This window comes from Cavia porcellus, unplaced genomic scaffold (assembly GCF_034190915.1).
Source record: "Cavia porcellus strain 051 isolate PalLab524CR breed Dunkin Hartley unplaced genomic scaffold, mCavPor4.1 scaffold_18, whole genome shotgun sequence".
Classification (NCBI taxonomy): Eukaryota; Metazoa; Chordata; class Mammalia; order Rodentia; family Caviidae; genus Cavia; species Cavia porcellus.
This window is the reverse complement of record NW_026947501.1, coordinates 8,452,311-8,518,619: the sequence shown is the minus strand read 5'-3', so window position 1 is coordinate 8,518,619 and position 66,309 is coordinate 8,452,311. Positions and strand designations below refer to the sequence as shown.

Genomic DNA, 66,309 nt, shown 5'->3' with positions numbered 1-66,309 from the left:
CAGGCAGCTGTGTTACTTAGTAATACTATAGGCAATGAGACATGGGTTGGTCCTCTGAGGGAGCCAATGCAGAAGCCCAGATTCCTTGTAACTATGGAGGAGACAGACACCTCCTGTTGTGGGCCAGGCCTCAAGACAAAAGCTCAAACAAATATATCTGTGTCCTAAGGACTGATATTCTAAATAGTTCTCTATCACCCCTAAGAGGTCAGGAGTCAGGAGTCATCATTCCAATCCCCTAAAAGAAGCATCACTGCCCCCTAGAATGCCCACTTTCTAGTCTAGCAATTCACTTCCCCATTTGTCCCCAATTTAATCAACTTTACCTGAACTATTAATCTTATTGGCAAGTCATAGTCTGGTTCCACCTTTTGCCTGTTTTGTGAGTTCCCAGTTTTCCCTACTTTGAACCTGTCTCACCCCGTGATTTTACTCTATAAAAATCTCTAGAAAAGACAGTGTTTGGCAACCTGCTCAGGACCCCTTCTGTGTCTTTCTCAGGCAGGTTTCTTTCTCTCAATAAATATATTCTGTTCTTAACCTCCATTGTTCCTAAAATTCATTCTTCAATTTTAGAGAACACAAACTTATACCAGATGTATTAGTTTGGGAGTTTCATTCCCCTATATCAATTGGAGGTCTTCCATGGAGATCATTGAGTTACAGGCAGCTGAGTTAATTAGAAACATTATAGGCAGTCATACAGGGCTGGGCCTTCAAAGGAGCCAGAGCAGAAGCTCAGATACCTGGCAGCCTAGGAAGAGACAATCATTTCCTACTGTGGGCCAAATCTCAAGACAAAAGATAAAGCAAATATAACCATATCCTAAGGATCCACAGTCCAAATACTTTTCTTTCTTTTTTTTAATTTTTAAATTTTATTTTAAAGAGATTCAGACAAAAGAGGAAAGAACAAAGCATATAAGAACAGAGCAATGTAAGCAACACAGCACTTCACCACAAGACAACCTGTAATTAACAGTAGATAACATAATGGCTCTTTCTTTGAAACAGCTGTTACAATAGTATCAAACGTAACAAAATAGTATAAAACCATTCAAGAAATGAAAGTATTTTTTAAAAATTTTATTTAAAAAGCAAAAGAAAAAACATAGAAAAGGGGTACAAGTAATAGAGAATTTCAAAAACATAAACAGTAAGAAATCACTAGTTAATAGATTACATATTGTCATCTTAGAAAAAGTTGTTCATGTTGCAAAATTAAAGCATATGAAGTGAACATTCAAAGAGTGAGACTGCAAACAGTTCTGTTCAATGATCCAACAAAAACTCAGTAATATTATTATCTATCTTATACACTTAAATATACATGTAGTTATATTCTTTAGATCATTTTCTTTTCCTCTCTTTTTTACAATAACAATTATACATTTTGGGTTTTATTACTCCCACGTTCTTATTACTTTTTAAAAATAGGATAAAACCAAATGTGACAAAACAAAACAGAGTCAGTCAGATCAAAAGGATGGACATAGTACATGATGTAGAAACAAACTATAAGGTGCTCAACAAAGGTTACCATAATGCCTCTTGCTATCTTAAAAAGAAATCCCTATGCCATCAGTAAAATAAAATTGAACAAAACAGTACAGAACAAAACCAATAAAACCTAAGCATTGAAGACTTTACTGGACTTCAAAAGAAGATAATATTCAAACCAGAATGGGCATTTGTGAATCTTATTGTCTTCAAAGTAGTTGTCTATACCCTCACACTTGATACTATGAAGCAAAACAGAAGAGTAAAATCAGTCAAAACATAGTGAGAGCAATACAGGGCTTCAAATCAAGTTAACAGGAAATCATCGTGAACAGAAAATTCACAATGGTTTCTATATTATCTCTTTGCCTATAAAATTTTTTTGTTTATATTACCGCATATAGTAAAATACAGCAAGATACAATATGTTAAAACCAGTGGAAACAGATGTTACTGTAATATAACCTGCTACTTTTAAATTTATTTTTTCCCTTAATTAAAAAAGTAAATGAATAAAGGAGATTGAGATAGAAGAGGATATAACAACACAACAGCACAGACCAGAACAGAACAATTTAAGCAACATAGTGTTTCACCACAAGATAACCCAACATAACAGTAGTTACCGTAGTGTCTCTTTCCTTGAAATATTTGAGTATAACTTTATACACTATAGCATCAAACATATCAAGACAATGAAAAACCATTCAAGAGAATAAAAGTATTACAGTATTATTAGAACCAACTAACAGAAAATGAACAATGGTTTCTATATTATCTCCTTGTCTATAAAAGTTTTTGTTTGTACTATCACATATAATAAAACCCATTAAGATACAACATGATAAGACTGGTGGAGACAGAAGAACAAAAGCTTGATGGGACTTCAAAACAAGATGATATCAAATCAGCATTAGCTATTATGATGTCTTATTTTCTTAAAAGTAGCTGTTCATGCCATCACAGACAATAAAATCAGACAACCCAGAATAAAACCATTCCAATTAATGAAGGAAAACATTATAAGTCTTCAAAGCAATATAATGGGGAATCATGATTACCACATACTTTTATGTATTGTTATCATTTCTTACATTAGGGAAACTATACATGTGAGTTTGATTTATTTCACTTAGGAGTATGGTCTCAAGCTGTACCCATTTATTTATAAACATTTCAATGTGATCCTTCTTTTTTATTTAAAGAGAAAAAAGAAAGGAAATAAAAAACAAAGGAGTAAAATGGTACAAATAATACAGAATTTCAAAAAAATACAGTAAGAAATCACTAGTTAATAGGTTACATATTGTCATCTTAGAAACAGTTGTCCAAATTATAAAATTAAAGCATATAAAGTGGACATTGATACAGTGAGATTGCAGACAGTTCTGTTCAATGATCCAACAACAGCTCAGTAATATGGTTTTCCATCCTACACACTAAAACACACATGCAGTTACATCCCTTAGACCACCTTCCTTCCCTCTCTTTTTTACAATAACAATTACAATTTTTTGGGTTTTTTTACTCCCACAGTTCTTATTACTTTTTTTGAAGAGAATAAAACCTAACATGACTAAACAAAACAGAGTCGGTTAGAACAGAAGGATGGACATAGTACATGATGCCAAAATAGAATATCAGGTGATCAAAAATGGTTACCATTGTGCCTCTTGCTATTTTTAAAAAGAGTTGCCTATATCATCAGGTATAATAGGATTGATCCAAACAGTACAGAACAAGACAAATGAAACCTACACTGGAGACCTTATAGGACTTCAAAAGAAGATAATAGTCAAACCATAATGGGCATCATAGTAAATCTTAATGCCTTCAAAGTGGTTGCCTATACCCTCAAACTTGATATTATCGAACAATATAAAATATAGTAAAATCAGAACAAGATGGGGAGAGCAATACTGGGGTTCAAATCAGGTTAATAGGTAAACAAATAGTTACTATAATATATCCCGCTATTTTTAAATTTAGTTTTCCCTTAATTGAAAAAAATAAGAAAAAATAGATTAATTTTAAAAAATGATGGAGATTGAGATAAAAGAGGACATTGTAACAGAACAACACAGGTCAGAACTGAACAATTTAAGCATCATTGTGTTTCACCCCCAGACAATCTAATATAATAGTAGTCATCATAGTGCTTCTTTCCTTGAATTATTTGAGTATAACTTCATATACTATAGCATCAAGCACATCAAGACAGTGTAAAGCCATTCAAGAGAATGAAAGAATTACAGGGAGTTTAGAACCAGTTAACAGAAAATTCACGATGGTTTCTATATTATCTCTTTGCCTATAAAAATTTTTGTTTATATTACCGCATATAGTAAAATACAGCAAGATACAATATGTTAAAACCAGTGGAAACAGATGTACAACAGCTTGATGGGACTTCAAAACAAGATGATATTAAATCAGCACTAGCTTTTATGATGTGTTGTTTTCTTCAAAATAGCTATTTGTACTATCACCGATACTAAAATCGAACAACCCAGATTAAAACCATTGCAACTGATGAGGGAAAACATTATATGGCTTCAAACCAATATGATTGGGAATCATGATTACCACATACCTTTATGTATTCTTATCATTTCTTACACTAAGGAAACTATTTGGTATTTATACATGTGAGTTTGATTTATTTAACTTATGAGTATGATCTCAAGCTGCATCCATTTATTTATAAATGTCTCAATGTGATCATTCTTTATAGCTGAGTAGTACTCCATTGTATAAAAATACCACAACTTTTTTATCCATTCTTCAGTTGATGGACATTTAGGTTGTTTCCAAGATCTGGATATTACAAATTGTGCTGCTATAAACATGGGTGCACATATATCATTGTGGTGTGATCTTTCAGTTCTTCTGAATATGATCATTCTTTATAGCTGAGTAGCACTGCATTGTAAAAAAATTGCCACAACTTTTTTATCCATTCCTCAGTTGATGGACACTTAGGTTGTTTCCAAGATCTGGCTATTAAAAATTGTGCTGCTATAAACATGGGTGCACATATACCACTGTGGTATGATGCTTTCAGTTCTTCTGGGAATATGCCTAAAAGTGGAATAGCTGGAACAAATGGGACTTCCAAGCCCAGCCTTCAAGAAATCTCCAGACTGACTTCCACAATGGTTGCACCAATCTACACTCTCACCCATAGTGCAGGAGAGTTCTTTTCACCAACAGCCTCTCCAGCATTTGTTGTTGTTGGTTTTCTTGATCCTGGCCATTTTTTCCGGAGAGAGATTGAATCTCAGTGTGGTTTTAATTTGCATTTCTCTGATGACTAATGATGATGAACATTTTTTCATGTATTTATTTTCCATTTGTATTTCTTCATCTGAGAATTGTGTATTTATCGCAGATGCCCATTTTTGAATTGGATCTTTGAATTTTGAGGGTTTGATTTTCAAAAATTCTTTATATATTTTAGAAACAAGTCCTTTGTCTGAGGGACAGTTCACCAAGACTTTTTCCCAGTTTATGGGTTTTCTTTTCGCTATGCTGGAGATTTCGTTTGATATACAGAAACTTTCTAATGAGTTGTGATCCCAGTTACTGATTCTGGAAAGTATTTCCTGAGAGTTTTGAGTCCTGTTCATGAATTCTCTACCTTACCCATTTGTCTTCAAGGTTTTGACCCAATTTGCCATCCAATAGATTTATTGTTTCTGTTTTAATATTCGGATCTTTGATCCATTTAGATTTTAATTCAGTGCATGTTGATAGGCAAGAGTCTAGTTTTAGTTTTTGGCATATGGAGAGCCAGTTTTTCCAACACCATTTATTAAAGAGACTGTCATTCTTCCAGTGAACATGTTTGGCCCCTTTATCAAAGATAAGGTGGTTGAGTGTGTTTGTAGTTGTGGTTGTATCTTCTAATCTATTCCATTGATTTTCAGCTCTGTTTTAATTCCAGTACCATGTTAATTTTACTATGGTTGCTTTGTAGTATCACTTCAAGTCAGGGATTGTGATGTCTCCTGCCTTGCGTTTGCTGTTTAGAACTGTCTTTGCTATTCTAGGTCTCTTCTCGCTCCAGATGAATTTTAGGAGTGATTTCTTGATATCTATGAGGTATGTTGATGGTATTTTTATTGGGATTGCATTGAATCTGTATAAGAGTTTTGGGAGAATGGCCATTTTCACAATATTTATTCTTCCTATCCATGATCAAGGGATGTCTTTCCACTTTCTGAGATCCTCTTCAATGTCTTTTTTCAGTGTATTATAATTTTCCCTGTATAGGTCTTTCACTTCTTTCATTAGAGTAATTCCTAAATATTTCATTTTTTTGGTTGCTTATGTGAAGGGTGTGGTTTCTCTTATTTCTCTCTCTGTGATTTTGTTGTCAGTGTATAGGAATGCTATTGATTTTTTAGTATTGATTTTGTATCCCGCTACATTGCTGAACTTATTTATTGTATCTAAGAGTCTTTCAGTGGAGTTTTTGGGGTCTTCTATGTAGAGTATCATGTCATCTGCAAATAATGATAATTTAACTTCTTTTCCTATCTTTACCTCCTTTAGTCTCTCTCTCTCTCTCTCTCTCTCTCTCTCTCTCTCTCTCTCTTTCTCTCTCTCTCTCTCTCTCCATTGCTCTCGCTAGTATTTCCAATGCTATATTAAATAGGAGCGATGATAAGAGACTTCCTTGTCTTGTTCCTGTTTTTAAAGTAAAGGCCTTCAATTTTTGGGCATTTAGTATGATACTGGCTGTTGGTTTGTCATAGATGGCCTTTATTATGTTGAGTTGAAGACCATCTATTCCAATTTTCTGTAAGGTTCTTATCATGAATGAATGTTATACCTTATCAAAAGCTTTTTCTGCATCTATAGCATTGATCATGTGATTCTTAATTTTTTTATTGATATGGTGGGTTACATTTATTGATTTACATATGTTGAACCATCCCTGCATGCCTAGGATGAATCCCACTTGTTTAAGTTGTATAATCTTCTTGATGATTTGCTGCATCCTATTTGCTAGTATTTTATTGAGGATTTTTGCATCTGTGTTCATTAGGTAGATTGACCTATAGTTGTCTTTTTCATTCGGGTCTTTCTCAGATTTTGATACTGGAGTAATATTTGCTTCCAAGAATGACTTAAGAAGGATTGCTTCCCTTTTGATTTCATCGAAGAGTTTGAGGAGTTAAGTCTTCTTTGTACTTCTTGTAGAATTCTGCAGTGAATCCATCTGGGCCTGGGCTCTTCTTTGTAGGTAAGGACGTAATTACATTTTCTATTTCATTAATAGAGATTGGGTTATTCAGCAGTTTTATATCTTCTTGACCTAGCTCTGGTACTTCGTGCTTCTAGGAATCTGTGTGTTTCTTCTCTGTTATCAAACCTATGAGAGTAGATGCTTTCGAAATAGGTGTTGATGATCTTCAGAGTCTGTAATGATTTTGCCTTTTTTCATTCCTTATTGCATGAATTTGAGCTTTTTCTTCCCTTTTTAAAATAAGGTTGGCTAGGGGCTTATCAATTTTACTTATTCTTTCAAAGAACCAACACTTTGATTCATTGGATTGTTTTCTTAGTCTGTTTTGCATTAATTTCTGCTCTGATTTTTATAATTTTCTCTCTGCTTTTGGCTTTGGGCTTGACTTGCTCTTCTTTTTCTAGATGTTTGAGGTGTAGCAACAGGTTGTTTATTTGTATTTGTTCTGTTTTCCTGATATGGGAACTCAGTGCAATAAATTTTCTTCTGAGGACAGCTTTCCTTGCATCCCACAGATTTTGGTAAGTTGTATTTGTATTTTCATTTGCTTGTAGGTATTGTTTAATTTCTTCCTTAATTTACCCTGTGAACTGATTACTCAAGATGATATTCCATTTCCATGTTTTTGTGGGATTTTTGCAGTATCTTTTATCATTAATTTCTAATTTCATGGCACTATGATCCAATAATATGCAAGGAATAATTTCAACTCTTCTCCATTTGTTTAAATATGTTCTGTGAGCTAACGTATGGCGTGTTTTAGAGAATGTCCCATGTAATGCTGAGAAGAATGTATATTCTGATGCTGTTGGATGGAACATTCTGTATATATATATATAGTCCATTTGTTGAAAGGTGTGATTCAATTCTGTTATTTCTTTGCTGATTTTCTGTCTGGTTGGTCTGTCCATTGGTGTCAATTGTGTGTTAAAGTCTCTTGTTATAATTTTGTTACTGATAATATGGTTTTTCCTTTCTGTTAATACTTGTTTTATATAACTATGTGCTCTGTAATTTGATGCATATATATTTAAGTTTGTTATCTCCTCCTCCTGAAGTTTTCCCCTAACCAGGATGTAATGACCTTCTTTATCTCTTCTGGTCATTATTGGTTTGAAGTTCACATTGTCTGCTAACAGAATAGCTATCCCCACTCTTGGGAGGGAGTGTCTGTTGCATGAAGTATTGTTTTCCATCTTTTGACTTTCAGTCTATGGGTTTCCTTTTGGGTTAGATGAGTTTCTTGTAGACATAATATGGTTTGATATTGTTTCTTCATCCGTTCTGCCAGTCTGTTTCTTTTAATTGGTGCATTGAGACCATTTACATTAATACTTATAACTGTTATATGTTGGTTTATCGTTGACATGTTATCTTTCTGCTGTTGCATCTTTATCTTTTTGTTCTGTGTAATTGTCTGCTTTGCTTAGTGGTTTTTTCTTATGTATATCTAAACTGTCTTTCAGTATTCTTTGCAAGGTTGGCTTGATGATCGTGAATTTCTTTAGCTGTTCTCTGTCATGGAAGCATCTTATTTCACCATCCATTTTTTAAAAATTTTATTTAAGGAGAAAAAAAAACAGAAAAGGGCACAAGTTATACAGAATTTCAGAAAAAGTAAACTGTAGGAAATCACTAGTTAATAGATTACATATTGTCATCTTAGAAATAGTTGTTCAAGTTACAAAATTAAAGCATATAGAGTGGACATTCAAATGGTGAGACTGCAAACAGTTCTGTTCAATGATCCAATACTCAGTAATATGGTTACCTATCTTATACACTTAAATATACATGCAGTTATGTCCTTTAGAGCACTTTCTTTTTCTCTCTTTTGTACAATGACAATTACACATTTTGGGTTTTATTACTCCCACTGTTCTTGTTACTTTTTTTTGAAGAGAGTAAAATCAAATGTGACATAACAGGACAGAGTCAGTCAAATCAAAAGGATGGACATAATACATAATGTAAAAACAAAATACAAGGTGATCAACAATGGTTACCATAATACCTCTTGCTATCTTAAAAAGAATTGCCTATATCATCAGTTATAATAAAATTGAACAAAACAGTAAAGAACAAAACCAATTAAACCAAAACACTGGAGACATTAGAGGGCTTCAAACGAAGATAATAGTCAACCAGAATGGGTGTCATAGTGAATCTTATTGTCTTCATAGTTGTCCATTTTGAAGGACAGTTTTCCAGGGTCTATCAGTCTAGGTTAGAAATCATTTTCCTTTAGGATCTGAAATTCTTCACTCCGTGCTCTTTGTGAATTTATTGCTTGTGCTGAGAAGTCTGCTGTGATTCTGAGAGGTTTTCATTTATGATCTGTCTTTTCTGTCTGACAGCTTTTAATATTCTATTCTTTTGTTGGATTTCTATGATGGTGAGTATTATATGTCTCGTTGTAGTTTTCCTTTGGTTATGGCTATTTGGAGTTCTATATGCTTCACTGATCCTGATATCAGTTTCCAATCTCATGTTTGGCAAATTTTCAACTATTACTTCTCTAAATATTTTCTTGACCTCTTTTATGTTGTCCCCTTCTTTTTCATTTATTGCTATCAATCTTGTTTTTCTTTGCATCATGTTGCAGCTATTGAATTGTTATTTCCTGATTTCTTGTTATTTTTAAAACATCTTTCCTTTCCTGTTCTCTAGCTTCAATGTTGTCTTCAAGTTCTGAAATTCTATCTTCACTCTCATTGAGGTGGTTTTTACAGCTTTCAATGGAATTTTTGATTTCCTTATATCTCTTTGCATCTGATTTATGTGTTCTGTTTGTTTCTTATATTGTTCATCCAGGGATTCTACCTTTTTTTAGTTCCTCCAATTTTTTAACTGTATCTTCTTTAGATATGTTCGATATCTCTTTCATCATTTCTTCTTTTACCTGGGAAATTATTTCTAGTTTGAATTCCTTTAAAGCTTCCTGGAGTTTCTTCTTTTTTTCACTTGTTGTTATATCCAATATTTCAGGTGTACATCATATATTTTCTTGTATGTACATATCTCCTAAGAGTTCTTGGGATGGGCTGTAGGTTTGAGATTGTAATTTAATCTTTTGTTTTGTCATTTTCCTATATTTCTGTGTCAAGTGTTGTTTCAAGGCTTCCCCAGAGCCTGTTGGAAATCCTCTTCTATGATCTCAGCTGCTGGGACCCTGGCCGCCCAGTTCTCTAGATTGAAAGAGGTTCTCTTGGGGTGGGGCAAGCTGGCCTCAGACTCCCCGAGCTGGTCCAGTGTCACAGGAAGCCGCAATGTCCCCTAGCTGGGGCCCAGCAAGGATCTCAAAATAGTTTGTCTCAGGAGATGGTGTGGGGACACTCACCCCAGGCTCTCCAGCCTGTGGAACCAATGATGCTGGCAGGCTTAGAACTTCAGAGTCCACCAAGCCCATCAGGGAGAGGCAAGACCTGTGTAGGCCAGTTCAAGTGCCTCAGAGCCCTTCTAGTACATCAGCAAACTGCAAAATTCCCTGTCTGGGGCCCATTGAGGATCCCAAACTAGCTGGGTTTGGGGAATAATGTGGGGATACTCACCTCAGGCCACTCAGCCTCTGGAACAGATTGCACTGGCAGGCCCAGTACTCCAGAGTCCACCAAGCCTGGCAGGGAGTGGTGAGACCTGTCCCATATGCTTTTATATTACCTAGAGAAAGTCAGGAATCAATATCCTACCCCTCTACAGGAAGAGTCACTGGTGTTATGCATGCCCCCTTTCTTCATCACTCACTCCCCCCATTTGCTAATTTAATCAATTTTACCTGAACAATTAATCTTATTGGTTGTAGTTCTGACTACAATCTTATTGGTTGTAGTTCTGTAGTTCTGACTCACCATGTGAATTCCCATTTCCCCCCATCTCTGATCCATCTAACTTCATGATTTTACCTTAGAAAAGTGCCTAAAAAGACAGAGTTCCTGGAAACTCACTCAGGACCCTTTCTTTCTCTCTCTCAGACAGAAGCTTTCTTTCCCCCATAAATATATTCTGCTCTTAATCTCTATTGTTCCTAAATTCATTCTTTGATTTTAGAGACCATGAACTTGTATCAGACATATAGTAGGGCAGTAGTTTTATTCCCCTATATCAATACTCTTATGTTTAGTAAATAAGGCAGAGGATCTATCAAACACCCTTAGACCAAAAAAAAAAAAAAAAAAAAAAAAAAAAAAGAGTTAAAGGGGCTGGGGGTTTAGCTCAGTGGCATAAGAACCTGCCTCGCAAGCAGGTGGTCATGAGTTCGATCCCCAGTACCGATAAAAATGAAAAAGACCAAAAAAAAAAAAAAAAAAAAAAACAAACAAAAAAAACACCCTTGCACTGCTCGAGGCCCCCAGAGCACGGTTGTGATCAGAGATCCCAACCACAGTTTATTAAGGTCAGCCCAACTCTCAGATTCTGTTCCCTGAAAAGTCAGGGTCAAAAAAACACTGCACAAGAGTAGAAGCGCAGAGCAAAGAAAGGCATGTCTTCCTCTTCTGGGTGGCTATGCATCTCAAGCATTCCAAGTGAGCAGAGCCATGGTGAGGGTTGTGGCAACGTGATCCAGCAGCTCTAAGTTGAGGATAAAGAGGTCCACTCTTCAAATTCAACCTGAGTTTCTGGGGTGGGAAAACAGCAAATTGGGGCTGCCCTGGGGGAGGAAGGTGAGCCAAGTGCTGAGCGATGTCTGAGCCCAAGGAGGCAGAAAACAGAGTCAAGGAAGGTCAGACCCCACTTGGTCACTAGGAGCTGAGAGAAGGATCTGGGCTGGTGGAGTGCAGGGGCCTGGGATGTACAAGCGATAGGCCAGTGGGGGAAGGGTGCGCTGGTGAAGGTGGGGCCTTGGCAGAACTGGTGCACTATTTAGGATCCTGAAGTCAGGAGGACAGATCATAGGCCTCTGACCTTAAATTGGGGAATGTGTGCGCAGCACTTTTGGAAGGTGTTTAGTGATCCCCTCTCTGGAGCATGTGTGCCACAGCCCTGCTGTGGAGTTCTACCCAAAATGTGGGTAGAAGATCTTGCTCATGCCCATGGATCTCTGGAAGAGGTCTGAGAAGGTGACAGGCAATGGCCTCAGCTGAGTGAATTTGTTTCTGTGGGATTTGATCTCCCCTGATGTTTAACTGTGGTTGACCTGTGCTGCTTTTGGAATGATGAGATTTATAGTTAGGATCATAGGGAAAGGAAATGATGATTGCTTTTGTTCTGTCATTTTTTTTGTCATTTTAAAGTTGGATAACTTAGTCTTTTTTTTTGACTTCCATATTGTGGAGAGAGGAAGAATCAGGAAATATGATGCTCAAAGGTGTGGGGAGCAGCAGAGACCTTTTATCTCCTGGGCTCAACCCTCTGCTGTGTGAACTTGATCAAGTCACTCTTTTGAGTCACATCTTCTTCACCTATAAAAAAGCTGATGGAAATACAAAGCATACGAGGTTATTGCTATTAAAGACTGACACTTGGATTGGACATTCAAGTCAGGACATAGCTGTACCCACACCTGTGAAGATCAGAAACCCCTAATTACACCCACTATGTCTAGATGGCTACTTGCATGTTTATCAGAATTTTAGTAAATACCCTTGGAATGCTGAATCCCCTATCCTGAGATCTAGAAGCTGAGAAGAGCGAGACTGGAGAAGATTCCTCCTTTTATGTAGCCTATGTTCCCCCATGGGAAAAATAGTAAAGTAGATTCACTTAATACTAAGAGCTACAAAGAAATTAAGTACCAGCTGATGTGATAAAGGTGCAGTCTAAGGCACATGGTGTGCATGTGCTGCAGTGTGTTTGATGCTGTCAGGTCACAAAATTGGGGATGGGGAGTGAGGCAATTCCTGAATATTGGCTCATCATTTCTAAGCAGGGGAAACAGCAATTATGAGGCACAGGATGATTGGGTCAGGCTTAGTGCCTGCCCAAAAGATATGTAGACTGACCTGTAAGCTACATTTAGAGAGAGGGAGTAGGCAGTGCTCATCAGTCTTTATCTGGGGATTGGGAACTAAGAAACAGGAAAAGAATTTTTACCTGGCAGAGGTGACTGAAGAGACCTTGTGCAGACTAAAAGATCTGGATGATGAGAAAGTAAGAGTAGGCTATGGAAGTCAGATTGGGGCTCCACCTGCTATCTGATGGGATATCAGGATAATGATCCATGGTATTTTGTCACTGATGAGGCTCCTGGAGCTGCTGGAAGACTAAGCAGGCTTATGAGTCTCATCTGCAAGAAGTGCATCCTGCAAGAACATGTGTTCTTCATTTTTCCTGAGTCTCAGTTAATTTTTATATATTAGGTCAGTAAATATCTTTTGTTCTTCAGCAAGATCTCTTGCCACCATGTGAACTTATTAATCAAAAATGGGGGGCAAGGCATCTTTAAAAGAGCACTTTATTTAAGCTGGTACCCAGTGATACAGTGCAGATGGAGTTTGCAAAGCTGTGCAACTGGGTTAGAATTTTGACAGATTTTTATAGTTCATTTACGATTAGCTCATTGACTATTAAGTACATAGCAATGGGAAACAGAAACAAGGTGGGCCTTTGTTCCCTTTGCTCGAGGTCAGAGGCATTTCATAGTGGGTGGTTAGACAATTTCCTGGTCTGCCAATTCCAGGAACATTTGTCTCTCACAAAGGGAAAAATGGTTGACACAGCATCATTTGTCTCTTACAAAAGGAACAAAAGTTGACACAGCAAACATGTTACTCTGGAGGACAACAGGGAACGATGCATATAGAACAGCATGATGATGCAGTCAGTTCATCTATAACTATGTGGTTAGTGCTAGGGTAATGAGCACAGCATAGAATGACAATACTGCTAATAACTATCTTTTAAACTATGTATTTTTGCTAATAACTATCTTTTTAACTATTTTAGTTTTTTAGCATTTTTGTACAACAATAAAATGGTCTCAGTGTACATCCATTTATCTAGAAATGGCTCAAGCTTACCTTCTTCATGGGTGGACAGTAATCCATTTTATATTTTTTATATACTTTTTTTGTTCCTGGGGAGTGAACTCACGACTGCAGGTTTGCAAGGCAGGTGCCTATGCCACTGAGCTAAATACCCAGTCCTCCGTTTTATATTTTAAAACAGTCTTCTCTGTCCATTTATCAGTTGTTGAGCATTTGTGTTCTTTTCAAGGTTTAGCTATTTGTAAACTGATGGTGTAAACATGAATGTGCATATGTCACTGTGGTATGATGCTTTTAACTTTTCTGAAGATACCAAGAAGTGTGGAAATCTACTTTTTTGAAGAATTTCCACATTGATCTCCACAGTGCTTGTACCAGTTTACACTCCCACCAACAGGAGATAAGGGCTGCTTTTCCCCCACAGTCCCCCTAGCATTTGTGATTGATTGATTTATTTCAAGAGTGAGATGGAATCAAAATGTTGTTTTAATTTTCATATTGAATGACCACTGATGTTAAACAGTTTTTTCATGTATTGATTTGCTATTTATACTTCTTCATCAGAAAAATATGTCTTCATTTCAGATGTATATTTTTAACTTAGATCTTTAAATTTGGAGGGTTTGATTTTATTGTGTTCTCCGTGAATTCTAGATATTAGTTTTTGTCTGAGGAACTCAGGCAATTGCAAAAGTATTTTCCCACTGTGTAGGTTATCTGTTCACTCTTGATGATTTCTTTTGCTGTGAAAATCTTTTTAGTTTGATGACATCCCAGTTGTTCATATTTTGTGATATTTCCTGTGTGGTTGGGTTTTCTTTTTCATGCAGTCTTTATCTATACCTATGTCTTCAAGAGTCTGACCCATTCTGTCTTACAGGAGGTTTGATGTGTCTCTTCCATTAATTAGATTTTTGATCCATTCAAGTTTAGTTTAGTGAATGGTGAGAGATACAGATCTAATTTTAGTCTTCGATATGTGGTAAACCAGCTTTTCCTTCCTTATTTGTTAAATAAGCTTACTTCCAATGATGATGTTTGAATCATTTGTGAAAAATAAGGTGGCTGAGTATGTTAAAGAGTTGTTTTTGCACCCTATAATCTGTTGTTATTTTGTCTCATTGTTTTTCAAAGTACTATGCTGTTTTTGTCACAATAGCTCTGTAGTATAATTTCAAGTCAGGGATTGGGATGCCCCCTGCCTTGGTTTTTTTTGTCTAGGATTGCTTTTGTTATTCTAGGTCTCTTCTCATTCCAAACCAACTTTAGAAAGTTTTCTCCAATTCTGTGAGATATGCTGTTGGTATTTTCATCAGGATTGCATTGAATCTGTATAATAATTTTGGGAGTATGCATATTTTCACTGTATTGGTTATTCCTACCCCAGAACAAGGGGTGGGATTCCATTTTCTGATATGTTCTTTGATCTTCTTTTTCCAAGTTCTATAGTTTTAATGCAAATTCTTTTATTTCCTTCATTGGGTTAATGCTTAAGTATTCCTCTTTTGGGACTTCTACTGTGAAATGATTGTTTCTCTAATTTACCTGAGTTTGTTATTTGTGTACAGGAATGCTATGAATTTTGTATTCAGGTATGCTACTCAATTTACTTATTAAATCTAGGTGTGTTTTCATGGACATTTTAGTGTCATCTATAGAGTATTGTGTCATGCACAAATAATGATTTCTTTCCTTTTGTCCTTATTCCTTTAAAAACTTGAGCTTGTCCAATTGCTCTGGATAATGTCTCCAGAACTATATTGAATGGGAGTGATGATAGTGGACATCCTTGTCTCACTCCTGATTCTAGAATGAAAGCTTTCACTTTTTGTCCATTTAGTATGATGCTGGTTGTTGGTTTGTCATAGATGGCTTTTATCAGATTGAGATAAAGGGCATCTATTCCAATTTTCTTTATGATTCTTATCATGAATGGGTATTTCACTTTGGATCCTGTTGTCTGGTAATATGCATGGAATAAGTTCAATTCTTTTGCATTCACTTCAGCATGTTGTATGGGTTAGTATGTGATTTATTTTGGATAACATAGCATACACAGCTAAGAAAAATATGTATTCTGATGTGGTGGGGAGGATACTATCTATTAAGTGCAGTTTTTCACAGTTTTGGGTCAGTTCTGATACTTCTTTATTGATTTTTGTTTAGCTAGCATATCTATTTTTGACAGTGGGATATTGAGGTATCCTGTTGCAATGTGATTTTTCATGTCTAGTATTTTTTGCTATAGTTGTGTGCACTGGTATTTGGTTCATTCACCTTTAGGATCTTTTCATCTTTCAGTGTTCCTTTAGCAAGTATATAGTGACCTTCTTTGTATCTTTTGATCAGTCTTGGCTTGAACTTCTCTTTATCTGAATACAGAATAGCTACTCATGCTTTTTTCTCGGTTCCTGTTTCATGAAGTACTGTTTTCCATTCTTTGATTTCCAGTCTACTGACTGCTTTTTGAGTTGATTGTGTTTCCTGTATACAGCATATTGTTGATTTTTAAAAATCCATTCTGCCAGTCTGCTTCGTTTCAATGGTGAATTGAGGCCATTTAAATTGATGGTTTTAAGTAATAGGATTTGACTTATTCTTGTTATATTATTTTCCTGTTATTGGTTCCCCTTTTCCTTCTCTTTAATTGATTGCTTTTCTTGTGAAATCTTATCTTTAGTGTTCTTGAAATTGGCATCTTCATTATCTCTTTCTAAAATATTTTTCAGAATGTGTTGTAGTGCTGTTTTGGTAGTCATGAATTTCTTCAGTTGTTCTTTTTCATAGAAGTATCTTATTTCTGCATCAATTTTTAAATATAGTTTTGCAAGATATATCAATCTTTGTTGAAGTTTGTTTTCTTTGTGGACCGGAAGTACTGCACTTCAAGCTGCTTGACTTAAGTGTTTGTATGGAGAAGTCTTATTATTCTAATGGCATTCCTGCTTAAGTAGTTTGTTTTTCTCTAGCAGTTTTTAATATTCTGTTTTTCTGTCAAATTTATGGAATCTTCAGTATTATATGACTTTTGGGTAGATTTTATTTGCTTAGTTTTCATCTTTTGAGACAAGATCTTTCTTTGTAGCATAAACTGGCCTTAAACTCACTATGTAGCCCAGCCTGGCTTTGAAATCACAGTGATTTTCCTGTCTCAGCCTGAAGAGTGCTGGGATTATAGGTGTGCATCACTATGCCTGGCTTGGAGGAGATCTTTTCTGATTATGTCTCCTTGGAGTTGTATATATCTTATATATCTGCATGTCATTTTTTCATGTTTGGGATATTTTCTGCTGTTACTTTGGTGAGTAGGTATTTTATGTTTTTCTCTTTGCTTTTTAATTGAGAGCTTTTTCATTGATTACATTATTCTTCATAGTTGCAGCAGCTGATGGGTTAATTTTTCGTGATCCTTACTTTTTTGAATAAAATAACACTTCATTCTGACAAATAAAAATTCTTCTGAATCTGATTTTCTGTCCTCATGTTGGCTCATTCTGCTGTGTATCCTGTCAATGGAAGTTTTAATCTCCTGGATATCTATTTGAATCTGTTTAATGAATTTCTGTCTTGTATTGGGCATTCATGGTTTTCTTCATTTTCCTGAGATCCTCTATGTTTTTTATGTGTATTTTTGGTGGAGTCATTAATTATAGCCTTCATTATGCCCATCTTCTCTGAAATTATTTCTGATTTGCATTTTTTCTAGTGCCTTATTTATCTTTTTTGTCACTTCCATTATACTACTTCAGAGAGTCCAGGTAGGTTTTAATCATTCCACCTCATTGCCCTCTGGGTTGCCTTTGCAGAGCTGCAAATCGGGACTTGCATATGGCTGTTGTGTTTTCTCCTTTTCTGGTTTTTTATTTTAATTTTGATCATGCATTCATGCTTATAAATGGTTTATGGTAGGTATCTTTATGGATAGTGTTGAGAACCCTTAGGAAATGACTGTTTCCCAAAGATGTCTTCCAGATAAAGCTGCATTATTGTGTTTTAATTCTGTCATAAGACCCTATTGCTTCAAATTATTGGAGATGAAAAGTTGCTGCCTGTTTCACCTACTAGCCCCTGATTCTTTGACACTGGCTTGTAGTATTGTTTGTGATCTTCAGGCATTCTTCATCTTGGCATAAACAGAACAACAACTGATTACTCCAATCTTTTTCCCTTGCCTGAAGCAGTACTGAAGTGGAATGTTGCAACTTATCTCAACTATGGCCATCTTGTTCTTGGGTATAATATTTCTCTGGGAGACTTAAAGTGCAGAAAGTTATTTTATTTGCAGACATCTTGGCCACTTTAAAATATTGATAATGACCACTGGTCAGAGGCAGATACCTTCAATTTTGCCACCCTTTGTGAATTAGTGAAGTTCTGCTACCATAATAGCAAGCAGTAAGAGATTCCTTATATCCATGCCTTTTTTGCTCTCCAGGAATGTCCCTCTCTTATTCAGACATGTGAGGTAACCCAGGTACTCTTGCCTCACTCCACACTGCCAAATCCCCTACACCCAAAAATCTCATTGATCCTATAGATGATTTGCATGCCATTCTTGCTCCTCCCCCATACCCACAAGACTCTTTCCATTCTCTTTTGTCCCAGTCTGCATCTCCTCCATCTTGTCTGCTGTATTCTCTCTTTTCCTCCATCTTTTTTCCCCACATCCCTTCTTCTGATCTCTCCTCTACTCCACTGTCACCATTTTGTCCTCCAGCATACCACAGCAGTACTTCTGCCACCCACCCTCCACCATCTTGTCACTTCTTCCCCTCTCTGACATCTTATTCCTCCACTCACCTGCCACCATCTTGATGCCCCTCTCATCTGCAGACATCTTGTCATTTCTCTGCCTCTCCCTCATCTCCTTCCTCTTACCACCTTCTGCTATCTTCTCACTTCCCCCTGGGCTGTATTCTTCACTCTCCTTTCCACTGCCATTTTTTGATCCCTCCCTTCTGTCACCAACTTCTGGCCCCTCCTAACCTCCTTCTTGATGGCATTTCCCACACCTACTGCTTCCTCTTTGCAATGTGGCTGGTTCTCAAGGCTTATTTCACATTAATGAGCCTTTCTCTGTTTTTTGACATTTCCCAAATATTCTAGTGAGTGGGCTTCTCTGCTGACCCTTATAAATACATCAAAGACCTTGAATTTGTGATTGAATTCTATGATTTAACCTACAGTGATCTGTATCTTATTCTTACTTCCCCTCTTTATCCTCAAGAAAATGTTGAACTGTGGCATGCAGTTCAAGATGTAGCAGATGAAGAACATCAAACCATCTTCCTGTGCGCTGCCAACATGCATGAAGACACAGCCAGATACACCCCTCTAAATCCACTGCAACCATCAGAAGGCTTACTTCCTGGGGATAGCCAGCATGAGAAAGAACACACAGCCAGATATACCCTTGTGCAATGCTGTCATCATCCAAAGGCTGGCTCCCTGTGGTCAGTCTGTGCAGGCAGGGACACAAAACCAGGTCCGTGGCTGCACACCAATCACCACCATTGGAAGGCTTTCTTCCTGCATGTAGTCAGCAAGGGTAGGGAAAAACAGCCAGATATGCCTAGTGCCTGCAGGTTTCCATTGGATACCCTTGCTTTCTTTGTGCAGCAAACCCCAGGAGAATCAGAGATGTGTGCCACCATCATGGAAGTACCAGTGTAGATAGAGATGCTGAGAAAAGTAGCAGCCATGCCACCACACACCCCTGGCCACTGGGGAAGCCTCAGTGTAGCTGTATGAATCTGGAAAAGCTTACCCCATATCTTGATACCCCCTGTGGAGCTTAGGTTCAAAGAAACCCAGTGCCTGTCCCATTTCCCTACATGCAGAACAGCAGTCAATGTGGGAAGCACCTGGGTCCACAAAAGTAGCATTTTAGAATGAACACAGGAAAATGTAAATACAAAGGATAAAAAGGCAGTCTCAGACCTCTAGTCTACACAGCAAAACTCTAGGAGATAGTATTGTTAAAAAAATAGAAGACAAATACATGAAATCTCTGAAAGAATAACAAGAGAACTGAAGAAACAATTTAATGAGATAGTAAATGTAATGAGATCAGAAATAATGTTTCAGGAAAATAAGAAATCACAATCATGAAATAATTGCTGAGCATATCTGAAGAAGACATAGATAAAAAGAAAATCATAGAAAAATCATGGAAACCTCAAATGAATAATAGAGAACGGGCTTACAATGCATGAAACAGACTTGAAGAGATATCTAGGAAATTAAAAAGTTGGATGAAATCTGGCAAAACAGCTTGAAAGAGAATGAGAATAGACTTTCAGACCTAGAAGACAGGATTGCAGCTAGCAATCCTGAAAACAAAGATTTCTTAAAAATAACAAGGTACCATGAAATGATTCAGTGATCTACTCCATCTAGTTTCTCCTTCCATTTTAGAAATTATATTGACTGTATATGAAAATTAAAACTTCAACAAGAATGGAACTATGAAAAAATACTATTGATCAATTAGCTGACAATATATGCAAACATTAAAGTCAAATATGCTCAAAGTTGTTTTAGAAAAGAACATTGTGAACACAGCAAAATGCATACAATTAAGTTTTTACATTTTAGTAATCAACATTAAATATTAATAAAATATCTAAATTTACAACCAATGAAAAATTTTTACTAAGCAAGAAATAGGTTAACCATAAATTGCTGAAAATTCTGCCAAATTCACAGCAAGTATCGGGTCATCTTTTAACAAAAAGCCATGCTGGCATTGTAAATACAATGAGGAAGCCCTTGTTGCACATGATGATTATGTGGCCAGGTTGTGCATCTACATCAATGTAGGGTGGGTTTGTCCCCATCCACACTCCACAGAGAGTGAGTTGGACAAGAGTACAGAAGAAACAAAAGATAGATTAAAGAGAACAACTAGAGAATCACAAATCATATGCATAAAAAATATAAGGGATTCAAAAACACAAGTATGGAGCCAAAATTTTGTTCAATTGATTCAACAAATAGTTGCTCCCTTATAAAACATTGAGTATATTAAAAAGATAGATATAATTATTAGTTTTTGCAATCATGATAAGTTATAAAATAATCAGGCATAAATATCAGTAGAAAAATATTATGAGTAATAAATTGTTTATTAAATATAAACCAAGAGAAAGACATGTTGACACATCTCACATTAGAAAATGAAACTTAAACAAGATAAACAGAGAGATCTCAAAAAACATGCTAAAAATTCACTGTAATGCCCTACAGAAATTTCCTGAATTTAACACATAAACTCAATTCATTGACATTTTAAATGCAAGAGCATTTGGTGTCATAAATACTAACAAGGATTTGTAAGAAAGGAAATTCAAAACCAAATGTCAAAATAAAGTTGAATCAGAATATTTAGAGGACACTAATTCTTAAATAGTGAAAAATGTAATGGGATGCATTGGAAAATTCTGAAATTTATTGATGTAAAATTTTTTTTCATCATAAAAATGACTGAAAATGACAAGTTAAATACAAGATAAAACTAAGTAAAATAGTCAAACACAAAAAGTTTTATGAAAAATTTATACAACAAGAAATTTCCAGACTAATGCAAATTTAAAAAGTTATTTTTGCAGTTGTTGTTAACAGCAAGACTATTATAGGAAAAAGTAAGTCAGTTGTTTACTGATGTAGACTACATGTTTGAATCTAACAACTAACCCATAAAGTGTTGCAAATTTGCCCTGGAAGCAGTATTCTTTACAAATGACTTTTTTTTTTTAACTAATAAGATTTCTTATTTCCAGAATGTGTTTTATCTTTGAACCCATGCGGAGAATTTCTCTCTGGTCTTAACAAAATAATATAGCATTTAGGGACAAAGATGCAGTCCAGCATCCCTGCACCAGAGGCCAAGATAGAGAAGACCTCCATGGCCACCATCACATTCCCCTTGCTGCTGTGGTACACAGGGAGGAATGTGATCCACACACTGCAGAACACCAGCATGCTGAATGTCAGAAACTTGGCTTCACTGAATGTGTCAGGCAGGTTCCTGGCTATGAAAGCCACCATGTAGCTGACCAGGGCTGGGGAGCCCAGGTATCCTAGAACACAATAGAAGTCAATGAGGGAGCCCTTGTTGCACATGATGATGATGTGGCCAGGTTCAGAGTGTGCATATACATCAATGTAGGATGGGTTTGTTCCCATCCACACTCCACAGAGAGTGAGTTGGACCAGAGTAAAGATGGGGATGATGTAGTTTGGTGCCCTTGATACCAGCAACAGCCTCATCCTTCTGCCTGGAGCAGTGACCTTAACGGCCAGAACCACAGTAATAGTTTTGGTCAAAACATTGGAAACAGCCACAGTGAAGACAACTGCAAATGTGGTCTGCTGGAGGATGCAGGTGGCTGTGTTGGGATGGCCAATGAAGAGCAAGGAGCAGAGGAAGCAGAAGGTGAGGGAGATGAGCAGAGTGTAGCTGAGAGCCTGGTTATTAGTCTTGACAAGGGGAGTGTCTCAATTCTTCACAAAAAGCACAAGAACAGCAACTGTGAGGACAGTGATACTGAGGGCTGTGCCAGCCAGCATCTTCCCCATGAGGTTTTCATAAGCAAGAAAAGTCACCAACTTTTGGAGGCAATGGTCTTGCTGTATTGTGGCATACTGGTCATCAGGGCACTTTACACATTGTTCCATATCTACCGAGAAATTCAAATTGTCATTAGCTGAAGTTCATTAATTCTCCCCTATTCACTCAACCATTTACAAAATTTCATAGGGCTTCCTAAAAAAACACTTGTGTTCTTTGGTTTCTATTTCATGTTTTTTTTTTATTTAAAAGAGTTTTCTTTCAATTTCTAGGCAAGAACCTTGAATGTAACTCTCCTTTCAAAAATTTTTGTGTTTTGAAAAATCATAATCATAGGATTTCCCAGGCTGCACTCAAGTTTGTGATCCTTTTGTGTCAGCCTCATGGAGTGCCTGGGATACCAGTTTTGCATCAACATGTCCAGATTTTCATTTGATTTTCTAGATACCCAGCAAAGGAATGTTATATTTACAATCCTGCACTTTACAGCTCTATATTTTCACAGAACAATATAATATATATATCTGTCTCTAGCTACTCTCTGTCAATTCATGGTTTACAGATATGTTCAGTGAATAACCACTTGAGAAACCCTAGTACTACAATGAGATTTACACACTGTTCATTAGGACATGTTCTCCCACTCCATGAATGTTTGAGGCTTACTTGAAAAATCATGTTGCAGTTTGTATAACAATTACATAGTTTATATAGAACAAATTGTAAAATGTTAACATCCTACCATTGTTGAACATTTCCATCCATAAATTTGCTTTCTTCAATTATTTCAGGTTTATTATTAGACAGATATTTTGGACTTTTACAGGAGAGTGTTCTGTACTTTCAAAACTTTTTAATTTTATAAGTATGTCACCAATATTTTAAGATTTATTAAGTGTGAATTTGTGTAATATCATCTTTGAGTGTGTAATTACTCATCTGTAACAATAGATTACTTTTCACTTTTATGTTCAACCACTAAATGTTCAATTATTAATGTGTGTGTGCTTTATATTTATAAACCAAAACTGCATAAAATTATTCCAGATATAATTCTTTTTTCTCATACTTGATTGATTTTATATGTTTTTTCTGAGTGTTTTGTATCATCAGGGACATGTAGAATATCTGCTAGAAGCAGTCACAATGAGTATTGTATTGTGACATTTGCTTTCAGAATTTAACTCCAAAATGTGTGGCTTATTTTAGAGTCATATAAATATTAATTATACTGTATGAAGTTTCTTCATATCCTTAATTTATTAGGTGTTGCTTTTCTTTATTTGTAAGATATGGAAAGGATTTCAACTTTATTATATTTTCTTCATTCATTGATACCATTTCTATTTTTTACAGACTTAGAACACTAAATTATACTTAATAGACTGAATTTGGCTATGGATTCTCTTTTTAGAACATTAGTGTCATTTTGGGAAACATTATGCCAATTTAGTTCCCAAAGAAAAGTGGTCTGTAAACTTAGCTTCTTGTAATGACGTTGTCAGCTGTCAGCAGCATCATGTGGTCTTTGTCTCTTTTTAAAAATATTAATGTATGCATGTTTCCAGTACATAATGCATTCATTCACTGCTGGGAATTGGTACATGTACATAACACACATTAATTCTTTTTCTCCTTCTCTACTCTCATTTTATTGTGCCAGCTTCTAATTCATTTATTGTCTTATAAATCCTTATATATTTTATTGCTATATATAGAGTGGCCCAACAGTCCTAGGACACATGACATATAAAACATGTAAGACAACTATCCTGTCAACACTTTTTGATAAACTTTCAGTGCTGGTTTACAGTAACTCTGCCTCCCTTTTCTTTCCCCCATCATTACTTTTGTGTTTTTACATGTTTTACATGTTGAGTTTTTCAAATGAGAGAAAGTATGCAATATTTCCACTCATGTCTCAAATGTACTTTACATTATGGCCTCAAGGTGTATCAGTTTTCATAAAAATGAGTCAAGTTTATCATTCTCTATGATAGAGTAATCATCTATAGAAGTCATAGGCTTTAGATATCTTAACATAACTGATTGTGTCACTTTTTTACTTTCTCTGAAGGGGTTTAAGTAAATCACCATTAGCATGCTATTTTAAGCACTGATATTTCACCACTGGTACATTTTTCCAGTTTTGAATCTTCATATCAGTTACTTTTAATAAATTTTATTAGTGCCTAATAATTTTAGGAAATAATAGGCTTCATTGTAATATTTTCTATGTATATATAATAAAATGTTTTCCCAGCCTTTTCTTCCCTTACTCCCATTCCTACCTACTCCTTTCCCTTTCTTCAGTAACAGATTCCCTTCCACCTTATGCCATCTGTGTTAATCCCACATATCTGGGAAAAATGAGTGATACTTCTCTGAATGAGCCTGGTTAATTTCATTTGCATTAGAATCTCCAGTTCATTATTGTTCTGAAAATGACATAATTGCATTTTACTTTATGACTGAACACATTAATGCGCATATATGATACATGTATTTATTCAGTTTCTAATGGCATCCTAGACTGTTTCAATATATTGGCTGCAATGCGTTGTGCACAATGAACATACACATGAAAGTATGTCAGTAGAATGCTGACCAATTCCTTCATGTGTATACTATGGATGATATAACTGGGAGTATTTTAGAGTTTCTTTTAATATGTAATTCATATAAATATTTTGGAGAAGTATTAAACTAGCAATCCATATTTTTAGTAGTATTTGGCCAATTTGTTTTATTTTTCCTTAGAACTCTTGCTATTTCCTGTAGTTCGTGGGTTTCAAGTAAACATTCAAATACATTGGTGTAGAACATTGAACAATAAACTATATATTCATAAGGAAAATTTCCATGCAGCTGAAGAAATGGAAAAAATTTTAGTTATGATTTTGAAATGAGTCTTGGTCAACTTCTTTTAATGTATTCATTGCTGTCAATTATTCTTTTTTTTTTTTTTACTAGAATCAACTTTCGTTCTGTTGAGTTATTTATTTGTGTTTTAATTTCTTAAGCATTACTTTTATTTTGTTTCTCATCTTGCATTTTTGTTTCAATTTTCTTTTTATTATCTAGTTTTTAAAAGTATTTCAAATGCAGAACTTGGTTTTCAATAACTGAATATTCATATCAACACATAGCTATAATAAAAATATGCATTAGTCACTAAAATAGCTTTTGCTTCAACATTAATATTTGGTAAGTCATTCAAGTACATTGCTTGTTAATTTGTATTTTAAATTATTGTATGAGAAACAAATTTGAGAATTGTTATTCAGAAGCCAGTAGTATACACAACTTAATACAATATATCACACACTCAAACTCCGTAAATAATATATATCCAAGTTTTATAAGTTACATTATCAGCCTTGCTAGATTTCAAACTATTAGGTCTGAGGAGGGGAAGAGGGGGAAGGAGTGGCCAGTGGTGGTGGCTGAAAAGATAAGAAGTATAAAATATAAGTAACCTTTATTTCGGGAATGCAGGGAGAGACCCCCGACCCCCCTGGGGCGCAGCATCTCCACCCAGGGGCCGGCGATCTCTCCCTGGAACACACTCTCTGGAACACATGGAATGAGGCACATAAGTAGCCTCTGTCTGGGGTGGAACCTAGGGGGTATTAGGGATGCACAGGTAGCTCATTGGCACACGTTTCGCACCAGAGGTAATTTTCAAGGGTGGGGGTATAGGGTTACAGGTAAATCTCTAGGGGCGGGGGAGGCAGGAACTCCCTAATTCCGGCTGAGGCTTTTCCTGGCTAAAGTGTCCGGTCTGGGCCAGCAACCCTTTCACAAACCAAATTTGAAGTCATCTTAAGTAGGTTGTAAAACAAAATCACATGTCAACTGTTAATGCAAATTAGAAAGATGAGTCTAGCATAATCAAGCTTTTTTTTTCATGTTTACTATTCCAGTCTTTCAAAATTCTTCAGTTGTGTGACTCACTAACTTTACTGTAACTTATCTCTATTCTCACCCTAATATTATCTGTTTTAAGGGCATAGAATTTCATTTTTATCCTTTTGAATAATACACAAATGGGAATTAGCCATTTGGACCACTTCTGCTAATCCTAAACGAGAAGTTATGTCACTTTACTTCATTTTGGTATAATAATCAATGAGACAGTTTCTCATCTCTGCTACAAAACACCTCACATGCAGAACTTAGAACAAGAGATTTTATTGTGGCTTAGATTATTAGTCCATATTCAGTGGGCTAAAGACAGAAATGGTATGGAAGAAAAATCAGGACAAGAACAGCTGTTCAGCCCATGGAAGCCAACAGCACAAAGAGATACAGACCAAAGTGTGTGTGTATGTGAGGCTCCTTCTATGAAAATACCTCTGATATGCTCCTAAAAATATAGATCCAATACCTCATTATATCTTTTAGATTGAATGCATATCATCCAGCAGCTCTGTGTCAAAAATTCTAATTCAAGATGTATGTTATTTCCCCTAATGATGTGTCACTTTTGGTACAGCAGAGATAACATGCATAGTGTACTCGAGGCATGCAGCACATTAAAAATCTATCTCTGTTTCAAGTCAAGCACAATCTCTCTGAACACATGCTTTCTGGAAGATCAATGCTAGATCCTGAAAAGTAAGAATATTCTGGATCTTCATCTTTAATGTAATCAAAAGGAGGTTTCAATCACCTGCACAACTGTTTTTTTAAAAATTTTATTTAAAAGGAAAAAGAGAAACAAAACAAAACAAAACAAAACACAGCAGTGTAAGGGTACAATTAATACAGAACTACAAAAAAAAAATCAGTAAGAAATCACCAGTTAATAGATTACAATTATCATCCTAGAGACAGTTGCTCAAGTCACAGTATCAAAGCATACAAAGTGGACATCAAACAGTGAGACTGCAAACACTTGTGTTCAATGATCCAACCAAAAACATTAATATGGGCATCTATTTAACACCCCTCAACACACTTGCAGTTGTATACTTTAGAGCACTTTTTTTCCTCTCTTTTTTACAACAAAATTTACACATTTTGGGTTTTATTACTCCTTAGTTCTTATTATTTTTTTTGGAAGAGAATAAAGTCAAATATGGTGAAACAAAGCTGTCAGTCAAAACCAAGGATAGACATAGCACATGATGTAAAAATAGAGTACAAGGTTATCAACAATGGTTACCATAATGCCTCTTGCTTCCTTAAAAAGAATTGTCTATCTCATTAGGTATTATAAAGTTGAACAAAACAGTGGAGAACAAGACCAACAAAACCTAAACCTTGTAAACACTACAGGACTTCCAAAGAAGATAATAGTCAAGCCAGAGTGGGCATCATAGTGAATCTTATTGCCTTCAAAGTAGTTGCCTATACCTTCAAAATTGATACTATCATACAGAACAGAACAGAGTCTAATCAGTAAAAACAAGATAGTGGGAGTATTAAAGAACTTCAAATCAAGTTAATAGGAAATAAAATAAGTTAGTACAATATATCCTGCTAATTTTTTTTTGATTTTTCCACTTAATTAAAAAAATCATAAAGAATAACTAAATAATTTTTTTAATGAATAAGGAAGAGATTGAGATAAAACAGGACATAACAATATAACAATACAGGTCAAAGCATGACAGTTTCAGCAACCTAGTGCTTCACCACCAAATAACCCAGTTTAATAGTAGTTATCATAATGTCTTTTTCCTTGAAATATTTGAATATAACTTCATACACTATAGCTTCAAACATATCAGTCAGTGTAAAACCATTCAAGTGGATGAAAGCATTGTAGGGTTCTGTATTATCTCTTTGCCTATAAAAATTTTTGTTTATACTATCACATATAATAAAATCCAGAAAGATACATCATGATAAAACCAATGAAGACAGAAGAGCACAGTTTGGTGGGGCTTCAAAACAAGATGATAGTAAATCAGCACTAGCTATTATGATGACTTATTTTCTTCAAAATAGCTGTTCATTTCATCACAGGCAATAATATCAAGCATCCCAGAATAAAGCCTTTCCAGTTAATAAGTGAAAACTTTATAAGGCTTCAAGGCCACATAATGGGGAATCATGATTATCACATACTTTTATATATTTGAATCATTACTTACATTAGGGAAACTATTCGGTATTCACACATGCGAGATTGAGTTATTTCACTTATGAGTATGGTCTCAAGCAGCGCCCATTTATTGATAAATATCTCAATGTGATCCTTTTTTATAGCTGAGTAATACTCCTTTGAATAGAAATACCACAACTTTTTTATCCATTCCTCAGTTGATGGACACTTAGGTTGTTTCCAAGATCGGGTGATTACAAATTGTTCGGCTATAAACATAGGTGCACATATATCACTGTGGTATGATGCTTTCAGTTCTTCTGGGAATATGCCTAGAACTGGAATGGCTGGAAAAAATGGGACTTCCAATCCCAGCTTTTTGAGAAATCTCCAGAATGACCTCCACAAAGGTTGTACCAGTGTACACTACCACCAACAGTGCAGGAGAGTTCCTTTTCCCCCACAGCCTCTCCAGAATTTGTTGTCATTGGTTTTCTTGATCTTGGTCATTCTTTCAGGAATGAGATGGAATCTCAGTGTGGTTTTAATTTGCATTTCTCTAATGACCAATGATGATGAACATTTTTTCATGTATTTATTTTCCATTTGTATTTCTTCATCTGAGAATTGTGTATTCATCTCAGATGCCCATTTTTTGATTGGATCTTTGAATTATGTGGGTCTGAGTTTTTTAAATTCTTTATATGTTTTAGACAAAAGTCCCTTGTCTGAGGGAGAGATCACTAAGATCTTTTCCCAGTTTGTGGATTTTCTTTTCACTATGCTAGAAATTTCTTTTGACATGCAGAAACTTTTTAATAAGAGGTGGTCACAGTTATTGATTCTGGGAAGTATTTCCCGTGCAGTTTGAGTCCTGTTCATGAATTGTCTACCTACCCCTATATCTTCAAGGTTTTTACCCAATTTTTCTTCCAATAGATGTAGTATTTCTGTTTTAATATTTAGATGTTTGATTCATTTAGATTTTAATTTACTACATGGTGATAGTCATGGGTCTAGCTTTAGTTTTTGGCAAATGGACAGCCAGTTTTTCCAACACCATTTATTAAAGAGACTATCATTCTTCCAGGGAACCCGCTTGGCTCCTTTATTGAAGATAAGGTGGTTGAGTGTGTTTGTAGTTGTGGTTGTATCTTCTAATCTGTTCCATTGATCTTTGGCTCTGTTTTGGTTCCAGTACCATGGTGATTTTACTACAGTTGCCTTGTAGTATAACTTCAAGCCAGGGACTGTGATGCCTCCTACCTTGCCTTTGCTGTTGGGAATTGACTTTGCTATTCTAGGTTTCTTCTGGTTCCAGATGAATTTTAGGAGTGATTTCTCTAGATTTAAAGGTATGTTGACGGTATTTTTATTGGGATTGCATTGAATCTGTATAACAGCTTTGGGAGAACGGCCATTTTAACAATGTTTGTTCTTCCTATCCATCAGCAAAGGATGTCTTTCTATTTTCTGAGATCATCTTCAATTTCTTTTTTCAGTGTGTTATAACTTTCCCTGTATAGGTCTTTCACTTCTTTCATAAGAGTAATTCCTAAGTAATTCATTTTTTTGCTTACTAGTGTGAAGAGTGTTGTTTTTCTTATTTCCCTCTCTGTGATTTTGTTGTCAGTGTATAGGAATGCTATTGATTTCTGAGTATTGATTTTGTATCCAGCTACATTACTGAATTTATTTATTATATCTATGACTCTTTCAATGGAGTTTAGGGGGTCTTCTCTATAGAGTATCATGTCATCTGCAACAATGATAATTTAACTTCTTTTCCTATCTTTAACCCTTTTATTTCTCTCTCGTCTAATTGCTCTGGCTAGTACTTCTAGTACCATATTAAATAGGAGTGGTGATAAAGAACATCCTTGTCTTGTGCCTGATTTTAAAGTAAAGGCTTTCAATTTTTGGCCATTTAGTATGATGCTGGCTGTTGGTTTGTCATAAATGGCCTTTATTATATTGAGGTAAAGACCATCTATTCCAATTTTCTGTAAAGTTCTTATCATGAATGAATGTTGGACCTTATCGAAGGCTTTTTCTGCATCTATAGAAATGGTCATGTGATTCTTACTTTTGGCTTTATTGATATGGTGGATTACATTTATTGATTTATGTATGTTGAACCATCCCTGCATTCCTGGAATGAATCCCACTTGGTCATGGTGTATAATCTTCTTGATGATTTGCTGCATTATTTTTGCCAATATTTTATTGAGGATTTTTGCATCTGTGTTCATTAGGGAGATTGGTCTATAGTTCTCTTTTTTAGTTGGGTCTTTCTCAGGTTTTGGTACTAGAGTAATATTTGCTTCCAGGAATGACTTAGGAAGGATTGCTACCCTTTAAATTTCATTGAATAGTTTGAGAAGTGTTGGCATTAGGTCTTCTTTGTATTTCTTGTAGAATTCTGCAGTGAATCTATCTGGGCCTGGGCTCTTCTTTGTAGGTAAGGACTTAATTACCTTTTCAATTTCATTCATAGAGATTGGGTTATTCAGCAGTTTTACATCCTCTTGATCTAGCTTTGGTACTTCATATGTTTCTAGGAATCTGTCTATTTCTTCTGTGTTATCAAACCTTTGAGAGTAGAGGTTTTCGAAATAGGTGTTGATGATTTCCTGTATTTCTGTAGAGTTTGTAGTGATTTCACTTTTTCATTTCTTATTGCATAAATTTGAGCTTTTTCTTCCCTTTTTAAATAAGGTTGGCTAGGGGCTTATCAATTTTATTTATTCTTTCAAAGAACCAATTCTTTGATTTGTTGATTCTTTGGATTGTTTTCTTAGTCTCTATTGTGTTGATTTCTGCTCTAATTTTTATAATTTCCTCCCTTCTTTTGGCTTTGGGCTTGACTTGCTCTTCTCTTTCTAGCTGTTTGAGGTGTAGCATCAGTTTATTTATTTGTATTCGTTCTGCTTTCATGATGTGGGAACTCAGTGCAATAAATTTTCCTCTGAGGATGACTTTCATTGCATCCCAGAGATTCTGATAAGTTGTGTCTGTATTTTCATTTTCTTGTAGGTATTGTTTAATTTCTTCTTTAATTTCCTCTGTGACCCACTGATTACTCAATAGTGTGTTACTCAGTTTCCATGTGTTTGTGGGATTTTTGCAGTATCTTTTATCATTAATTTCTAATTTCAAAGCACTATGATCTGATAACATGCAAAGGATGATTTAAACACCTTTGCATTTGTTTAAATATGTTCTGTGAGCTAACATATGGTCTATTTTAGAGAACGACCAATGTACTGCTGAGAAGAATATGTATTCTGATGTTGTTGGGTGGAACATTCTGTATATGTCTATCAAGTCCATTTGTTTACAGATGTTATTCAGTTCTGTTATTTCTTTGCTTATTTTCTGTTGGGTTGATCTGTCCCTCGGTGTCAAAGGCGTTAAGGTCTCCTGTTACAATTGTGTTACTGATAATTTGAGTTTTCATTTCTGTTAATAGTTGTTTTCTATAACTGGGTGCTCTGGAGTTTGGTGCATATGTATTTAAGATAGTTATCTCTTCCTCTTGGAGTTTTCCCCTAACAAGTATGTAGTGACGTTCTTTGTCCTTTATGATCATTATTGGTTTAAAGTTCATGTTGTCTGCAAACAGAATGGCTACTCCTGCTTTTTTTTTTTTTTGATTCCTGTTGTGTGCAGTATTGTTTTCTATCCTTTGACTTTCAGTCTGTGAGTATTCTTCTGGGTTAGATGGGTTTCCTGTAAAAAGCATATGGTTGGATTTTGTTTCTTCATCCATTCTACTGGTCTGTTTCTTCTGATTGGTGCATTGAGACCATTTACATGGTTATAACTGTTATATGCTGGCTTATTCTTGACATGTTATCTCTCTGCTGTTGCATCTTTATCTTTCTGTTCTGTTTACTTATCTGCTTTGCTTAGTGTTTTTCTTTCTTTTTTCTTTTTTTTATTTAAGGAGAAAAGAAAAAAAACAGTGAAGGGGTACAAGTTATACAGATTTATAGAAGAAAAAAATGCGCAGTAGGAAATCACTAGTTAATGGATTACATATTGCCATCTTAGAAATAATTGTTCAAGTCACAAAATTAAAGCTTGTAGAGTTGACATTCCAACAATGATACTGCAAACAGTTCTGTTCAGTGACCCAATAAAACTCTGTGATATCATTTTCTATCTTATACACTTAAATATACATGCAGTTATATAGTTTAGAGCACTTTCTTTTCCTCTCTTTTGTACAATGACTATTACACATTTTGGGTTTCAGTGCTCCCACAGTTCTTATTGCTTTTTTGGAAGAGAGTAAAACCAAATGTGACATAACAGAACAGAATTGGTCAAGTCAAAAGGGTGGACATAATAGATAATATAAAAACATAATACAAGGTGATCAACAATGGTTACCATAATGCCTCCCGCTATCTCTAATAGAATTGCCTATATCATTAGTTATAATACAATTGAACAAAACAGTAAAGAACAAAACCGACAAAACCAAAACATTGGAGACATTGTAGGTCTTCAAAAGTAGATAAAAGTCAATGAGAATGGGCGTTATAATGAATCTCATTATCTTCTCAGCTGATGCCTAAACTTTCAAACCTGATACTATCCAGCAAAACAGAATAGGGGAACATCACTCAAAAACAAGATGGTGAGAGTAATACAGGGCTTCAAATCGAGATAATAGAAAGTCAAAGTGGGTTACTATATTATATCCTGCTATTTTTTCCCTTTAATTAAATGGATAAAAATAAAAAAAGTAAATAATGGAGTGGAGATTGAGAAAAAAGAGGGCATAACAGCGAAACAGGGCAGATCAAAACATAACCATTTAAGCAGAATAGTGTTTCACCACCAGATAATTCCGACCCAAAAGTAGTTACCATATTGTCTCTTTCCTTGAAGTCCTTGAGTACAACTTCATATATTGTAGCATTAAGTATATCAAAACAATGTAAAACCATTTAAGAGAATGACAGCATTATAGAGTATTTAGAATTGACTAACAGAAAATGAACAATGGTTTCTGTATAATCTCCTTGTCTTTAAAAGGTTTTTGCTTATGCTATCGTACATAATAAAATCCAATAAGATACAACCTGTTTAGACCATTGGAGACAGAAGAACAAAAGCTTGATGAGACTTCAAAACAAGATGATACTAAATCAGTATTACCTATTAAGATGTCATTTTCTCCAAAATAGCTGTTCCTATCATCCAATCTTCTCTGTCTCATTTCTGTTGAGCTCTTTTTCTGTCAGTTTGTCTTCTTCATTTTGTTCTCTGCTCCATTTGTTGTGGCCTCCCCGCCACTATTTCTGGGTTCTTTGTATTTTTCTTTTTTTAGAATATCCTGCAATACTTTCTGTAGGGTTGAATTAGTGGTTGCAAATTCCCCCAGTTCCTCTTTATCCTGGAAGCACCTCGTTTTTCCATCAATTTCCAGGGACAGTTGTGCAGGATATCTCAATCTTGGCTGGAGATTATTATCTTTCAAAGCTTGAATTATTTCCCCCCATGCTCTTCGTGATTTGATGGTTTGTGCAGAGAAATCTGTTGTAATTCTGATGGGTGTTCCCTTGTAAGTGGTCTGTTTCTTGTCTCTGACAGCTTTTAATATTCTGTTCTTGTATTGAATTTCTGGAATTTTTATTATTATATGCCTGGGTGTTTCTCTGTTAGGGTTGTAGGTAGCTGGGGTCCTGTATGCCTCATACATCTGAGTATCTTTACCTTTTGCTAAATTAGGAAAATTCTCCTGGATTATTTCTGTGAGTAGCTTTTGTAGTTCACTTGTTTGTGTCCCTACTTCTTCTTTTATGTTCTTAATCCTTAAGTTATGGCTCCTCTTATCATCTTCTTGTCTTTGTATTATTGCTGTTTGTTTCTTTGTTATTTTTAAGAAGTTTTTCATTTCATTCTCCCATATTACAAGTCTGCCCTCCAGATCAGATAGTCTGTCCTTAGTTTCTTTCAAGCTGTTATGCCAGTCGTGGATAGACTTCTTAATTTCTTGATAGTCCCTTTGAACCTGCTTCACATACTCAATGCTTTCTCTGTTTTCTCCATCAAGCAATTCTCCCCTCTTTTTCTGTTCTTCCATTCCACCATCTGTTTTTTCCTGGGTGGTGCTTAGCATTTCTCTAACTATTCTGCATACTTCTAGCTTCAGGTCGTTGATAACTTCATTCCTGAATTGGTCTATGAGGTTCTCTATATGGCGCTTAATGTATATTGGTGCGGTGTCCACTATTGCCTGTTTCTCAGAATTGGGGACCGAGGAGCCTTTCTTGTTGCTTCCCTTCCCCATATTTTCTGTTCCTTATAAAATGCAAGCTTACATTAGAGGTCCGGCTTCCCTGCCTGTCAGCCACCGCCTGATCAAATTGCGCTGGCTAGATATTCCCGCCCACCGCTGTGCACCAGGGAGTTGTGGAGGAGGCAGCCTATGCGGGAGTCAGTCGCCCCTCCAGGCCACTGTCAGGCTCTGGGATCTGGGTTAGGCCAGATTACCAAGTCCGCCCGCAGTGTCATGCAGGCCAGGCACTTTTCACCAATCCTGTCTGAGAGGGGAATGTGTGTCTGAGTCGCCACCACGCCCTGCTCTTACAGGACTGCCCGAGCCCAGAAAGTCCTCCGCTGGAGTCAGACTGTGGTAGGGGGTCAGTTTCTCTCACTCACCTCACCACCAGTCAGTTTTCGTGTATGCCTCCTTGTCCACCCTGTTGTCTACTCCATTCGCAGACTCCCATTCCCAGAGCTTCTGCATGTCTCTCCTTGCCAAGCCGCTTGTGGAGGCAGCCAGCTGCCAGGCGGCGGGAAACCCAAATCACGGTTTCTAATGGCGCAGGGTCGAGCCTCCACACCGAGTCTTTTCTGTTCCTATTTTAGCGCCAGGACTGTATTCTAAGTTGGTTTCTCTCAGCCCAGTTCGTTCCTGAGTCAGCAGAGCATATCTCTACTGGTTCATGTCTCCTTAGTCCGCATCATTCCTGGCCTCTGAGTCGAGCCTTTCAGAGAGCCTCCGGTAGTTGCTGTTGTCTGTCTGCCATGTTCTCCCCAAAAATCCTTGCTTAGTGTTTTTTCCTTTGTGTATCTAAACTGTCTCTCAATATTTTTTGCAGGGTTGGCTTGGTGTTCATGAAGTTCTTCAGCTGTTCTTTGTCATGGAAGTATTGTATTTCACCATCAATTTTGAATGATAGTTTTGCAGGGTACATCAGTCTACGTTGGAAATCCTTTTGCTTTAGGATCTGGAATACTTCACCCCATGTTCTTCTTGACTTTATTGTTTGTGCTGAGAAGTCTGCTGTGATTCTGATAGGTTTTCCTTTATAAGTGATCTGTTTTTTCTCTCTGACAGCTTTTAATAATCTATTATAGTGTTGGATTTCTGGGATGGTGATTATTATATGTCTGAGTGTAGTTTTATTTTGATTATGACTATTTGGAGTTCTATAGGATTCATTGAACCTGATGTCGGTTTCTGATCTCATGCTTGGGAAAATTTCAGCTATTACTTCTCTAAATATCCTCTTGACATCCTTTATGTTGTTCCCTTTTTTTCATTAATCCCTATCAATCTTATGTTGTTTTTCTTTGCATCATCTTGCAGTTGTTGAATTATTTCCTGATTCCTTGTTATTTTAAAAATATCTTTCCTTTCCTGTTTACTAGCTGCAATCCTGTCTTCAAGGTCTGAAATTCTATCTTCACTTTCATTGAGGTGGTTTTTACAGCTTTCAGTGGTGTTTTTTTTTTATTTCCTGTATATCTCTGTGCATCTGCTTTGTGTATTCTGTTTGTTTCTTATATTGCTCATCCAGGTATTCTATCTTTTTGTTTATTTTCTCCAATTTTTAATTGTGATTTCTTTAGATATATTCAGAATCTCTTTCATTTCTTTTATCATTTCTTCTTTTACCTGGGAGATTATTTCGAGTTTGAATTCCTATAAAGCTTCCTGGAGTTGCTTGTTTATTTCAGTAGCTATTAAGTCCAATATTTGAGGTGTATGGCATACATTTTGTTCTATATACATCACTCCTAGGGTTTCTTGAGATGGGCTGGACGTTTGAGGTTGTAATTTGGTCTTTCATTTTGTCATTTTCCTATATATATATATGTTTCAAGTGTTATTTGAAAGCTTCCTCAGGGTCTATTGGAAATCTGCTTCTATGTTCACAGCTCCTGGGACTTTGGCACTCAGTTCCCCCTGGCTGCTGGGCCTCTGCAACCAGTGGCCCTCTTCTGCCTGTTTAGAACTCTGTAGTTCCAGATTAGCTGGGCTCCAAGGACACTGTGCCCCAGCCTGCTTGCTCAAAACTCCACACTTCTCCAAGTGCAGCTGGATTGGGGAGGCGGATGTCGGCGCCTCAGATCCACTTAGCCGCTTCACTGCACCCAGAAGCCTGGAGGGTCCCTAACAGTCTGGGCTTTGGGCAGAGTGCTCTGGGCATTTACCGCAGGCTGCAAGCCTCTGGAACTCCTGATGCTCACCTGCTTGCTGAGAAATCCAGTCCTCCAGACACACAGGGAGGCGGATGCCACAACTGTTTTTTTTTTTTTTTAAATAATTTTATGTGTTAAGCTTTATGGTGCAGATGGAACTCACAGGTGATATGGTGGGAGAATCATTCTCATGACAAAATAATATTTTCAGTAGATCTAGGAAAGCAACTGAGAATAACTTGGGAGTGTTTTATGCACCTGTAATCCCAGCTACACAGTAATCTGAGATGGATAGGTCAAAAATTGCAAGATTTGTCTCAAAATAACAACAACAACAATAAAAGATATGGAGATAGGCTAAGGGTGAGGGAAACACTTGGTCCAGTTCTCACAAATGTTAAAAGAAAAAGGATATACAAAAGAAAAAAAATGAATCTATGAGTATATACATAGAGAGGTATAGAGAATGTACTAAATTAAAGAAATAAATTTCCACCTAACAGAAGAAATAACTTTGTCATCGATGTCCTCTGGAAGTCTTTTTCCATTTCCTGGATGGATGGGGTGAATATGAAATGAATGTTATGACCAACTCTTACCAGTGTGATTGGAGATTTCATTCTCTGGGCAAGGGGTGCAATAAAAACAGCAGGCAGGCTTTTCCTCCTAAGAGGTCTTCCTGAATCCAAAATGACAACTTTCACTGCATACAGAGTGGGGCATCTGAGGAAAAAATATAGGTTGCTGAGTTCTTAGAAATGTATCAGTCCTTTAGAACTGGAAGGAAAAACAATTTTTATGTATACAGTGTTTTATATATATATATATATATATATATATATATATATATATTTGTAAGCACCATATTTCATAATATAAAATGAATTTATAACCATTTACAAAATATAAGTAAATGTGCTGCTTTCCAATTCATTGGAAAGCTAAAAGTAAAGGAGAAAATTGATAAAATTGAAATTGAGATTTGTAAATGCCATAGTTTCCTATTACATAAAATTTGGTGTGCAAAACCTAGAGCAATATTTTGGTTATTTGTTGTTACTGAAGTGCTGTACAATTTTATCCAATTATACCTCTGTAATTGCTGTGACCCACTCAATCATATCATAAGATAAAGACAATTGTTGGCCATGTTGGACATATGGGATAAATGTTCCAAACTTGACCTTAAGTCTAAGGCCTTCTGAAAAATTCCAAAAGTTGAGAATGTCATACTGTACATCCACTTTGCTTCTGTCATTCAAATTCACTTGGTTTCCAGCAAGATTGTTAAATGGAATGTTCTTCAAAATTGCATTGAGCTAAAAGATAAATCACCCTCTGCTGAAAAGGACTTCATTATTAAGACACAAATGAAATAGGGAAAGGTCCTAATTATCTTCAATTTTTATTACATAATGCAACATTGACACAGGCATTTAATAAAGAATACCTGTGAATAAATGCCTGTAGAATAAATGAAGTGTCATGGAAGACAAAATATCTCATTTTTCCTAAAAAGTCAATAAATCATGAGAAAAATTTTATCCAAACTAACTTAAACAAAATTTTCATGCAAGTTACACAATAAGTTTAAGACATTTCATTATTTTTAGATCTCATGTTCCCACAGCTTGTAGTTACAATATGAAGTTTTCACAAGTAAAAACCACTGCAGCATGAAGTGAGAAATGCAAGATAATATATTTAATATAGAGTTTAACACCATTTAAATTCAAGAATACAAAGATTGTTTTATAGTAGGAAGATTATGGAAAATATTTAGACTTTTATAATATGTATATTATCTGAATAGACATATTCATGCTTTACAGAAAAGCAATGATCTGCTCTCATATTGGTTTTTTCTATGCTGGTGCTTTCTTGCTAAGTGCCCACTTATAAAAATTCAAGATTTATCTCCTTAGCATGACCTGGTATGGAATCACTTGCACTTTTGGATAATGTTTTCTAAAATTCTCAGATACCTTGAATATATTGTGTGCAATTACAGAAAAGATGATTTACCTGCCAGGGAATGCACTGTCAAATTCTTGTTTTCCATCAATGATATTTGTGCTTGTTGAAGAAGCATCTCATGGAGGGCATTGGCTACAGCATACACTGAATTGTGTATATTGTGACTCCAATAAGTCATAGTTGTGTCAAAATGATACATAGGGAGCCACATCAGAGAAGCATTGGGTGTGCAGTCCTTCAATGAACAGTCTGCATTGGAAAATGAACAATAGAAATTATTGAACCAAAAGCTAGAGAGATAAAAGTCTTCTTGGTAATTGAAATGGTTGGCTTCTTGGACAAAAGTTTTGAAAACAGAAATTTCTTCCTGATGGTTAGAAAAAATGAGTTCCATGTAACAAATTAAGGATGAAATTTTTCACAGTCATATCAGCATGCCACTGTGAGTTGGTCACTCAGACTTTTCTTGTTACTAAGTACTGCTCTGTGTCATAGTTGACATCATTTAGGAAATCAGTGTCATGGTAAATGATCACCACATTCACTTGTGATATTTCTTTGGTCAAAATAATGTACTCCTTTGCAAATGCTATATACAATACAAGATGAATTGTGACCATTTTCACAAATGCTACACAGATTTTGTTTTTGTCCATCTCTCCTGTCACATCTGAGAGAACTGATGTCTTTTATGACCTTTCATAATGACCAGTCCTACCCTGGTCCATCTGAAATGAAGCATCAACACAACCATAACAAGATCCAGAGATGTGTCCTTCGGGGCTGCCTGATAGATAGAAGGAAACTGTCCATTGTCTCTTAGCACAGGATCAAAAAACCCAAATGTTACCTAAAGGGAAAGGAAATTGAAAGGAATATAAGGAAAGGGTTGACAAGGCACAAGCTCAAACCTGAAGAAACTAAATAACTGAGAAAGGCATAGACAGAGATACTATTGATCCAGTCTTTCTATTCATCTCCGTTACTAAAGCTTTCTTGTGAGGTACAAATTTTTAGGAAACATTTTTGTTTCTTTCTCTCCCTATTTTCTGTAGAAAAAACAACTTCTGAGCAAATCACTAAGTCTCTCTGAACTTATGTATTGAAATTTCACAGTGGTAAGATGTATTTTAACCAGGATCCTTCTTCCAGCCTATTTAATCATCTCAGAATGTCCCCATGCAATACTTCATTTTATTTTCCTAATCTCACTCATCCTCACCTGTGGAAACTTGTAGAGCTCCAGCAGGTTGCCAACTTGAGCAGAAGCTTCCCATGATGTTCCTGTTAGTACTGCTACAGACTTGCTTTTTCTCCTACAGGAGTAATTAGGCATGCCACTCTGTCATGTGAGCAAAATGATAGAACTCTCCAGCATCCTCCAGTAACTATAAAGGAAATTATGAAACTCATATCCTAGAGATATGTTTGTTAAAAGATGAGAATTATTGTTGATCTGTTCTATCACAAATTTGAAAGCTAGAATATTCTGATCACTGTTGGGCATATGCCTGCATGGAGAGCATAAAGGTTTTTATTGTAAACAATTTATTGCAAACCAGTGACATAGCCTTTATGAACTGAATGCTCAGCTTACTTCCCTAAATTAATATTTTACAAACTGAGACATAAATGTTACATTATTAGTGGCCTTGTTTTGGAAATGTAATTAGAGTTAAATGAGAACCAGAGGAGGATTTCTAATGACTAAGGTAACTGTCTCAAAAGATTTCAGGACAATTGCTTCATCTTCCTGATATAGGAGTATACATTGGCCATATAATAACTGATAAGCCAAAAACTGATGCTTTTAAATTTTTAGAGCCAAAACTTAGATATCTATAATTATTGTTTTAATCACTCAGTTGAAGTCTATTTTTATACGACAGGCAAAATTCAGGTGATAGCCTAAGTATGGCTATACAACCAGAAAATTAATTCAATCTTTGGGAGACCTGAGCCCCATGCAGTCTTAGATTTTATAGTTTACACATACTATACACTTCATAGTTTAGTAATGATATACATGGAAGTGGAAGTAGCAACAAAGAGGGAAAATAATGTTAAATGAAACCTGTGACACATTAGGAAACTTGGCTGGGGGGTCAATATAGTCAATATACCTATATAATTTCTCAGCTCCTTCTGTCATATTTTATCCATTCAAAAGTCATTTTCTGTGTTGGATAGATTATATCTCTAGCTTTATTTGATCTAAAATAGTTCTTTTCACTTTTTTGCCCTATATATAAAGGAAATACTTAAAGAGACCAACCTATGCATGTCACACTGTGTCTTAATGGTTCACATTAATCATTATTGGGCAGAAAAAATCCACAGAGAATGTTGTATATTTTCTTTTTGTCATATTATGAACAAATACTATCATTTCATTTCTTTATAAATGATGTTCAATTTGAGTACCTTTTAATCATTATTATTCCAAAGTTCTCCAATATCAGGCTTTTTTCCATTTTGCAAACAATGCATAATCTGCAGGGTGATTATTTGAAAGTATGTGTTTGTTGATTCTGCCAACTGATAAGATTGTGGCACGTCCAAAAGATGAGGAGTATAAAATAAAAGAGGCCTTTATTCTGAGAATGTAGAGAGAGAAAAACAACCCCCCCAACCACTGAAGTCTGACTTTTTCTCTGGCAGACATGCGGTGTGGGGGCATACATGTAGCTTAGATTTGGGGTGGTGCCTAACGGGGATTAGGGATGCACAGGTAGCCCATTGGTTCATGCCACAGGCAAATTCCTAGGAGTGGGGAAGATAGAGCCACAGGCAAACTACTAGGGGAGGGGAAGATAGAGCTCCTTGGATCTGCCTCCAAGGCTTTACTGGCTACTGTGTCCCTATCTGGGCCAAAATCTTTTCAGTCCCATCTTTTGATTATTAGGAAAAAGGGTGAAGGTTTTCTTTCTTTTACTGATTCCTGCTGGAATGGGGTGCTATACTGGGGTTTAGGAGTGTTGATGGGATGAAGGTTGATGGCCATGTGAAGCTGGTGTCAGATGTTTTAGCCAGGAAAACTTTATCACTGGTGAATGCCTGTATGTTAGACTGGAAAAAAAAGGACAAGATGCTATGAGGAGGCATGGTGCTATCATATTTAAGGACCCACGTGAGGTAGAAAGAAAGGTGCCTTTGATTTAGATATGTTATTTTATCAGGACCACGTTGAGGTAGAATCATTGTCATGGTGAGGTAGAATTCTGAAAAATAAGTGTGGGGTTAAGAGGAGTGAAGTTATGAGAGGTGATTATTCCCCCATCTGAAGGAATAAAAGTTAAGAGGGTAGGTGGGTAAGACTTGTCTCTGGTCCAGGAGTTGAACTGGAAAAAATAGAGGGAGTGGGGAAAGTCATGGCTGTACCAGTATAGGGAAGGTAAGAGCCTAGACCTTCAGGGATGTCATGTTTAACCAAACAGCTGAGGGTAGAAAGAACTAAGATAGTTGTCACATAGAACATTATGAAGATGATCTTACGCATGATGTGGGAATCTTTAGGAAAGACTGTTAAGAGTCCTGCTGTAAAAATGATAATTAATAGAACATAAGAAATTAGGAACCAAATTGGATAACAAAACATGACTTAGCCTGTGAACTGTGGCTGTGAGGCCTTCATGAAACAGAGATGGGTAGGTGACAGAAGATGAGATGACCACTCAGAATGATCAGATTTAGGGCTGGGAGGGCACCCCAAAACCAGGATGGGAGTCCAGCAACTTTGACTGCTATAGGGGTAGCCAAGTAGACCAGATAGGGGCCACTCCACCTTGGCTGTAGTCCTGTGGATTTAGAGCATTTGAGATAAATTAGATCTCCTGGGGAGATGGAAGGATCTGGTTTTGCCTCTCCAGAGGGTTGTGGAAGGCAGAGATCAGCATGTTGTCCCAACAAATGTCAGAGGAAGGAAACGACTGGGACATAGTCAGCAAGGGGAGGGAGATTTTGGGGAGTAGGAAGATTGTGGAGTAAGAATGGCTTGCCATACATAAGTTCAAAAGGACTTAAGAAGGTAGGATCCTGGGGAAGTGCCCTGAGCTTGGCTAAGGCTAAGGGCAAAAGTTGAGGCCAACGTTGGGGTAGTTCTAAAGTGAGCTTGTAAGATGTGTCTTTATGAGGCCATTTGCCTTTTATACTTATCCTGAGGACTGTGGATGGTATGGGATGTGTAAGTGCCAGGTGATGTGCAAGCTTGAGGATACCTGTTGAGTGATATGAGAAATAAAGGTAGGACCATTATCTGACTGAATACTCTGAGGTAGACCAAACCTTGGAATGATTTCTTGTAATATGACTTTGGTAACTACATCAGCATTTTCCCTGGTTGTGGGAAAGGCTTCTATTCGTCCTGAAAAGATACAAACAAAGATGAGAAGATATTTGAGAGTTTTGTAGTGGGGCATGTGTGTAAAATCTATCTGCTAGTCCTGACCAGGGGTGTGTCCTTGAAACTGATGGATAGGAAAGGAAGGGGGTGCTATATGTCCCTGAGGAGAGTGATCCGGCCTGCAGATCAACAAGTTCAGAACTCCTGGAGGGGAAACGGGGATTAAATAAAAAGAGCATGTGAAAGGACATTTCTAGGGGACCCCTGGGTGGGGTACCATGTCTCCCTTTTTATTTTATCTATGGTGAATTTAAGAGAATGATGCGCACGTTCAACAATGCCTTGTCCCTGAGGATTATAAGGTATACCTGTAGTGTGGAGGATATTAAGGCTTTTACAAAATTGAGCAAAGGACGTACTGGTATAGCCAGGGCCATAATCGGTCTTGAGCTGTTGAGGACATCCCAGAACTGAGAAGGCTGACAGCATATGGGCTATAATGTGTTTAGCAGCTTCTCCAGTCTAGAGAGTGGCAAAAATGAAGCCACTATAAGTGTCAATAATGACATGTACATATTTTAGATTGCCAAACTCATTGAAATGGGTAACATCCATTTGCCATTAGGCGTTAGGAATTAAACCTCTAGGGTTGACTCCTAGGTGTTGAACAGGTGAGTGGATAGCACAAGATGGACAATTTTTTACAATTTGTCTGGCTTGCTCATGGGTAATTTTGTAGAGAAGGCGGAGGGTGTGAGCATTGAGGTGGTGTAGCTGTTGGGCTTGTTGGGCCTCAGACACCTTGGAGTCCTGAGCCATAAAAACCTGTGCTCGTACAGCAACATCAGCCAAATGATTTCCTTGGGCAAGAGGCCCTGGGAGGTTGGAATGAGCTCGCAGATGACCGATAAAGAACTTATGATGGCAAAGCCGTATGAAGCATTGTAATTGTTTGAACAGATTTGCAGCTGGGGAAGCATGACATATAGTAGCAACAGTCTCTAATAATGGAACAGACTGGGCAAGATAAGCACTGTCAGTATACAAATTAAATGGTTGGTCAGAGCAAGCAGCAAAAACTGCAAGAATAGCTTCTAACTCTGCTAATTGTGCAGAGGAAGTAGCTGCCTGGAGGGTAGAAACATTGTCTTGAGATACATAAGCAGCCCTTCCGGAGGATGAGCCATCAGTGAATAAAACCAGGGCACCCGGAAGGGGTTGTGAAGCTGTGACTTTAGGGAATATAAATGAGTCACGATTAGCAAAGTCAACTAGCTTATTTGGAGGGTAATGATTGTCAATAGTCCCTGAATAGGAAGCTAAGGCAATAGGCCATACTTCCGTACTCTGAAGTAGCCAATCTATTTGGTCTTTTGTAAAAGGTTGAATGATAATGTCTGGTTCTTTGCCAAAGTAACATTTTCCCTGCTTTCTACCCTGGATTATTAGGTCCGAGACAGCTTGGAAATAAGGCAAAAGTGTTCTTTTTGGAGAGACTGGTAAATGGACCCACATGAGGGGAGCTTGTTGCCAGAACACTGCTGTAGGGCAAAGCTTTGTATTAAAAATGAGAAACTGTAAAGGCTCATTGTAGTCCATAAAGGAAACAGTTTGTTGAGCAATAGCCTCTTCTACTTTACTGAGCGCTCTCCTGGCATCAGGTGTAAGCTCTCGGTGGGAAGTTGGATCTATGTCTCCCCGAAGCAGCGCATAAAGGGGCTGTAAATCATGTTTAGTTAGTTTTAAAAATGGTATGAGCCAATTAATATCTCCCAATAGTTTTTGGAAGTCATGAAGTGTTCTGAGGCCATCAAGCCTCAGTTGGGGCCTTAAAGAGAGTATTTGAGTGCCACATAATTGAAAACCCAAGTATGTATATGGATCAGTAAGCTGTACTTTATCAGGGGCTATTTGAAGTCCAGCCTCTTGTAAGGCAACCTGTAAGTCCTGGTAGCACCTTAGGGTTTGGTTTTGATCATCTCCTGCCAAGAGGATATGGTCCATGTAATGAATAATATAGATATGTGGCCAATGATCTCTGACTGACTGTATTGCAGTGGCTACAAAAGACTGGCATAGTGTGGGGGAGTTGGCCATACCTTGTGGCAAAACTCTCCATTGAAATCTCTGCATAGGGGCTTTAAAATTAATTGATGGGAGACTGAAGGCAAAACGCTTTTGGTCCTTTGGATGTAAAGGAATAGAGAAAAAGCAATCTTTAAGATCTATGACAATTTTAAAAAATCCTAAAGGAATGGCACTGGGTGAGGTGAGGCCAGGCTGTAGAGGCCCCATTAAGACCATTGTCTTATTTATTGCCCTAAGGTCTTGTAGCAGCCTCCACTTTCCTGACCTTTTCCGGATAACAAAGATAGGTGTGTTCCAAGGGGAATTACTAAGAACAATGTGGCCTGCATCTAACTGGTCCTGCACCAGCTGCCATGCGGCTGCAAGCTTTTCAGAGTTAAGGGGCCACTGATCGACCCATACCGGCTCATCTGATAGCCATGTAATTCGTGTAGCATGGATCGTAGGAGCGTCAATGGCCCCTAAGAAAAATGGCCTAACCCAACTTTAGCATTGTTAGGGATGGGAATGATGGGATCAGTAATGCCCATGTTATTTTTTCCTAAGCCCTGTTTTGGCAGGTAGCCCTTACTAAGCATTTGTATTGTGACAACATTATTAGGGCTTCCCATAATTAATCCCATTTGAGAGAGTAAGTCCCTACCCCATAAATTAAGAGGCAGACTCTCTATGACATAAGGTTGTAAGTGTCCCTGATTACCTTCTTGGTCTCTCCAAACCAGTTGTTTGGAACTGCGTTGTGGATTTTTTGAGTGTCCAATCCCTTGGAGGTGTGTTAAGGTTGTTTCTAAAGGCCAGGCAGTAGGCCATTCCTCCTTTCTGATAATGGAAACATCTGCGCCTGTATCAATGAGGCCTGAAAACTTTTTCCATCTAAAGACAGAGTCATGAGGGGCTTTTGTTTGGAGATACGTTGTGCCCAATATACATCTGAAGCTCCAGGAAAGGAGTTCCTCCTATAGGGAGTTATGCATTTGTTAGATGTTTGAGCCAATGGCAATAGCAGCAATTGAGCAAGGCATTGCCCTGTCCTAACTGGTATGACACCGACAAGGGGAGAAACCATGACCTTTATTTCTCCTGTGTAATCACTATCTACTATCCCGGGCAGAACTTGTAATCCTTTAAGCGTAGTGCTACTACGTCCAATGATAAGTCCAAAACTTCTGGGGGGAGGGGGCCCATAGATTCCTGAGGGTATGATCTGAACACCCATGTCAGGGGTTAAAACTGTGCTGGAGGTGGAACAGAGGTCCAACCCTGCACTCCCTGGGGTTGCCCTGAAGAGGTCTGAAATGGATGGTTTTTTGCTGGGACAAACCTTGGAGCCCCACGGGTTTGTCCGGAATTGGGGGCCTGGGGCCGGCCCCGTAACCCGTTTCCCTGTGGGGAGAGAGGGTTACTGTGAGCATCTCTTTTGGACTTGCACTCATTAGCCCAGTGGTCTCCTCGCTTACATCTAGGACACAGCCCTGGGTTTTTTGTAGAGGACTGATTTTGATTTTTTCTTTTGCAATCACGAGCCGTGTGGCCACTTTGGCCACATTTGAAACAAGTGGCATCTTTTTTAGAACGAGAAAGGGGTTGTGTAACTATGCAACCTTGTTGTGTTGTAGCCATGGCTAGGCCTTGATAAACTGGCCCAATATCTGTACATAAGCGTATATAACCCAATAAGTCCTCTTTTTTGCGATGTGGTCAAATTGCAGCCTGACAATCTGAGGTTGCATTTTCATAAGCCAATTGTTTAACCAGGGCAGAGTTTGTTTCTGTGGAGCCGAAAAGACGCTCTGCCGCCTGTAACAGGCGATCGACAAAGTCTGAAAAGGGCTCCTCAGGCTTTTGTTTTATTTGGGTGAGAGATAAAGTAGGCTCGCCTCCTGAGGGGAGCCGTTTCCATGCTCTAATGGCTGCCATATTAATCTGGGCAAAGAGGCCCGAATTGAACTGCATTTGGGTCTCTTTTGTGGCAAAATCTCCTGTTCCTGTAAGCATAGCAAGGGTCCAGGGGCTAAGCCGTGTGGCGTTGTCTCTGGCTACGTCCTCGCATTGATCAAAAAATTCAGATCTCCATAATAGATAATTGCCTCCAGAGAGGGTGGCTTTTGCTAAGTCTTTCCACTCATTAGGAATAATCCAACCCTGAGTCAAAGAATCTAGAACTGCCAGGGTGTAGGCGGCAGTCGGGCCATATTGAGAGACTGCGGCCTTTAACTCTTTTAAGGCTGTCACGGTGAGAGGTGTGTGTATCCTAACAGCTTGTGGTTCAGTGCCCTCTTCAACATCCCGTGGGGGAGTAAAGGCCTCTGTGACTGGGAAAGCCATTTTAGGCTGGCTGCCAGAGGCAGGCACCATTTTAAGCGCACTACAAGGCATGCTGGAGGCAGGCTCCATCTCAGGGACACTATGAAACTGTGTAGCTCGGAGGGCCTGCAATTGAATTGAAAGATCTTGGCATTTTTTTCTAGCTGTATCTGTTTTAAAAGATCTGCTTTTCTCTGCTCTAACTCCACTAATGTGCTAGAAGGTTGAGAGCAGACGCTGAGTGCATCATCATAGTCAGGGGATGGCCTAATAGCGACCGGTGCTGCAGCAGGGTTAGGGTGACATCTAGAGGCTTGTTATGTTGGTTGTTTCCAGTTGACCTCTTGAGAATCAGAAAGGCTGGGGTCTAAAGGCTTATATGAATCCCCAATTGGCCATGGAGGCACAGGGAGTGGCGGGCTGCCATCCTGGGACCTGCTGATCATGTCAACAGGTGGAAGTGGTGGCAGATCACCATGTACAAGGACCTCTAACAGGCCATCATTCTCTGCATCTGAGAAATCAGAGGCTTCAGATTTTTCTGAGGACGGTTTTGAGGTAGATTTAAGGGAGTCGCGCAAGGCAGCCTCACCCAGTGCAACTGTCTCCTCAACCTGAGGGTCTGCATGCCTCTGGGCAAGCAGCTCAGAAATTAAATTCCAATATGTAAAGGTGGTCACAGGAACCTTTTTTGGACCAAAAACTCTATAATAATCTTTTAAAGCATCTCTTACTGTATTCCACCTCTTGGTATCTATAGAACCCTCTAGGGGGAACCAAGGGCAAACCTTATGAATAAACTGAAAATACTGTAATAATTCTTTTGTTCCAACCCTTATCTCTCTTGTCTTTAATGCCTTTATAAGGCCTCCGACGAACACTTCGTGTTCGCTCAATACTTGACCCATGTCAGGGAAAGGAAATGGGGTTGCCATTCACTCACCGTGACTCGGGCAGGACGTCGGGTAGTCGTCTGCGCAGGTCTTGGCACTTGATTTAATTTCCTGTTGCTTTAAGCTTTAATCCTTGATTCAGTTTACTCATTCCTTGGCCGAGGTCTCTGGTTCAATTTGCTTTCACTTTCAGTTTAAGCCGGCTGTCTCTCGAACGGCTCCCTCGTTAACTTCTCCGTGCCAGGAGCCCCCACTCTGGGCGCCACTTGATCCGGCCTGCAGATCAACAAGTTCAGAACTCCTGGAGGGGAAACGGGGATTAAATAAAAGACATGGGGGAGACAAAAAGAGACGAAAGCAAGACAAAATAATCCGATCAAGCTTCCGGTTTATTCAGAAAATAATCACACCTTTTATAGGCTAAGGGCGGGAGCTGGGACAGGAAGAGGTTAAACAGATGAATACAACAGGGTTACCATCACATCCGGATAAGTGACGTAAGCAGAAGAGGATTATGGTTAATGTAGGCAGACGCAGTGCCCATAGGAGAGAGAGAGAGAGAGAGACATCGAGGCAGCAATGCCTGTCACTCGGCTCCCTACAGGAGAGGTCCTACCACAGAGATAACAGGTGTAATCTTAAGAATGATAACTTTTAGAGAAGGGTGTGTGACTATTGGGACTAAGAGTTTGTATAGGACGTAGACTGGGACTAACAGGAGAAGATGAGAAGGGCAGGGCCCTTGTGCAGCTTACTTGGCTTGTGAATCTGCAAAGGCATTGCCTTGAGCAATAGGATCGGTAGAGTTTTGGTGTCCTCTACAATGAATAACTGTTGCCTGCTTTGGGAGTTGAGGCTGCCTCTAGAAGTTTAAGGATGAGGGGAGCATTAATGATGGGGATTCCCTGAGAGTTAATAAAACCTTGTTCTTGCCAGATAGAGGCATGAGAGTGTAAAATGCTAAATGTATACTTTGAGTCAGTGTATATATTTATGATTTTGTCTTTTGCTAGTGTAAGAGCCCTTGTAAGGACAATAAGTTCTGCCCTCTGGGAAGAGGTGCCACATGGCAGTGGATCTGCCTCTATAACTTTTGACTGGTTAACTATTGCATATCATGCCTTTTTTTGGTTGTATGTGTTTGTTGAACTGCCATCTATGAACCACGTGTCAAAGGCCAAAGAGAGAGGTGTGCTGCTGATGTGAGGGAAAGGGGTGGAAGTCATCTGTAAGACCTCATGTCATGGTGAGGATGGCCCTCTGAGGTGGGAAGTAAGGTTGCCACATTAAGAGGACCACTACTGGCAATAGAGATGCAAGGGTCTTGACAGAGAGCTAAGTGTATCTGTTGAAGGTGAGAAGGGGTCATCAGGGCAGGGAACACCTTATGTGAGGTAAGCTCATGTAGGTGATGAGGCGAGTGTACTGTAATAGACTGTCCTAACGTAAACTTCTTAGCTTCCTGTGTCAGGAGGGCTGCAGCTGCAAGGGCTCAGAGACAAGGAGCCCATCCTTTTACTATGTTATCTAACTGTTTTGACAAGTAAGCTACTGCTTGAAAGGAAGGTCCCTTTTTGTGTCCTAGTACACCTACGTACAGCATTGTGGCCCTGAGAAGTATTATATAGAGTGAAAGGTTGAGTGGGATATGGAAGGGTAAGGGGCTGGATCTTTTAGGAGAGCCTCTTTTAATTTATGAAAGGAGGCATATATGGGCATAGTAGGGTCCAGGGGTTCTGACAAGGGACACATAGCAGCCTTGTAGAGGGGTTGAGCTAGGGCTGCAAAGTTAGGAATCCAGAGACAAAAGAAATTAGCAAAACCTAGGGAAGATGTAACCTGTTGTTTAGTTGTGGGCACGTGGAGATCTCGAAGAATAGCCTTATGATCTGTGGTGATGGAATGAGTGGTGGGGGTGAGACCAAGACCTAGGTATTTGACTTTTGGGAGGCTATCTGGGCTTTAGCAGGAGAGACCCTGTATCCACGACTACCAAGAAAATTAAGAAGACTGGCTGAATTCTGTATGGCTAACATATGGGATGGAGAACATAACAGAAGGTGATCTATGTATTGAAGAAGGATATTAGATTTGAGATCAAGTTCTGTGTGGCCAGTAGTTACAGCTTGACTAAAGAAGTGGGGACTATTTCTGAACCTTTGCAGAAGCACTGTCCAAGTAAGTGGTTGAGACCTGAGAGTGTCTGGGTCAGTCCATGTAAATGCAAAGAGGGCCTGACAATCAGGGTGTAAGGGGATGGTAAAGAAGGCATCTTTAAGATCTATAACTGTAAAGTGAGTGGTGGAGGGAGGAATATGAGAAAGCATGGTATAAAGATTTGGCACCACTGGGTGGGTGGGGTAACAGTACTTTGATTACCCTAAGGTCCTGTACCAGGCTATATGACCCATCAGGCTTGAGTACTGGGAGAATGGGAGTATTGTGGGGTGAATGCGTAGGTTTAAGAAAACCATTGTCTAAAAGGCACTTAATTATGGGTTTAAGTCCCTGAAAATGTTGAGGAGCTATGGGATATTGGGGAATGCAAGGAAAAATTGAAGGATCACTGAAACAGATTAAAATAGGCTTGGCATGAGTAGCAAGGGTGGGATTGAATGTATCCCAAACTTTGGAGTTGACCAGAGAAGAAGGAGGTGAAAGAATGGCTTTGTGATGCATCATGAGACTGTTTGGAGGATTAGGGCTGTGGGGAGGGAGGAGGTAAAGGATAAGTTAAGTTTTGAAGGAGGTCTCTACCTAAAAGGGGTGTGGGGCATGTTGGGATTACTAGGAAGCTATGGGTAAGAAAAGAGTCTGGAATCTGCATGAGACAGGCCCAGTTTGCAAAGACTGTGTAGGCTGGCCATCAACGCCCACCACAAAGACTGAGGACTTAATACAAGTTCCTGAAAACTCAGAAAGTGCACTATAAGTTGCCCCCATGTCCACAAGTACAGATAGTGTCTTACTTGAGACCTCCAGTGAGACTAGGGGCTCCAACAAATATACCGCAGTGGGGGCTGTGAACCCCGAGCCCCATCAATCTTCAGCAGCAAGTCCTAGCAGATCAGTCAGTGATGAATCTGGCATTGATGGAGTCTTCTGTGAGGGCAAGAAGTTAGAAGATGGCTTACCCACTCACTGGTGGTTAGGACAGTCACTCTTTCAGTGGCCCTTAACATTGCAGTAGGAGCATGGCCCTAAAGGAATGCCAGGGAAGTCTTTGCCCAGTGTCCTTGTTTGCTGCATTTAAGTCATGGTTTGGGCATGGCTTGGGCAGTTGCACCTTGTTTTGGATTTCCTGTCTTGGGAGCCCCAAGTGCCACTGCTAAGAGATCAGATTGATATTTAGCAAATTTTATTTTTTGAGCTTCTTTTTCCTCTTTTTGAATTTTGTCTCTGTTGTCAAAGACACAGAAAGCTAATTTAAGAAGATCTCCCTGTGAAGTTTGAGGGCCACGTTCAACCTTTTGTAACTTTGCACAAATATCAAGAGCAGACTGGGAAATAAAATAAGAGTTAACAACAATTATCCCTTCATGAGAGTCTGAGTTTACATTAGTAAACTTAATTAAGGTTTCCCTAAGCCAATTGAGGAACACAGCTGTGTTTTCATTAGCTTCCCGGACCTGTTCTAAAAGTTTATTATAGTTAGTATATTTGTGAGCAATTTTATTAAGGCCCACAATTGGACATTCAATTGTCTTATGTAATTTTTTTGAACCTCTCCATTTTGATAGTTCCAGTTGGAATCTTGGTCTGGCACTGAAATAGGTCCAGGGTCATTTTCAGCAGTGTTTGCCTTATGTCTGCGATCAGCTTCTTCTCAAGCTGCCTGCCATAGCTGAGTTCACTCGTGTGAGCTGAGGGTGGTGTTCAGAATCAAATAATATCCTTAAAATGTAAATCATAACAATTAGCTATAAATTCAAATTCCCTGATATAATTCTGTGGATCAACAGAGAAGCTACCTAATTTATGGATAATCTGAGATAAGTCAGAAAGGCACATGCATATTAACAAGTCCTCGGGGCCAGCTTGCTCTCAAAGTTGTAGCAGAGATTGAGGAGAAGACTGTTGAGTAGATGGCCATTGGGCAGCCAACTGTCCAGCAGGTGTGTGTGAGCAATTATCTGATGATTGGCTATAAAGCAGCTTCTGGTTAACATGGGACAAGGAAACACAGGTTGTTGGCATCTCACTGTGTTCCTTGCAGTGATTTAGTCACTGTTTGCAGCACAGTAAATTGTCATGTGGTCTGCAACAGGGTGGCTGTTGCTGATCACAAGAGGAGCCACAAGGGGGTGTCCATTGACTGTGAGGTTCCATCCCAAGATGGTGGCACCCTCTAACGTGGTGGAGGGCCACAGCATGGTGACCATTCCCCCATGTGAGCTGCAGCAATCACGTGGCCTGCCAGAAGGATATAGTGCCTGAGACCTAGTATGGTGGGTGGGTGGTGAGAATGCCAAAGGGGACAAAGGATTCTCAAGAGAGCGAGAGGTTGGAGACTGTGAAGAAATGCTAACAGAGGGATTAGAGCCACCAGAAGAGGGAGGGGAAGATGATCGCACAGTGGGAGATAACTATGAGGATTGATTTCAGGGATAGGGAGGAGGAGGTAGATGAAAGACCAGGGGTACTTCCTCTAATGGGTCTTGAGGGCAGGAGGGGAGAGTTTGTGGTGCAATAGAGTTAGCTAAAAATATCTGAGCAAGCATACATGATTTAATGAAAGAGGAATGCATTCTCAGAGTGAGGAAAGCCACTATATATGGAATTTCTGTTAGCTTGTCACCAGTGTAACAAAAATCGTATAAATTTTTGAGAATACAGGGGTCAAATGTCCCCTCTTTGGGCCCATGTTAAGTGGGAAGGTCGGCCAAGTCACCTGGCAGTAAAAGATTAATTGTTTAGTTTTTATGTTTCTTTTTTTAAATTTAAGAGTACCCAGACTGTAAATCAAGCACCCCAAAGGTGTGGTGTTTTGGAAAGCAGAAAAAACATTCCCCATGGCTAAATCTCAGTCAGGTGAGAAACGGATCATGATCCAAAGGTCAGACTGTCACCCATTGTCCCTTGGATCAAATGGTAATTGTGATCAGTTCCAAATCTTGGTCATCACCGGGTATTTCTTGGTTGTCACCAGGACCACGAGTGGATTTCCTGTAGATTTCAGTAATGGCTTTGCCTGTGAGAGCTTAAAGCTCTAAAGGACATGAGAGTTTTCCAGTGTGGGGCCTGGCCCATGGAGAAAGACTCTGCCTTGGGCTGTCTAAGGACATGAGAGTGTCACTCGAATCCACGGAAGGTGGAGAAAACCCGTGTGGGGCCTGGCCCAGCACTGAATAATCTCTGGAGTTTGCTCACCTGTGATAAGTTGGGCCAGTGTTGTTTGTGAACAATTGGTGACAACTAAGCACCTTGCATGTGTTGAGAAGTGAGGAATTAATCCAGGATGTAGTCCAGTTCATGAATCGGCAGGACACTCGGAATGGGAATTCCAGAGGTCACTCACCTGGCGACCCAAGTCACAGCACCATATGATAAGATTGTGGTATGTCCAAAAGATGAGAAGTATAAAATAAAAAAGGCCTTTATTCTGAGAACGTGGAGAGAGAAAAACAACCCCCCTCCCCGACCACTGAAGTCTGGCTTTCTCTCTGGCAGACACGTGGTGTGTGAGCATACATGTAGCTTAGATTTGGGGTGGTGCCTAAGGGGCATTAGGAATGCACAGGTAGCCCATTGATATTCATTTCACGCCACAGGTAAATTCCTAGGGGTGGGGAAGATAGAGCTTCTTGGTTCCACCTCCAAGGCTTTACTGGCTACAGTGTCCCTTCTGGGCCAAAATCCTTTCACCAGCACCCTTTGAACAAGTGGTTTTAGTATACATTAATAATCACCACCCAAATCATCTATCACATTGAGAGATGTAAAGTTGTAATTTTTCTAGTTTATTCTTCACTTATTACCTGAAACTATTTTGTACTGAAAAGTCTCACATTAATTTTATCTTATCAACATTTTTGAAAACTAATTTACAAACTCAAAATGTTTTACAGAAGCTAGAATGCTTTCATTACTATCATTGCTGCATCATGACTCTTACTATATTAGGGATTTCAGTTGTACTATCAATCAGACAGTTGCCTGATACTGGATTCAACATAAAGTCTCAGACCTTGCTTCTTAAAAATATGAAAAAGTGCAGTGCCAGCTCATTTGAGACAAGTAGCATAAGATAGAGAGTGATGAGATTCTAACACTGAAAAGCAGAAGCTAAGGACATAAGAACTTATCTTTCCAGTTTCAAAGATGAGATGGATTACAAAGAAATTCAAAATAATTTCTGGAATGTGCATTACATCTATAAGTTGGAGAACATGGCAGCAATAGAATAAATATGATTGTAATCACCCCCAAATGCTTAGAGATTATCCTTCCTGACAAAAAGAAAATAAATATATGAGAAAGACACTTACAGTGCTACAAAGGAGTCCTTCACAGGCTTTAGTTGAAAAAGGCCAGTGCACTATGCATAAAAAAATGGAGAAGAGTCTCCCAATCACCACATCTCTATCCTTTTATACACTGGTACTCCTTCCATATAGGCAGGAGTTATTTTCAAAACTACACACTAAGGGTGGGCACTTCAAGAGAAAGAACACAATGACTAACAGCAGCATCTTAGAGAGTGACAGAAAAGTGCCATCTGAGGGTGATCTTTGCCATCTCAGACACATAAACACATACATCATGTATGTATTTAGTCTCATTGTTTTAAATTAGGCTTAGATGCTTTCATACTCGTGACTCTTTTCAGCAAGACCCCCCAAAGGACCCAGGAAGAGTGTGCCAACTGGGTTCTGCATCTGAAATCTGGTTTTCAGGTGAAAAACTCAAGTTGAAAATTACATTTGAGCATCATTCTGTCCACCTTGAAGCACCATAACTCAACCAATTGTTCTACTAGAAAACTCCAAGAGACCATCTCCTCCTGGGCAGATTTGCTCCTTAGCCTGTGTCAATAAGCCATCTGAAATGTTATCCATGAATTACAGTAGAAGTTCAAGGCTAGGTGTTCACTGAAATGGTCTGAGATGGCCAAGGTCTAGCCACAGACATCTGTGTATTATGTGATCCAGAGTTGAGACAGCCTCAAACACACAGGTTAATTGTACCCATCACTACCGATATGGCCCATGCTTATCTGTTCACCAGTCATTGCACAAACTCACATGCACATATTTCTCCATTTTGTGGGATGCCAATAATTACCCTGACTGCAGAAACCAAATCACCAAATCACAATCAGTATAGATAAAAGAAATTACATCTTTTATTTTAGTTATATTAATGCACATTTGGAGTACATTCAGCTTATATTCATCTTGAAGATCCTGTTCCTTGTCACCTCTTTCCATCCTCTAAATCATCTGTCCTATTTTCACTTCTGTTCTATTAATCTTATCCCACATTAGTGATCACATTCTTTGAGGTCACTAGTTTTCTGTAGAAAGTTTATTTTTTTCTTACTATTTCCCTCTTGCCATCTCACTCTCCCTTCAACCTCTGTGTATAGAACCATTATCTACTTGCAAGGGATTATTCTGTTGTCCTTTCTAGCCATCCTTCGTTGTGCACTTTCTCCTCCAATTTCCTTAAGGGAAAGATGCTTTACGGCAGTGATGGTGAACCTAAGCTATATGTGCATCAGTAGTCAATTTGTTACCACTGAAAATTCTAAAATGTTTGCTATCACTGCTTTATGATATGTAAACTTGCATACCTGATTTACTTCACTCAACATTACATTTTCCAGGTGTATCCATTTTTCCATGAATATCTCATTATTTGTTCTTTATAAGTGAATAATACTCTATTAGGCACAGATATCACACTTTGTTTATCCAGTCCTCTGTTGCTGGGTAAAAAGTCTACTTACAGGATTGAACTATTACAGTTCATGCTGCTAAACACTTGTTGGTATGTACCACTGTAATATGATGTCTGTGGCCCTTTGAAGGAGGTTCCTAAAAGAGAGATAGCTGGCTTATATGGAATTTCTAATGTTTTCTTTAACAAAACTTTATACTGATTTACTTCATGGTTTTACTACTTTACATCCCCAATGTAGATGTGTCCATCACAATTGCATGAGAATTTGTTACTTTTTGACTTCTGGATGAATGTCATTCTTTCTAGACCAAGATGGTGTCTTTACATTGTCTTAATTTGCGTTTTCTAATGACCAGAAATGTAGAATATTTTTTCACATAGTTGTTAGCCATTTATCCTTTTTGCTTTCAGAAGTGTCTAATCATTTCACTTGCCCATCTATTTACTGGAGCTTTCATTTTAGATGATCTAAGTTTTTTTACACGTATTAGTCCATGTAATAGTCCGTTGAGGAATGTTTACACACATTAGTCCATGTATTAGTACTCTGGGGAATTGATACCAAAAGTGCTTTCCCATTCTGTAGGTGGTCTCTTCATGTATCAAATGATTTCTCCGCTGTGAAGGAACTTCTCAACTCAGTGCATTTGCATTTATTGATTCTTAGTGTTATTTCTTCTGCATCTGTGTTTCTGTTTCAGAAATCCTATCCTTTTCTGATATTTTCTTTTTGCTTCCTTCTTTGCTCCCCCTCCCCTCAAAAGTGTCCCTTCCCATTTGAAAATTTTCTTCTTATTTCACATATTTTATATGTTTGGTTTCTTATTTTCACTTTCAGCAAAGGTTTTTGTAAACAAGAAGGGAAGAGTGGTAGTAGGGAGAGGAAGACAATGAGGAAAACTAAAAATCAAGACGTATCATACCCAGCTACAAATTTAATGTGATGAATGTGATTATTATGTACACGTAAAAAATACCACTAAACTTAATTAATGATTGAAAACATAAATACATAGAATAAAGTCTCCCAAATTAAAGAAAAAAAATAAATGAATCCTTCCCCATATCTATGATTTTGAGGGTTTTGTTTATTTACCTTCCAGTAGGTTTAATGTTTCTACTTTATCATTTATTTTTGATCTATACTGACTAGTTTACTACATGGTGAGAAATATAGGCCAAGTTTTAATCTTCTATAAAGGGATATCTAGTTTTCCTAGCACCATGTATTAAATAGATTTTACCTCCACTCTCTGCTTTTGCCACTTTGTAAAAGATCAAATAGCTTAATGTGTCTGTAATGATACTCTGTCCTCTGTTCTACTCCACTGATCCACATGTCTGTTTATGTTCTAATACCAAGCAATTTTATCACTCTTTCTTTTCTTTTTTTCCTTTCTTTTATTTAAAGAGAAAAACAAAATACTTCACTCCGTGCTCTTCTTTCCTTTATTGTTTGTGTTGAGAAGTCTGCTGTGATTCTGACAGGTTTTCCTTTGTAGGTGATCTGTCTTTTCTCTCTGACAGCTTTTAATATTCTATTCTTTTGTTCTATTTCTGGAATGGTGATTATTATATGTCTGGGTGTAGTTTTATTTTGGTTATGGCTATTTGGAGTTCTATATGCCTCATTGATCCTGATATCAGTTTCCAATTTCATGTTTGGGAAGTTTTCAGCAATTACTTCTCTAAATATCCTCTTGACATCCTTTGTATTGTCTCCTTTTTCATTAATCCCTATCATCCTTATGTTGTTTATCTTTGCATCATCTTGCATGTGTTGTATTGTTATTTCTTGATTTCTTGTTATTTTTAAAAGATCTTTCCTTTTCTGCTCACTGGCTGCAATCTTGTCTTTGAGGTCTGAAATTCTATCTTCGTATTCATTCAGGCGGTTTTTACAACTTTCAATGTTGCTTTTGATTTCCTGTATATCTCTTTGCATCTGTTTTATATATTGTTTGTTTCTTATATTGTTCATCCAGAGATTCTATCCTTTTGTTTAGTTCCTCCAATTTTTTGGAGCTGTGTCTTCCTTAGATATGTTCAGCATCTCCTTCATTTCTTTTATTATTTCCTCTTTTACCTGATATATTATTTCTAGTTTGAATTCCTTCAAAGCTTCCTGGAGCTGCTTCTTTATTTCTGTTACTATTGTTTCAGGTATTTCAGGTATATGGCATGTATTTTCTTCTATGTACATGGCTACTAGGCTTTCTTGGGATGGGTTGGATGTTTGAGATTGCATTTTGCCCTTTCGTTTTGTCATTTTCCTATATTACTGTGTTCAAAGTGTTGTTCCAGAGTTTCCCCTGGTCGTGTTGTAAATTGACTCATGTCCTGGGCTCTTGGGACTCCTCTTGTAGTAGTTCCCTCCTTGGGCAGCAGAGCCCCTGGATTAAAAGAGGCTTGCCAGGCTCCTCTCAGGTAGACCTAAAGCTTCCTCAATTTGCACAGTTTCAAGACCGGATCAGAGTCACCTCCGCTGAGCTGGATGCGCACCTTCCGGTCCCAAGTGGTGGTAGTATGGGCCCTGGGCGGGAGAGGCGGCAGCAGGGCCGGCCTCCACTCAGCTGGATGCGCACCTTCCAGTCCCCAGCGGTGGTAGTATCCACTCTTTCTTTACATCATAGCTTGAAGTCAGGTCCATGCCCTTCCTTCCTTTGCTATTGTTGCCCAAGATTTTTATATAGACTAGGTCTCCAGTTACATGTAAGTTTTAGGATTCATGTATACTGTTCAGTGAGATGTGCAGTTGGTATTTCAATCAGGCTTTAAATCTGTATAAAATCTTCAGGGGTATGATTATTTTAAGTATGTTGGTTCTGCCTACCCAGGGGTATCTTTCATTGTTCTGATGTTGTCTTCAATCTCATTTTTCAGACTATTGCAGTTTCCTTTGTAGAAAAATTTCACTCCCTTTGCTAGATTAATTTGTAAATGCTTCATTTTTCTTTAGGTGTCTGTGGATGCCACCATTTTCATAATTTCTTTTTCACTTAATTCCTTATTGGTGTACACAAACCTTAATCATTTTTGATTTCATATGTTATCCTGTTGCTGCGATTAATAGCTAATTACAAGTGTATTGGTTATTATTCAGGTCTTGTATGTCATGTGAAAATAATGATATTTTGAGTTCTGCAATTTTTATGTATGCCTTTTAATTATTTCTCTTGCCTCATTGTTAAAACTAATACATTGAGTACTATGTTGAAGAGAAGTGGTGACAGTGGTTATTCTAGACTTGTTCATGAGTTTAGATTAGAGTCAAGTTAAAAGAAGTAGATTGGCAGAATGTATCATGAAACAGGATGCAACGATATACTATATTCAAGAAATACATCTGTCCCTAAAAGAAGCTCACAGACTGAAAGACAAAGAATGAAAAACAACACTCAATACAAAAGGAACCCAGAAAAAAGCACCTATTCTGTTTACAGACAATATGAATTTCAAAGTAAAAGTGATCAAAAGAGAAAAAGAAGGTCACTACATAGTTGTTATTTGAAAAATTCAAGAGGAAGAGATAACAACCTTAAACATGGATGCACCAAATAAAGAAGCACCCAAGTACATCTAGCCAATGTTATTAAAGAAAAGAAAAGATAAACCTCAAATTCTTGCAATTAGGAGTGAAAAGTATTAAATTACTACACACCCTGTTGAAATTCAGAAGGTTACCAATAACTACTTTGAAAATCTTTACTCACATATGCTGGAATTCACAGGGGAAATGGACAGGTTTCTAGAAATATATGAATTACCAAATCTGAATGAAGAAGATATAAAAATTTGAATAATACAATATAAATTAGAGAAATCTAAAACATATTTATAGTGTACCAAAAGGTTCTGATGGAGTCATGATGGAATTCTACAAAAATACAGAGAAGATTTAATGTCAAAACTCAAATTATTTAATGATTTTGAAAGTATAGCAGTTCTCCTTTATTCATTCCTCAAAAAAGGAGAACAATAGGCCCAACTCCCTAATGAACATTAGTGAAAAAATCCTCAGTAAAATACTAGCAAGCAGAATGTAGTAAATTATCAAGAAGATTTTGCATCATGACTAAAAGGGACTCGTCCTAGGAATGCAGGAATGGTTCAACATACACAAATCAATAAATATAATACACCATATAAACAGAGTGAAAGACAAAAATCACATAATCATCTCAGTAGATGCAGAAAAACAATTTGATAAAACCTAACACTCACTCCTGATTTAAAAAAAAACCTTACAGAAACTCAGAGTAGATATTTATCTCAATCTGATAAAAATCTTCTATGACAAACCAACAGCCAACATCATACTAAATGAATAAAAACTGAAACCTTTCACTCTAAAACCAGGAACAAATGAAGGATATCTATAATCACCACTCCTATTCAATATAGTTCTAGAAATCTTAACAAGAAGTATTAAATGGGAGGGAAATAAAAGTAATAAGGATAGAAAATGAGGAACTTAAATTATCTGCCAATGATATGATAATCAAAAATGAGGAACTTACATTATCTGCCAATGATATGATAATCTACCTAGAAGACCCCATAAACTACATCCAAACACTAGAAGAGTTAATAACCAAATTCAGCAGCATTGCTAGTTACAAAGTCAATACTCAAAATTCAATATCAATTCTGTACACAAAAAACTCAATGAGAAAAATTATGGAAATAACATTTTTCACAATGGCACCTGAAAAAAAATGAAATATTGAGGAATCAACCTATCAAAGAATGTAAAATATCTGCACATTGACAAACACAGTAGTGTGAAGATGGAGACTGAAGAAGATATCAGAAAATGGAAAGATATCCCTTGCCCTTGGAGAGGAAAAAACAACATCGTGAAAATGGCCATTCTCCCAAAACTATTATACAGATTTAATGCAATCCAGATCAAACACCTTAACATATCTCACAGATTTAGATAAAACATTTCTAAAATTCAGAAGAGACCTAGAATAGCAAAGATAATAAGGGCAAGGTAGGAGACATCCCAACCTTGACTTGAAATTATACTACAAATCTCCTGCGATAAAATCATCATGTTCTCACACACATAAAAAACTGATATGAGGATTAATGGAACAGATTAGGAGATGCAGACACAGCTACAAAGACTCTCAGTCATCTTGCTTTTGACAGGGACCAGATGTATTCACTGGAAAAAAGATAGCCTCTTTAATAAGTAGTGTTGGAAAAACTGACTTTCTACATTCCAAAGACTAAAACTAGATCCATATCTATGACTGTGAACTAAAGTCAAAATGGATCAAAGATCTAAATATGAAATAGAAATGTTATATCTGCTGGGACACAAGGTAGGTAGAAATCTTAACAATATAGTATTAGGCAAAGAGTTCCTGAACAAAATACAAACTACATGGGGAATACTTCCAACAACCAACAGCTAGGATCTCATTATACTAAAAAATGTTTATCTCTTCAACAGAAATCACCAACTGAGAAAGGACAATCCATGGAATAGGAAAGAATTTTAGCCATCTGTCCCTCAAAAAAGGGACATCTATATACAATATATAAGGACATGAAAAATACCATGATCCCCAGATTCAAAGACCCAATCTCAAAATGGGTATCTGAGATAAGCAAATACTTCTCAGATGAAGAAATACAAGTGACACTTAAATACATGAAGAAAAGTTTAACATCACTGGTTTTTTGAGAAATGTAAATTAAGTCAATATGAAATTTGATCTCACTCCAGAATGACTGCCATCATGAAATCAAACAATATTAAATGTTGGCAGAAATGTGGGGGGAAAGGAATACTTCTCTAATGTGGTTAAGAGTGTAGACTGGTACAAACACTGTGAAAATCAATGTGGAGATTCCTGAAAAATCTAGCATCAGAGGTAGCTTCAATCCACCTATTCCCCCTCTATTTTTCCAGAAGACTTGAAAACCTCACACCACAGCAATATATTAGCACCCATATTTATAGAAGCACAATTTGTAATAGATAAATCTTGGAAACCACCCAAATGCCCATCAACTGAGGAAGGGTTAAAAAGACATGGTATTTTTATACAATGGAGTATTACTCAGCTATAAAGAAGGGTAAAGTTGAGGCTTTTAATAGATAGATGTATGCAACTTGAGACCATACTCATAAGTTAAATAAATAAAATTCATTTGTAAATATCATGTTGTCTTCTTAGCGTAGAAAACACTGAAAAAGTACCAAATGAATAACCCCTGAATAACAACAGCACTTGGCATTGCTGTGATTTAGTCTCCTTTTATATCTGACATATCCATCAAAATATTTCTATATTTTAGAAAGTAATAAAGATCTATATATCTGAATCAAATAAGTAATTTCCTAGGTTATCATTCAACTAGCCATCCATATTAGGACAACCAACATAATTTGCTAAATTGCAGGGGAAATCTATATGAAGAAAGATATCAAATGTCAAATATCCCTAATCTTTGAGCTTCTCCATTTATGAGCACACTTTATGTAAACCTCAGTTTAATTTTTATTGTGTAAGGTCCATTTAAATGTTTAATGTTGGTATCTGTCAAAACCATTGCAGAACATATGACTATATATTCAGTGCTTTTAAAATGCTGAACAGATTAATTTTTGTAATAGTGTATTTCACCACCATTAAATCCAATATCAAGATTATTGTTAGATTTTAGATATATCTGATGAGCACATTCATTATGGAGAACTTGTGTCTGTATGTTGTATAGCCTGATTCCATTTTTCTGCAGTTTCCTTCCCTCCCTTCAAGACTTCTTTCCCTCCTTATATTTATTTATACTTTAAAGAGAATAAAGCAAAGCAAAACAAAACAGAACAAAGCAAATAAGAACATAACAATACAAGCAACACAAGATTTCTAAACAAGACAACCAGAAATCAACAGTGGCTAACATAGTGTCTCTTATTTTCTTCAAAATAGCCCATATCATCACATACAATAAAATCACACAAATAAAATAGCATGCAACCAATCAAAACAAAAGAATAAAAGCACTACTGGACTTCAAAACAACACAGTAGGAAATCAACAATGGCCACCATAATTGTATTTGTTTTCTTCAAAATAGCTGTCTACCCCTTGATACAAAATGAAATCAAATAATACAAAAACAGACTGAATCAATCAAAACAAAATAATGAAAGCATTACAAAAGTTTAAAACAAGATCATAGGAAATGAACAATAGTTAGTATAATGTCTCTTGTTTGCTTCAAAACAGTGTTTTATACCTTCACACATAATACAATCAAATAAAACACAGTAGAATAAATCTAATCAAAGTAAAAGAATAAAAGCACTATAGGACTTTGAAACAAGATGATAGGAAATCAGCAGTGGCTCCTATAATGTCTTGTTTTCTTTAGAATAACTGTTCAGGAAAGGAATAATGGTGGCTTGCTAGGAGGCTGGATGCAGAGTCTCTGCAGAGAAATCTGATCAGATGCTAGAGTATGACAACATGGAGAGGGACAAATGAATGGATAATGATTTTTATTAACTGAGGTGGTAACCAAAGGGAAAAATAAAGCTAGGAAGAGGAAGGAAAAGTGCGTGTGGAGAGATAAAACCTGATGTGCTCACTGAGATCCATTCTGCACTGTACTTGGCATGCCCAGAGGATCTAAGGTCACACTGAGACTGTGGCTGCTGATCACAGGAGTCGGCAAATCCTGGGTCCTTAATGGGAGGATGTGGCTCAGTGAGCAGTGGATCCAAGGGGAAGAGCTATATTTGCTCTCAGTGACTGCTGGAAATTGGGACTTGGGGCCCTGTGAAGCAGCCAGAGCCACCTGGCTGCACCAGAGGAGACAGCAAGAAGCTCCTGGGTTCTGAAGCTGGACACCGTGCGGTTTTCTGACTGATTCACGCTGTGCTGGGAATGCAGTGAAGAAATATGGCACAGTGTGCAGAGGAAACAAGAGGAAGATCTGCACTGATTCCCAGTGATTGCTAGGGACTGGGTCCTGCAGCTGCTGTCACTGGCTGGAGAACATCTTGGAACTGGGCAGAGTCAGAGCTGCAGTGGCATCAGTGACACAGAGAGGACTGGTGGAGGACAGCTTGGAGTTGGGCAGTCCCGAGTGCCATAGTAACATCAATCAGCTGCCCATGGCACAGAGAGAACTGGTGAGATCTGCTGGAGCTGAGCTATGCCTCTGGTTGGGACACAAAAAGCAGGTACAAAATTGTCGCAACTCTGTGTCATCCACAAGGTACAGCATAACTTGCAAATTGACTGGCACAGAGGCTCAAGGCTAGCCTGCACCATCTCTACATCCCTGTGTGTACCTCAGATAACAGCAAATAAAGGAGGGCAGCAAAAACTCCAGTCAGCATGCTTTTGAAAGAACCTAAGCAATATGGAGAGAGCCCTCCTCCAGGACACACCAGTCTGAAAGAAACCAGAAACATGACAAGAGACAGAGATTTAAAAAAATCTCTAACTGCTGAACCTGGAAAAATAAGCCCAGAAGTAAATACAGAAGAGAACCAGAGAAGCAACCATCCAATACTAGACATAGAATCAGTGGATATAAAGAAATACCTTCATGACCTCATAGACGAATTTAAAACTGTACTTCTGATCCAAGTGAGGCAAGATATAAAAAGAAATGATAAGCCTCTCCCAAGAGAACACAGATGGGAGAATGGAGGAAATCAGAAAAGTAAGAGAAACTTTTGATGAAGAATTTAAAGGTAACCTAGAATATATGAAACAGATCCAAAGAGATTACCAGGAAACTAAAAACTCCATTGAAAACTGGCAAAATGCCTTGACAGAAACTAAAGTTAGCTCTTTGAAACTTGAAGACACATTACTGATATATGATCATGAAAGAAAAGTCCTCTTAAAAATAACAAAAACCAGAAAGAAACAATTCAAAGGTTAGAAGATGATAAAAGTATACATAACTTAAGAATAAACATGTGAGTGAGGAAGCAGGAGTAACCAAAAATGAACTACAAAGAATATTCACAGATATATTAAAGGAAAACTTCTCAAGCATAGAAATGATATCCAGATAAATGAGGCATACAGAACTCCACCTACAACCAAAACAGATCTACACCCAGACATATAATGATCAAGATTCCAGAAATCCACCAAAAGAACAGAATATTAAAAGCAGCAGATTACCTACAATGGAAAAATTATCAAAATAACAACAGACTTATTAACACCAACTCTCAAATGGAGAAGGGCCTGGGGGGAAATATTCTAAACCCTGAAAGAAAATAATTTGCAACTAAGACTGATGTACCCAGAAAACTCTCTCTCAAAATTATTGGGGAAATAAGATGTTTCTAAGACAAGGAGGAACTGTGGGAGTTCATGGTCACCAACCCAATCCTACAAAGAATGCTGAAGGACATTCCAGAGAGAGGATTCCAGAAATAGTGGCAGAGAGGCCTCAATGAATGGGGCAAACAGTGGAATGAGGGAGTAAATTGGACAAGTTATAGCAGTAAATTGGAGTAGCAGACATGAGGCAGAGACGGTAAGCTATAATCATTAATACAGATAGCCTTGATACACTAAAAAACCAGGCAGAGTAGATTAGGAGGCAGAATCCATTGAGATGCTCTGAATGGGAAATACACTCAAACCCAAAGGAGGGTTAATAAACTGAAAGCCAAAGATGAGAAAGCAAAGCTGTATGTGACAGGAAACCAGAGAGAAATATGGACAACTCATCCAGCAGGTACAGATAGATGACACTTTTGGGCAGTGTAGAACTACACAGCTGGAAGGAAGGAAAACCCTATGACTTTAGTAAGTAAAGGAGTACAGCTCAATATCAAGCTCAGGGGTAGAAAGGTCCAGCAACACTCAGATAGACAACAGACTGGCCGCCTAATCTAAAAACTAAAGGGGCTAGTGAGACCCAAAAATAGGATGGTGCATGGTCACTCGCCTTTGGCTGCCCTCTTTCCAAAATTGAGAGTGCAGGTGGGCCCAAGATCCCCAGAGTGGGTTGAGTATGGCAGGAAGCTGGAAGGTTTTGCAGGCAG

General features: G+C 37.6%; 1 protein-coding gene across 1 annotated transcript; it reads right to left on the bottom strand.

Annotated features, from left to right (window-relative positions):
* Nucleotides 1-21,435: 21,435 nt before the first annotated feature.
* On the bottom strand, nucleotides 21,436-47,484 carry LOC100719370 (uncharacterized). Its single transcript, XM_063230420.1, is given in 9 exon segments — nucleotides 21,436-22,358; nucleotides 37,352-37,496; nucleotides 37,862-38,071; nucleotides 39,332-39,417; nucleotides 39,420-39,579; nucleotides 39,952-40,223; nucleotides 40,867-40,971; nucleotides 46,481-46,721; nucleotides 46,912-47,484. Coding segments are annotated over 9 exon segments (2,715 nt in total).
* Nucleotides 47,485-66,309: the final 18,825 nt, after the last annotated feature.